Genomic DNA, 72,089 nt, shown 5'->3' with positions numbered 1-72,089 from the left:
ATTAGGCTAAATCCGTGCTTGAATTTGATCCAATTGCTAATGACATCAGTGGAAATCCCTTCTGTTCTTTCAGCAACAGCGGGACTATGTGACAAGTGCTTTTCTTCCAAAAACCAAATGTTCTTGAATAATTTTGTTGTTGTTAATTTGTATTCACCTAGGCATAGAAGAACTGCTTGGATGAGTCTGAGGGGTACCAACAGGAGGCAGGCACAAATGTCAGGATTCTTGAGCCATAGGAGGTGGAAGCCACAGAAATGTAATCTTAGCTGCAAATTAGCAAGACAGAAAGAAACTAAAAATGTTCATTTGTACTTACCCTGTTATCCAACATTACGATAAAGCACTGACAGTCAGTACAGATTATTTTTATTTTAATTCTTGGGAGCTAATTATTATTTTACCTGAAGAATCCATGAGTCATTTGAAAAGAGCATTGGCAGAAAGAAGCCAGCTTTATGCTGTAAAATACATTCCTATCAATGAATATATAATTTGCGCTTCAAGCCCACAGACACTAAAAATACAAGTAAAACTCCAGAAACACCGAGAACATTAGTTCGTGGCAAATAATGAATTGCCAAGTGAAAGACTATAGAAAATATTAGGGAGATACATTTCCTATAAATGGTACTCTAGTGGGAAAGGGAAATGGGAGAAAAAAAGAACAGCTATGAAATGCAAGATGGGTCTTCTCAAGGGTGCCGTTAATGGAATAGCAAGAGAAGTACTGAAATATATTGCTCACTTTAATAGCTATTCCTCTTGCCCTCTCTTCTTCCTTTATTCTTCTAGATACATTCATCAATGAGAAACAGGTTCACATTACAATCATTTACCTATGCACCAAACTAAATTCCTCAAATAAAAATACAATAAAATGATATTCTGGAACAGGATGCAATAAATACGTTCAAGTTTTAATTTATCTTTTGATAAATTAAACCTAGCAAATAGGTTGAAAAAAAAATGTAAAAATCTATTTTAAAAATCTTTTCTCTCAAAAAAGATAGATACAAAGCACTATTTGGTTAAAATATATGTCCTGAGGTAACAGCTCTCTGCAGGCCAGCACTAAGCAAATCTAATCTTGGAAGCTAATGCCAAACCAGGTCTCTATTTCCTGGTGAAGTGGATTTAAGAATCTGATAGGTCCTGCCTTCGTAATCATCCTCATGCAAAATTAGGGACTGTTTAGTGGATTTCCACGGGCGTTTGAAAGGGTTGATTCGCACAAAGTGCAGATTCAGAACACTTAACTTGGTGTGAGCAGTGTGTACTCCGGGCTTAACATCTGGGCTAGGATGGCCACAACCAATTTTGCCTTCCAGACGCGATTCCTGGGTTATGTTTCTTGGGCACGAACTGAGCCTTTAACAGCTGCAGATTGCCAGGCAGCTCGCTTCTCCAATACAATTTTTAATGACATTTAAATAAGAATTCTTAAGTAAAAGTAAAAGGCTGAACACAATTAGACTCTAACTGAAATGCAGTTTTGGCATTGAATAAGCCAGATTATAAAAAAAATAAAGGATTGGGTTTTAGATAATTTAACTATCTATTAAAATGTTTTTGTCTCTCTCCCTCTGCACCACCCTCCCGAACACACACAAATACTCCAGTTCCTGAGTCTGAAGGTTCATGTTTCTCAAAATTTTGTCACTAGGTTTATTTCCCATTTTTTTTTCTTTTAGAAAATAAACACCACCAGACTCCCTGGTACTGGCACCTTAATATTAAAATAATTTAATGTATTTCATAGTGCCATTAAAGAAAGCCCAAGAGTTAGCAACTCTACTGGGAAGGAACTTAACAAACACATTTTAAATAATCCTTTCTGCATTTTCAGTGTATTCCCGTGCTTCTTTCTGCCTGACTGTTGTCGCTTTTACCGGGCTCAGAAGTTTCTCCGGGCTCTGCCAGCCGACCCGGGCATGTCCGGAGCACGCGCCGTACCGCGCGCTTTGCTGTTGCTTTCTCGTTCCAACATCACGGAAGCAGTTGTTCTTCTTTGAGCCGTCTCTCAGCTGCATGACTTTTGGTTCCATCTGTCCTGTCTGTCATTTATAAAATAACACTTTTTTTCCCCTAGTTTCTGTCAAACAACCTTATTTTGATATTTCTCTCTTTATGTTGAATGCCCAGGCGGATGTCTTTCATAACTGCAGGACGTGTTTGGTTGTTTAGATTGTAATCGAAAGCCTAGCTTGAGACCGAAGGGTGAAATCTTAAGTATGTTTTTGAGAGCAATTTATCTGCGTGAGTCCCGTTAATGTGAATGGAAGGTAGGTGGCTAAATCCCGACACAGCTCTGAAAAAATACATGTAACTCGCTCTTTATTCTTCAAAAATAAGACACTGGATGTGTTATTAATTGTATGGGCCAATTTATAGGGGCTGAAGTACAGAGCTGTTTAATTTTTGAGGCTGCTTTCTCTGGGTTTAAAATTGAAAGTGCAATTGTCTGAGGATTAAATAAAAATGCAACAATGCATCAAAAATAAATGCACTTAGAGACCTTCAGCATTCCTTAGCAGAAGTAAAAACTTCATTTTTTGTACTATTCAGGGAATTTCCCTGAATAGTGGCAAATTCTTCTTACTGTGGTAGGAATTGCCATGCAGAAGATTACCACAAATGAAAGTATCCAAGCACTTTTTTCTTCCTTATGGTGGTCAATGAAGGAAGTTTAAGAAATAAAAAATAGGACTTCTGTTTCTCAGTAACTTTTCTACAGAAGATTATATGCACAAAAAATAGCCACATCCTGGAGGTAAAACATGTCTTTTCACCCTGCTTTGTTCTCAATATTGTTGTAGAACTTGGTTATATTCATTAAAAGGATATAATTGTCTGAAGGAGTAGTTGTGTTTTATTGTCATTAATCATTGACTTGTCTACCATTTGTCCATTGCCCTACCTTTACCTTTTGCCTTTATTTGTACCTCTTTACTACTTTTCTTTTTCTTCCATTTACATAAAGTTTTTCTTCTCTATTTGCATTCCAAAGACCACAGCCCTATTCCAGATCACAGAAGCTGTATGATCCTTTCTTAATCCCGTTGCTACGTGGAGATGCAGTACTAGCAAGAATCTAGTAACATCCAGCAGATCCAATAGTTGGAAAATGACAAATAAATTGAAAAATAAGTCACAGCAGGTAGCACAATGAGGCTAAAACCTTTTCAATTGGAAGAGAGAAAGCAAAGAGAAGAGCAGAATCCCTAAGCAGTTCTTGAGGACCAGTATATATCAGGAACAAACAAGTGCCATTAAGCAAGCGACAAGTTTTCAATTGTCATGACTAGGAAATATTTCTGTGTATCCAAATATTTTGTAATTATGTGTTATTAAATAATGATAAGGATAATGCTACATGGTCTCTGCATTTGGATGAACCAAATAGCTTTGGCCATTCTTGTGTAGCATATGGCTTCTGATGATCAGACTATCATCTTAACTCTTCATAACATATCTTCTATTTTAATTTTTTGAGGCCAAGCCAAACCTCTGGGTTACTTATCACAAGTGATGACCGACACTTCAGCTGCAATGCAAATGTATGAGGATATCTGTGAAAAAAGAGCATTTTCACAGCTTCATGAGCAAGCTAAGAAGCAACTGAACAACTGGAGATGGGCACTAACAGAAGGCATGGGCAGCAGCCAGGACAGCCTCTCCAGGCTCTCCATATGTGGACTCTCTGTTGCCTACAGCAAATAAACTTTTGAAGCCAACGGTGGTAGGAAAGCTGACAGAACGAATTAAAAAGTGGCAGCGGGGAGCCAAATACTGCTGTAACAGAGGTAACAGGGAACTCCCTGAACTCTGGGTAGGACAGGCAGTAAGAGGATTGCCAGTGACAGAGCAAAGCAGCAGAGGACAGGGTGGGTGTATGCAAAAAGTACTTTCAAGGTCAGACAAGGCAGAAGTAGAGGACAGCTCTAATTACTACTACTGCCATTTCCAGGAAAAAACAAAGGAATGGCTGTCCTTGTGGGATGGTGGAAAAAAGAAATCCCGCATGGAAGTAGCTCTGGAACAGAAGACAGCCATGAACATTTGGGGCTGACTTACTGGAAACATTCAGGACCTGCCAAAGAACTGCCAGAAAATACATCAGAAGAGAAACCCCTAGGGAGCGAATGACAAGTGGAAAAGAGTCTCCACCTGGACAAAAAGCAAGCATGATAAATTTGCCTAGAAATTCCTGAAACTCCATAGTGGTGTGACATATCCCATTTTCCAATACAAGAATGTAGATATTTCAAGCATGACATTAGATCTGTCCATATACTAAAAGTTGATAGAAGGGGTGCTAGCACATGATAATCATGAATCACTGCCCAAAATTGTGTAGGTCCAGTAAAATGCCGTTGTGCACCAGAAATGGCTTCTTGCATATAGTTTTTCTATATGTCATTCTTAACACCCCTGTGTATTTTCTTATATTTCATTATTTACCCTACGAAGAGCAAATTTTCTTCTGTTCTGAAAGTCTTGTCACACTTATACAGGCACTGTAAGATAAAGTGATAGCTTTCCACACTGTTCTATTATAAGATCTTGAACATCAGCCCAAATTACCTGTCATCAGCTGCTCAAGTCTTCTTTCCATTACTGACAAAACAAATGAACAGCTGCTTGCTCTACAAACCTGTGCACTGAAAAAAAAGGCACACTAATAAAAACGGCTGTAAACAGCAACCAATATATAAATACATATATAAAAGCTCTAGAATACCAAGTTGGTTAAGGCTGCCTGCATTCCCAGCTAACTAAATAGAAGAGAGTCTCCTATATGATGCTATGTTATAAAATGATCTCATTTATAAAAGCATTTCAGCAGCAGCTGCTGTATAAAGATGTAAAGCAACAACTTAATTCTTTGTAGTTGTAAAGCGGTAGTAAATCTTTTTCTAAGCACTGGAAAAAAAGATACACAAGTACACAGGCATCATGAAAATCACTTAATCATTAAATATTGTCATGATTTTCTATTTATTATGGCTGTATATGCATTTTTCAAAGTTCATTACGTTTTGAAAAAAGATATAATTTTATAATGTGTGTGTGTATGTCTGTGTGTGTATTTCTAATTTCATGAAGGAAAAGGAAAAATTGTTTCATTTAATTTCCAGCTAAAGAAACTCTTTGGTTAAAAACCTTAAAATATCTGTCATTTCCCTCTCTTTTTAATCTTCCCCTTCCAAGCATTTTTAGTGAAATAAGAGGAGGGAAAGCTAAAAACGGAGAGGAAAAAAAAGAAGATAAATTGGCAAGAAAACAAAAATAAATAGAAATAAATAGAAACAAATTATAATAAGTATTTCTCTTAAAAAAAAAAAAAACTTGGTGAAATTAAAACAGAAATAAATCTTGGTATCAATTTTAGATCCAAAATCAAACTAAAATGATTTTTACCAAAATGGATGGTAGTGGGAGAGGAATTTTTGTGTAATTATTTTTTTCTTTTCCCTCTTTATCATCTTCACTATTTTTCACTTTCCTTTTTGCCTTAGTAAATAATTTCTCTGAGGCTTCCTTGGAACTTGCAGCAATCCTGACAAATGTGTAATGCTGCTTTTCTACTTTATGAAAACAAGTTCTGAAATTCATAGGTTTCAAAGCCAGAATGAATAATTTTAAGTATTCAGGCTGTTGCTTAGTACATCCCAAGCCACGGAATCTCACCACAAATGTAACCAAGCTCATCTCTTTGGTTTGCCTGGTAGCACCTCATTTAGATATGCACTCAAGGCAAAGAGGGGCCTCTGTATCCTGAGATAAGCTTTTGCAGTCACTAGATGTAACAGTCACACAGCTACCTCCATACAGCAACTTCCGTCGTAAATAATGTGCACTTTAATTTCTGCACTGATTTTGTGCCGGTTTCAGCTTTCAGCTGATTTATGTTATAACTCTTTAAATAACTCTTTAATTCTTTTTTTTTTTCCTGGTAGATTAAAGAGCCTCCTACTATCAAACATTTCTTCTCCAGCTGCAGTCATAGGTTGCAACCTCTTAACCTTCCCGGAATAAAGACAATTGATCGTATTTCTTTAGTTCCTCACTAGAAAGTGCCTCTTACAAACCCTGAAGCACTTCTGCAGATATTTTACAAACTGTTTCCAAATTGTCAGTATTCTTTTTGTTACTGCATTAGGTTGATATTGCCTATTTTCAGCCACACTAGGTTTCGCCAAAGATAATGCAGAGAAATTCAGAACTTTAAGGTGATGTTTCACCTCTCCGTAAGAAGGACAGTTCAGTTAGGTCAGGTGAAGCTCTGAAGAGATCTGTTATCTCTGTTTATTATAAAAGGAAGCTAGTTTTGATGCAGGCAACTTAATTTTTGGATGCATTCGGTGAGGCAGATGAATCCCATTTAGTGTGGGCATTAAGGGACAATCCAGCTGTCAAAACATAGATGTTCCATGCAATTTGAGATGCCTCAGGCATCACACCTGGCGCTTAGCTAACGCTCCAGACAGGCATAGATCCCCCATGGATCCTGTGCCGCATCTGCCAGCCCTATGCAATGCCTCTGAGACTGTAAAACAGCAAGGTGTGTTCCACCAGCCCTATTACTTTATGACATTTATTTACTATTTAATCAAGACACGAGATGATTTGAAAAAAATTATTCCCATAAAATCATATTGATAGACATCAATTATTCTAGCATCCTTTAAGTCTTAGTTTAATGCATCCAAGATATTTTTCCTAAGTAAGGATTGGCCTAACTAGCAAGTTGTTTTCATGGCCAATGGGTTTACCATTTGTTACTACTCGGACAGGACTGATTTTTTTCACGCTTCAGGAACTTCTTCAGTAGAGCTCCATAGACAATGATGGAGAACTATCTAGGTCTGTAGATTTAAAAATAGTTAGTGTGGCTGTTTAGCAGTCTTCCTCAGCAGTGAGAGAAAATAAAATATTTAATTCTTCTTTTACAAAACAGACATATTTGATTCTGCCTTTTCTCTACTAAGACAGACAATTCTACCATCCATAGTTCTCTAATCCTGTAAGCATTTTGTTCCTATTTAAAGAGCTTCCTATTATATTTGCCCGATTAGCCATAGATTTTCCACCGATCCCTTTGGTTTTCTTTATCAGGTTTTCTACATTATCTAATACTGATTTTATTCATTGCTATCAGGCACTATATTTTTCCATTATTTTTTATCACAAACTTCACCTCCTTCTTAGCCAGGATTGCTTTTTAACTGAAGAAAATACCTTTTGTCAGCGCAAAACTATTTCTTCAGGTATCTAACATAACTTTTAAAAACTATTCCCATTTATCCATCGTATTTTTTTTCCTAAGTATTTTTCTACTCAGTTTTGGTCCTGCTAGCTTTCACTTTGGAGAACTGACTTTTGAAAGACCATCTTAAAGAGAAGGAATGAGGAATCGGGAACTAAGGTCTGTATATACTTTCAGTCAATTTGCTTTGTTCTGAACAATCCATTAATCTCATAATAAACCATAAACCTTCAACTTTTGGAGAATGAAAAACAATATTTTTAAATTATGAATTTTCAGTGACTAACATGAAAGCTTTTGCTCTTAATTTGGGCTTTTTAGGGCTACTGTAACAAGTAAAACAAATTAAGGATACTCTAAGATTCTGCAATTACGCAGGCAGGCATAGATCTCTCATGGATCCTGTGCCACATCTGCCAGCCCTATACAATGTCTCTGAAACTGTAAAACACCAAGGTGTGTTCCATCAGCACTATTATTTTATGAAATTTATTTATTATTTCATCAAGACACAGGATGATTTGAAAAAAACAAATATGCAGAATCTGTCTTATCTGTCCCAGCTTTCTTAGATACCTACTCTAGGACAGCAGTCTAGCTGAATGACTTATACTAGGTGACAAACTTTCAGATGGCCAAAGTTATACAAGATGAATCCATCTTGTATTTGCATCTCTCCAAATTATCTATTTTTCAAAGACCCTGAGTAATCCCTTGTCCGTTTCTGTACTAGATACCAATTGTGAGGATTGTATTGGTGATCAATAGGTGCTTAAGAGACTGACGTTGTGAATTGATCAGTAAACTAAGAGCAGATCGCAGTGTGGGTGGCAGTGATATGAACTTAGACACCTAATGCATACGCAGAAAACTAAAATAATGCATCTGAGTTAGAAGCTGAATCCCTCCAAATGTTAGATGACACAAATTCTGAAAAAGTGTTAAGGGACAGATTTAAAACATATTTAAAGCAGACCCACGAGACTGTCTGTAGTTATATAAAGCGTAGCCATAGAAAATCATGTGGAATTGAAAGAGATGTTCATCCAATAAAAAGAGAAGTAATGGGCCCACAGCCTTAAACTGATCTGAAAAAAAGCAGTAGAGAAGTGTGCAAACACGTTATCAATGCATCACACATGTTCTGCTTCATCACTGAATCACTATCTCAAAAGAATGACAGAGAACAAGAAAATATAAAGATGTAAAATCATATTAATGTATTTGAAACTACCTCAGATAGTGTTCTTGCTTGCTTAGAATTATTGTGTGATCTTATCGCTCAGTAACAATAATAATTGCTTAACTCTACAATATCCAGAGCTGCTTCAGGAGCCATCAAATAGGACAGATGGATGAATAATAATTTCATAGTCTTATTTTGGAAATTCAAATTTTATTTTCTTTGGTTTGTTTCTTTACTAAAGAATTTTGACCTGTAGTATTATTGGCAAAAGTTTGGGAAGACATAACCAAACCATTTTTTTTCTTTTAATTTTCAAAATCCATTCAGGCTATTGCCTTATCCTCAAAAGGACTGAAGTGCAATTTACGCTTGTGTTGAAACACTACTACTCCTGAAGAAGAAGACTTATTCTGTATGTAAAGCATACAGAATGGTCTTGGGAACTATCTATATGTTAAAGCACCCATGACAAAGGAAAGGATCATGTCTGTAAAATTCATCAATAAAACATTCATGTCTGATTCAACTTTTCCATAAGCATTCAGAAAAAAAAATCCATGTTATTTAGAAGCAAAAGCTGGCAAGTTGTTATTTCTATTTTCACAACTAGGAGCATACAACTGTATGCACAAAAGCAGCTGAAGCAGTAATTGCTAGATTATGGTTCTTTTGATCTTTCCAGAGTGACAAGATCTCCTCTTGGCTATAGATGGGAATCAGTCAGGATGGGTTAGAGTAATATGACTGTGTAATTGCTCAGTGGAGTAACTGTTACAGCAGGAATAGTTAGAATAGATAACAAATTTTAACAAAATTAACAGTTTAAATCTAAAAGCCTGCCATGCACCCTTATTTTTGACACTTCAAGTTAGAAATGAATTTTCAGAATAGAATTTAAAAGTGAGCAATGTCAGAATATTCATTTTCTGAATAAGAAAGAGCTAGAAACATTTTTTGTTTCCTCTACGTGTGTATACGTGTTTCTATTACCGTGGCATTATTAACATCTTTCTCATGGAGCCCATCATGCTAACGATGCAGGCATGCCCCATCATACTAATGAAATGATAAAACAAAAGGCAGTCCACAGGTATTAAGAAGAGCTTAGCACCACTATCTGTGGTGCCAGGTAAGTAAAGGGTACCTGCTCTGGAAACAATATCTATTGAAAATCTGTCCATAAATGTCACAGAGCAGGAATCTTTTCAAAATAACGTTAGAGTTGTACATATTGAGCACCGTACTTGCCTTTTTTGGAAAACGTTGTCCCGTATCGATAATCAATATGTCCCATCGTGACAGAGCAGACATATAAATGAGTGCTTTCAGTTTAGATTGGATTAAAGGAGGCCGTGGTAGTGAGTGGGCTACGTGGCAAATGCTGCTTCTTTTCTAATTGAGCTACTCGCTTTTGAAAGAGTCAAAGATCTCCCTGGTGGACATAACATGGGGTGTACTAGAAGGATAAGGTAAAAAGAAAGGAGGCTAGAGGAGTTCAAGGCACTGTTTATTACCTTTGAACATTTCTGAATAAAGGGAGTTTTAGCTTTTCAGCGAAGAGAAACGGCAGTCTCACTCTTGACTGCACTGATTTGTAAGAGTGTCTCTCCCCTTAATCTTATTCTTTTCTCTTTAATCTGTATGCTTTATAAACCTTATCTTTTCTCTGACCCTACCTTTTGAGTTAATCCCTAGAGTCCTATGCCTGTCTAGGTCTATTCAGTCTTAAAAAGATGCTCATCGTTTCCAGTGACACCACAGGGATCAGGAATGTGCAGTGTCCATCCGAAGGTCTTTCAGATACCACTTCAAAACCCCCATGTTCTGTATCCACAGAAACAAAATGGTTAGCACTGAAATTTGCTGAGAATCACCTGTGCTTCCTATATAGCATATATGTGTGTGTGTGTGTGCGTGTGAAAAGAGAGAAAGAAAGAAAAAAGAAGAAATGGAGAGAAAGAAAAGGAAGAAAGGAAAAAAGAAAAACGCAGAGAACTTTGCATTAATTAAACAAGAAATTAAATTTAAACTAAGTTTCACTTATAGGAAACTTATAGGAACATGTTTCAAACAAAATGAGATACAAAATACAATAAAACTCTGAATGCTAAGGCTTCCTGAGCACAGGGTACGAGAAGCTCTGCTTCCATTTAGACATCTGTTAAATAATCAGAGCCTATAGCTACTGCCTCATTTTGAAAATAGGTATGGTAAGTAGGCAAAAGTTTCATGAAAAGTCACAATGGCCTGAGACAAAAAGGACAGACAGGAGGCAAAGAAACTCTGGACAAATGTGAATCAGACAGGCTTTTAGTTCAAGACTTCATTTGTGATAGCATTATGTACAGTAAATAATAGAACAGATTTGGTAATCCATGTTCCTAAACTAGACCTCTTTCATGAGCAAATTAATAAAGGGAAGGGCTTTCTCTCCTCATCTCCTTCCCCTCCCCCTCCCCCCTTTTTAAAAGTTTTAAAAAGAAAGACTTAGGGGAACAAAATCCAATACTGGATTCCCAGGACTGCAGACAGAGTCCAGAATTGTCCAGAAGATCTTCTCAAGATGTTCTTTCAAAGAACTGCACAGTGTTCATTATTTTTCTGAAAAATGCAACTATTGAAGGATGAGATATTCCTACCTATAGCCAAATTTGGTTTAGTAGATTCACATAGAAAGCAGGAGATCTGGGGGCTAGGCCCTTCACATATGAAGTGGGTTGAAGCTACGTCCTTCCCCCATCCTGCACCAAGTGATAAGTTTGTCAGGATATATATTTTTGATAAACACTGAATTGTGTTCCAAAGTATACGTTTTGTTTTAATTGTCTTTTTCATTTGAGTATTACAAATAAAGCATTTCAAAACTACCACATGACTTTTCTCATGCATCTATTATGGAACTAAGCAAACTGATGTCTCTCTACTCAAAACTCCAAACTCTGCTTGACCATTGCAAAATAGAGAACAAGGACCTGAGCCAATCTGATCTAACTTTGAAGCTGGCCCTGCTTTGAGCAGGAAGTTGGACTAGATAACTTCCTAAGGTCACTTCCAGTCTAAATTATCCTGTGGCTCTATGGACCCCAAAATGCTTACAAAACTAGAAGTGAACTGTATAGTTGTTGTTTTCCTACTTGCATCTCACAGGACTTTTAATGTCATTGATGCCATTATAAAAGAATCACAGTGACTTTTCTTGCATGACTTTGAGCAATAACTACATTTATGTCTGGTTCTGGCCAGTGTGATATCATATTCTGTTAGCTGTGTGATTTCTGGCTTGTGTCATTGTATTGGACAGTGGGATTTTTTCACTTACCGTCAAATGATCATCAGTTTTAATTTGCAGCTTGAGAAACTGAATGTATAAGTAGCCTTTCAGCTAACATATTTGTCTTATTATAGTAGATGATAGATAGCAGAATATAGAAAATAGAGCTTCAGAAAAGTAAATTTAGTAGGAAAAAAGAACTTTGCTGATTGCAATCTTATTCATTTCATAGCACTTAATTTTTTGTTCCTATCTTGATGTCTTGCGCTGATCTGTTTTTCCTCCTTCTCTTTCAGTTTATATATTGCTGTCTTGAAGACATTCTTGAGAACAATGACACAAGTGCAGCTCATCAGACTGAATATAGTGAAAAAGTACATTTTTCCCCAGTCCTTTGAATTTTTAACTTTCTTTCGTTATGCAAACAAAAAATATTCCTCTCCCTGGTTTTGTACGACCTGTGGAACATATTAGTAGCAAAGGGCATAACCTTGCCTTACAGGCAGTATTTTAGGAATCGGACTGTAGGAGTAAGTGGGCACAATGGTTTACTGTATTAATCAATTTTCAGGATATGTGAAAGCAAAGGGGGCATTTGTAAATATGCTGGCAGAACATAACCTTTCCACAAAGACACTCATCAGTGAAGTAAAGCACAGATCCAGAACATGTCAAGGAGATGAGCTGTGGAGCAGATAATGCCATCTGCACTGCTCATGATGTTCTTGGACTAAAGTACTAAAAAGACATAAATGAATTCCACATTTATGTTCACAGAGCACAGCCATGACTGATAATAAGCTTCTGGTATCAATGGGGTTTTAAAAATATATTTGGAAATAAACAATTTTGGATCAGAATCTTTGATGTACATAATCAAAAATGAATAGTGGTCTACACCAGTCACCACATAGCCTTTCATTTATGCAACGTATCATCAATGGAAAAATAAAATAATTACTTACAGATGAGTTCAGTAAATTCTTCCATTTAAATGTTCACCATTTTCAGGTTAAGAATTTTCAGGAAATGTGTTGTAAGAAGCCATTTTCAATCTCATCAAGACTACCTGGGACATCTACTGCTATCTGGCAAGTATCTTTTAGATGAGAGAATCCACTTTCACTGCAGTGGATTTTCAGAAGCAAAGACACTATAACTTAAAGCATGCCTATGGGACATCTTCTTCTTGATAAGAGCACAAAACCCTAATGGATATGATTGTATGCCAAAAACTAGGCCTGCCTAGATATCCATGCCATGACTATTTAAGGCAAAAGATTTGCTTTGAATGTCTATAGCGATATAATCTGAAGCATTAAAATAAAACTGCCAGTTACGGACTTCAGAAAACGATAACTGATGGTTACTCAGAAGCTGCTGAGTACTGTCAATGTTTTCACTTCAAAATACATTATCCATTTTTTGACCTCAATAAAGACATTAAGATAAAATTAATTCAGACTATGTTACTCACACATAGTCACAGCAACCTCCCACTCGAATTATTAGGAATCTTTCTTACAGTTTTGATTGACCTGAAAGAGAAAAGGATTAGCCCTGTAGTCCAGGCAACTATCATTCTGAACAATTACCAAAATAAATTCAAGTAGTCATTGCTTCAGAATGAAATTAATCAAGTGTGGCTGATAATCTCAGAATTTGGGCTCATTCCAGTTTCTCATAGGTTCAGCAATATCATAAAATACGAAGTTCTTTGCTTTGATTCTACTGGAGATCAATCAAGTTGTATGTAAATGAAGGATATCCACTGACTTATAGGTCTCTTCTTTTTAAGGCTGATCCAATTTCTGATTAAGAAAAAGAGCTGGTAGAAGAAAGTTATGATATGAGAAATAAGACAAAAGGTCAAATAATTAAAATAGGCCATACAAGATTTTTCAAAGTGAAAGCGCACATCCACAAAACTATTCATCATCACTAGATAAACACTATACTATGCATATTTAAATGAATACTGCTGGTTTTAGTCTGTTACAATTCTTTTTTGCTGTTGCTAATGTGCTTCTCCAAATTACCTTTCTCCTTCTCCTCTCCTTATACTTCTTCTTAGAAATTGTAGAAATAGGTGAGCATTTCCAGGAAAGTAGCAATTGATAAATACTGATATTTCTGTGAATAAATTTCTTGATCTAAGTATCTGTGTAACAGGTATGTTTGGGGTAAGCATTCATACCAACAAAATCTGAAATGAATAGTTACAGATAAATAAACAAGAGAGATGTTAATATAGCTAATTTCAAAACCAAGAGAATTCAGAGAAATGTTTCCATGTAACTTTTCTAGCTCTATTATGGAATGAAACGTTGGTCTAATATTTATACCATAATGACCCACAAAAATTCTTCAACGCTTTACAAAAGCAAGAGCTAGCCTCTGATTGAAAAAGGATCTCAGTAAAAGGGAGAATTATGTTAGGAAACTTATACTCCAACTTGAAATATGAGGGAGTCAACATCAAAAAAAAAAAAAAATCTGTATTCATTTAGTACATAAAAACTCACAAAAGTAAGATGTGGGGATTCTAAAGAAAATTTCAGGTTAGGCTGTTTTTTTAGTAAAAACATGAAAACATAGGAATCCCTCAAACTTGGCAGCATTTCTCAAAACCAGAAGAATAGCCTCTGTGATGTAGAAGACTCTCATATTCTTTGAAAATTAAAGCACGACTCTTGTTGAGGCAGGAGGGATACTAGTTGAGGCAGAGGAACCAAAAATCAGAGATGTCCTTTCATACACTTGCATCTTTGCAAAGATTGCTTTTATCTGCTGTGGAAGAAACAGGTTCTAGCTGTCTTTTATTATTATTATTATTATTATTTTATTTTTCCCCCCATTTCCATGCCATTTAAAGTCTTGCTAGGTACTCTTGCTAACTATTAAGTGCTTTAACAGCATAACGAGGCAAAACACTAGTTTTGTTTCCTGTCAGGGAAAAGCTACCAAACCAAGCCTGCCTGGATCTGCAAGCCACTGTTACTGCCGATGAGGTGTACCACCTCCTAGACATATTCATTTCTCATCCTGACTACAGGAGCAGCTTAGACGACCAGGTTAATACAGGAACCTAGCAGTTAGTTAGCTGAAGCCAGATCCCAGCTTGTGCATCCTCCCTACCAGTGCGGGATTCTTTGCTGTGGTATATTCTCTACATTTTGGTAGGAGTCCAAAATTCATTTCTGTTTTGGTAAGCTCAGGGTATATAAGATGTTAATAATGAGCAGAAGATCCCATCCTGTTTGTTTATCTGGACACTGTGCAATAAGCATACATTAAATAAATGAACAGTGTTTTCAAGGGTGCTGATTCATTAGCATTCAGCAGTGATGTCACAGAATTGCAAACAGAGTTTGTAGAAATACAGAATTCAAAAATACAACAGCAGCTTGAAAACCGAGAATGGAAGGAAATTTTTTAGGGGCTTATAAAGATCAATAATTTGCCCTAACAATTCTGATTTCAGTCTTCTATCAACAGACCGTAATTAATCACAGTGCCCTGGAAAGGAGTCACTGATGTCAGAATCAGATATGTATATGATGAGGCCAAAAGACACCTCTGTGGTCATCTAGAACAGTTTCCCACAGAAGTCTCACTCTACCTTATTCCTGGATGAATTCTTGATTCAGATCAAAAGCTACATCTTAAAGCTTTATTTCAATGAGAGGATATTTTTTAGAAAACAAACTCTAATCCTGATTTTAAATTTATCACGGAGGAGTATTCCCATCATAAATTGCTTTAGGGATAAATAATTCTTGTTACAAAGATGTGCTCTCATTTCCTTTCTAAGTTTGTTTAACTTCAAGTCCTAGATGAAGGCTCATGTTACATTTTTGCGGGTCAGAGGGAAGAGTGTGTTATTAGAGTTGTGCTCTGCAAGTAGACATTGATAGGATGCTATCAACACACTCCCTAATCTTCTCTTTCATAAACTAAATACATGGAACTAATTTAGAACTTCAGTATAACATGTTTTCCAGTTCATTAATCATTCTCATGGCTGTTCTCTAAATCCACTCCCATTTTACAACATTTTTCAATGGATATCAGAACTGATCCCAGTACAAAGGGGTCACCGCAGAACCCAACAATACTGTAATTTAATCTCTCTGTAACTTCTATATATCCTCTTGTGAATTCATGCAGTGGCCTCATTAACCTTTTTGCCACAGTATTATCTTTAGCAGCTCATTTTCATCAGATTAACCTCATGACCTATAAGTCTTTTTCATGCTTGCTGCTCCCCAGAACATATTTCCCATCCTGTATGCGTAGCTAGCATTTTTTTCTGTGACTTTGCATTTGACAATACTGAAAATAATTTGCATGTGCCACATTTCTAAGCAATCAAGATGTCTGCATTTTAGCAACCCATTTTCTCCATTACTTACCTCTTCCCATCTTTTTCTTAATCATAAGCTTTATCAGTAATATTCTGTATTCTCCAAATCATGGTAATGTATGCATAGTAAAGAATGGATCCTATTGGGACTTCCCTGAAAGCATGGCAGCTTGCTAATCATTTCCATTTACAACTATGTTCTGAAGCCTACGAATTACCTTGTTTTTAATCCAATGAGTGATTTTGCACCATTCATCCTACTTAGTGAAATATTGTTCTGTATGAAGTCCAATGCCTTATAGATGTCAAACTATATTAAATAAGCACATTTCTTAACCACATTTGTAAGCTCATAAGAAAGTAGCAAGTTAGATTAACAAATCCTATTAGCATAAACCTTTGTTGATTGCCATTAATTAAAGTAACCTCTTTTAACTTTTTATTAATTGAACTGCATCAACCATTTCACTATTGTTCCTGAGATCGAAGTCAGACTAACAAGCCCATAATTGCCAGAGCTATCCTCTGTGCCTTTTCCAAATATTGGTGCACTTATTTCTTGCCAAATCTCTTCATTTTTTCATTTTCAGCAAAAGTAGTATAGAAGAGGATCTAGTCACCTCTTTCAAAACTCTGCACGGGAATGATTAAATCCAGCTGATTTTGTACATTTCACTTCTGTCGAAAAACAAAATATGTTGGCACAGAATATGGTAAGATGTTATCATATTAGATAAGATGTTATCATATCATAATAACACAATACAAATGAGCCACTTGACTTTTTCCAAGCTACAGACAAGAAATATTTATTTAACACATCACCCATGGTCTACATTCAGCCTAGATTATATGTGAAAGGAGAAAAAGAAACATATTTTTATCTTATCTATATGAGAATCTAACAATAAGAGCTCTTTGCCCACTCTGCCTAACAAGGGCAGCAAAACAAGAAATGTTTATGACCTTCTTTACATGTCCACATAGCAGTATATTTCCCATCAATGTCCGTGAGGATTAGAGAAGCATATGTGGAGATGACTAGGTCAGTTAGTAAAGAAATTGTCATCTGACTACTGTGCATACATTTCAGAACATCAGTGATTCAGATTGCATTAGTTATCCAGCCTGCAACCTAGGACACTCACACTTTTTTTACTGAAAGAAATATAGAAAATTATCTGCTGGCATGAATCCTTCTCCATTCGGGCTGGAGCTAGACTCTCTATTCTTGCTTTCTGCTTCTGAGTCACTATCAGATTCTGTTACTATGGAAGAATTTTAATAATTGTTTATTTGCTTTTGAGTTACAAACACCGTGGGTAGTACTACTCTCTCCAAGTTTCTAATTGCTGAAAGATTTGGGGGGTTGTATGCCGATTAAGAGTACGGAATGGGTAACTATGCTCTGCCATCTACTCCTAACATATGTTCACTCTCAGCTTTCTAGAAGGCTGCAATCCTCCAGATGTCCTTTTACCTTACCAGTTCCCTCAATACCACGCAATATGGAATAAAAAATGCCACGCTGCCTGCCACAACTGGGAGTCTATATATTCATTTCATTTAGACTGGGGTTGCATCCATTTCTGGTAGCATCATAAATCTCTTTCAGTTGCCTACTCTACAGAAGGGATAAAAAACTATTTCCATTTTGGTGTTTTAGTTCAAGCTGCACAGATTTCTGGGTTTAAGCTACCATTTTAGCTGTCATTTGAGATTCAAGACTCCAAACTAAAGAGATTGGATGCATTTTGCCAAATAATGACATACGCAAATTCACTATTATGTCATCCTATACTCTGAGGAGGGCACCTTTTTCCTGTGTTGATAAGGATTCCAGTTCAAATACAACCAGAAAAGCATATATAATTCCATACAACCTTGAAAGCTGACATGAAGTAGTTATTTAATAAATTGAAATAAATTCAGGAAAAAAAACAGTAAAAATACTCTATTTTTCTGTGAGAAATTGCTGCACAGCACTTTAAGTTATTTGCACTAAGCTACAGAAAAAAAAATCAAGCAGTGTTTTTCTGGCTCCTCTTCCTGTGCTTGGGCCAAATCTTTTTAATTTACTTCCTCTGCATTATAAATATTAAAATATTACATCATCCATATATGCAATATCTCATTACTAACATGCGGAGTAAAGGACTATGTACTTATGGGTATTTTATATCAATAATCTAAATGATATTTATGTGATGTCATCAATACTATAAAAGATGTACATAAACGATGACTGTGCATGGCTGCTTGATAAAGGGATATCCGTTGTGAACGAAAGTCACACAACGGGAATATTTTGAATCCCTTTAAAATCATGTGAACTAAAAGCAGAATACACTATGCAGTTCCTTTTGGGTTTTTATTTATCTGTTCAGCCACTCCCCTTGTGCTGTCCCCTTTGTAGGGGCAGGCTAAAATAGATGGGATTCGTTAGGAACCACAAACAAACAACAACAACAACAAAAACAGGCTCATTAGCCCAAAAGGAAATCTGTGGCTACTATCCCTCCCTATCCAGAAACGAGTTCAGCCTATTCCTACTGGCACGTCAGAGGAAAAGTGGCCTCTTCTAAAGCACTGATAAGGAACTACACAGCAGTGAGCAGATAACAGCCTTGTTATTATACTATATCATGTTCAAAATAACCCCCAAATATTTAAATTTATAAGCCTCCACAATAAGGCTGCACAAGTTGCTTGTGAGATACATCAGTCAGTTAGATGAGATAAGCAGAAACATATAAACAGGTATTGTGCAAATTGAGAGTGGGGAGAGACAGGGAGTGAGCGAAATACAAAGAGACTTTTCAACACTATCAAGAAACTCACCCCAAACCTCTTCTCCTCATTACAGTGGCATCAGGGGAGCAGATGACAAAGTGCTAATGGAATAAGGAGACATATCACAAACCTCAGGAAGCTGGGGCAGGAATCTGCATTATAGTCGGGTTATTGTGACAGTTCATATGAAACACCAAGGTATGTGCCAGACTTTATCAAGTGAAGGGTAATCATTCAAATTGGCATAGAAGGAAAACCTCCTTTATTTTTTCAGGGAGCTATCACACAGGCCCCCGCTCCCCAGCACACACACGCACACACTCAGTCATATTATACTCTGCTGCAGCCAAGCTGAGCACAGCGCGTACATCCGATTCCAGCGGGGAAAGAAAGGAAAGGGATTGTACAAATAGATTGTGCAGACTGTACAAATAAAAAAAGTTCATGATGTCACAGGAGAAGGGAGACCTGAAGGAAACATTTACAGATGACTGAAGTGTCACTGTATGCTCTGACCAATGTGCAATACGGCTGGATTTGTCTGGCATTCACCAAAAGCAAGTATGGGCGTCACGATTCAGTGTGTACTGTGCTTTTAGGGAGGTAACGTACGGGAAGGCGGCTGCTCTTCATGGGGATGAAGATGTAATGGATGCTGGGAATATACGAGCACAAAGGAATGGGGAAACTGAGGCAGTGAGTGGAGCACATTGGCAACACAAAAAAGATTTAGCCCTGTAAAATAGACTTGGGCTCTAGCTAGATCACCATATTGGTTACATGTTAGTAGATCACGCTGCCTTTAATTGACACTATGCTATGATCCTAACCACTCAGAAAATCATCTTTTGGAAGCCATCTTAAAACTGGCTAAAATAAAATCTTTTTCTAGAAAAATATTCAGGAAAACAAAAAGAGGAAATGGGTCATAGCTAATTTCTGGCTGTTGCTAACTTCCTGCCTTGCTTAGATACAGATTATTTTGACCAATATACTTTTATACCCCCATGAATAATACCTGAATCACTTAAGAGTTTCCAAGCAAAAAAAAAAAAAAAAAAAAAAGTAAAAAGTAAAAATGGGAGTATATAAAAAATACTATACATAAAATAAAATATCCTGAGAGCACTGGAATGAAAACTGTGGGTGTCTTTTGTAAAAGATGGGGCTAAGACAATCTAGTCTCCAATATTATGTTGTAACTAGAGTAAAAACTGCCCATTTGTTCATGGTGTGGATGTGCTTGTGAACGAATGTTAGAAAGTCTTTCCAAGTACTGAGTTCTCACCAAACTGTAGCCCCCAGTGTCTGCTTTCATTGGTATCATCATCACATGTGCTTGCCAGCCTGGGATTCATTTAACACAGCTATATGGAAAGTGGAAGCCCTGCTCCTGGCAATGCCCTTTCTTTACATTGAGTATACAGGGACACATATAGAGCCTGCTTAGACTAGTCAGAGACATTTTGTATTGCTCCAACGGAGTGTGACGAATCTCAGATATTTGCCTGGCCCAAATTAGTCTTCCCAGGTCCTTCTACAGTCAAAAATCAATGAAATTATAAACAGCATCTCTTTCCTCCTCCCTTATTCTATCACTGTACAAAATGAGTATTATCAGGGATTTCATAGGTTCCCCAGAACGCAAGGGCTCACTAGCGCACTGTGGGAGGACGCCCCCAGCTTTCCCCTCCATCTGGTGCCAGTTACAAGCAGTCTGCATTCCCATGCCTCACGCTCCGAAAGGGAGGAGGTCAACCCTTTGAGATAAGGCCTGCTTGGCCGCCAGGTCCTTGAGAAACACAGCCTCTTCTCACCACTGGGGCAGTGTTAATTGTTGTGGACTAGAATTAACTTCTCCTCACCCCAGCTATGGGACCTCACTTTGGAACCACCACTGCAAGAGTAAAGTAGTCATTCGCCGTCACTCAAGCTCCTTTCTTCAGGGCTGAAGAGCACTCAAGGCAGCTAGCCTGTTGTTGGGGGTGTTCGGCCGCCCCCACCCATGACTGTGGTTGCGATGGTTATAATAAGGACAGAGGAGAGCTGAACTGCACAGCAGCCAAGCGCTAGGGACTGTCTGAGTGCAGGAAGAGAACAGCGACTGGCCTCATGAGTCCACCTCCACCTTCACCTGGAGGGTATAAATAGGTTGGCCCCGGAGGCCATCTTGGGCTCTTCGCAGGTCTCAACAGGTCTGTCAACTTGTGGAAGTCCTCGAGATGGGGACGCCCTCCCACAGCTACTTCCTTGGGATTGAGCGTACGTTGGCCGCAGAGGCAACGCGTGGGTAACAGCAATCAGAACTGGTTTGCCTAGCTCATTCGTTTGGGTAATTAAAGTTAGTACAAGTTAGCTAGCTTTTCTTGCTTACTGAGTAGTCACCGTTAGCATAACTTTTAGTGTAATTTGAGAATAAGTATTCCAGTTGAGCTAAGTTTCTATTAATAGGAACTGTTGCTTTGTACCGTTGTAACCTGCGCAGTAAATTTTGATCTTTGAAACAAGTCGTGCAGTCATGCAGTAAATCCCCTTGTCCCCCTCCTCGCGCCACACGAAACCCACTCGGCCCCGGACCGTGAAGACAGCGCTCGTCCCGCAGCACGCACAGAGAACCAAGTAGTGGCTGAATGTGCTTTTTTTTTCCTTCAGTCCTCACTTGATACGGTGGCTGTGATTAGATGTCTAACACAATTAACATCAGCGACAAAAGGGTACGAACTCAGTATGGAAAAGGAAAAGTACAGGTTTAATTCTACTTTGAGAAAGTGGATGTTTTTAAACTGGCTGGTCCTGATGAAATTCACCTGAGAGCGCTTAGAGAACTAGCTGAAGCAGTCTCAGGGCCCTTAGCAATTATTTCTGAGAACTGAGCGAGGACACATAAGAATTCAGAAAACTGAAAAAGGAGATCATAGTCTTTATCTTTTAAAAGTGCAAAGAAGTGTAGATCAGCCAGTCTAATTTCAATTACCAGAAAAATACTGGTACAAATATTCAAACACCTGGATGATAACAAGGGGATAAAAATCAGCCAACATGGATTTGTCAAGAACAAATCATGTCAAAGCAACCTAATTTTCTCCTATGACATGGTGACAGGCCTGTGTATTGAAAAGAAAAAATCTCCTTGACTTCAGTGAAGCTTTTGACATTGTTTTTTATGTTATTTTTCTATGCAGTCCAGGGTCTTCAAGAAACTGTCATAAGGTAGAGACGCAAGTGATTGGGATACTATGCATAAAGTATTAAGCTGGAAGGATATATCAGTGAGGTCCACTGGAGACATATTCCAATTCTAGTTCTATGGAACTTTTTCAGTAATAAACTGCATGATGGAGTAGGGCATCACTTGCAGTTGATTCTAAGCTGGGAGAGGCTAGAAATGCATATGGATGATGAGGTTAGAATTCAAGTTGATTATTATAAATAAGAGAAATGGTCTGAAGTGACTAGTAGGCAATTTAATAAGGGTAAAATATCAGAATTTCTCCACTTAGGTAAAAATAGCCGTCTGCAAAATTAGAGGATGAGGAATTTAGTTCAACTGGAAAAAGATGCATAGGTTATGATGTGTGGTAAATAGAGCATGAGTCAGCAATGTTAGGTTATTGCAAAGACAGAAAAGATGTTTCTTCTTGGGAGGCATAAGGAACAGAAATAAACTTATTTATAAAAATATTTTACTTATCTCAAGTGCTATGCCCAGATTTGGATATACTTTGAGGAAATACACTGAGCAACCAAAGAGACAAGAATAATCACAGATTTATAAAACATGACCTTTGAGGACAAACTGAAATAACTGGGATTGTTTAGTGTAGATTAAGTGGCATTTTAAGAGTATTGTGATGATCTTCAAATATGTTCAAAGGTCGATGTACGGAGGACAGGAGTAAATTCTGCTTCACATCAATAGGAAAGGAGCAAAAGCAACTAGCCTAAAACTCAGCAATGAAGATCTAGGTTAGAAATTGGGGAAAAAATGGTAAACACTGGAATAAATTGCCTAGAGAAAATATGGTCTTTTCGACATAGGAGATTTTTAAGAATGGCTAAACTGAACATCTGTCAAGGGTGATTTAGGTAGAATTGAACATGCCTTGGGGAAAGAGGATATACTGGATAACCTCTCAAGATCTCTTCCAGAACTGTGATTTTTCTGTAATTTTTTATGTGTTTGACTCTTGTGAAAACACAAAAGGTAATGGGTTCACTTGGAATATGAGACAGAAATTTTTCTAGTAATATACACGGTAAACTTAGTTTACTTATATGAATGTAGAAATATTGTATGAATATTTCTTGATGTGACTGCTTCCACCTCTTTGTCATCCCCCCCCCTTTTTTTTTTTTAATTCTTCTCATCCTATCTAAAGATCAGTAGAAATAAATAGTCTCCAGAACAAATTCCATTTAAATCAAGAAAGATAGCACTGAAGTTCCTGAACTGAAGTGACTTACTTAGGCACATGTCAGAAAAAGAACGCCACCACAGAAGACCTGGAAGAGAGCCCTAACCTGCATTAATGGCTTGTAGTAGGCATATCTCAAATCAAACCAGTAGCATGCACATATTTGCCAGTCACTGTCAGTATCTCAAAAAAGGGAGGGAGAGGGAAGTAACAGCTCCAGTTGTTCTTGACATGATTTCATTTAACTTGCTAGGTCTCTGACCTTTCAGTGTTGGTGGAAATAGAAGTGGAAATACAACACTAAGGGGGAAAAATCATGCAAATAATAACCTTTAAAACTACCAACAGAGTCTTTTTGTTATAAAGGAGAGAAATCTGATGATCCAATTATGCAAGTCATTAGGAAAACAATGCTGAAATTTTGTGGCTAATGGGATTTTAAGTTATATTGACAATGAAAACCAATTATACTTTCAAAACTTTTTTCTCTATCTGCAATTGCATTATTTTAATGAAATGGCATGCTAAACCTCAAGTACCCAAATGAATGTTAATTATGGAAATAGTTGAGTTAACAAGAGAACCCCTCTCTTTCCATGACCCCATAATTTTACAAGTCTGAATAGAAGCATAAAGTCACTCATTTTGCTTCTAAATTGTTTGATATTGTAAATATAGCAATCTTCAAACTCTTCAGAACTGCTGCTTTAGAATAAAATTTATATTAATTTTCTTAAGAAGTACTGAGGAACCAGAGCTCTACCACAGAATGAAAGCAATTCCAAGCTTTGGGAATATTTAGATAATGACCCAATTCTTCCAGGTCAGAACCAATTCTAGTTTAACACATTAAAACTTTTCTGCTTTAATTGATTTTTCCACTATCTATTTATCTTTCTAATTGGATAGTAAGGTACCTGGTAAAAAAATGTGTGAAATACAGCCAGTCCATGTAAGCAGGTTTAATAAGTGAAAAGGTTGATGGGAAATTTTTCAAGGTTACTGAATAATTAATAGAAGTCACAAAATTAAAAAGAGTTTTTGTCAGTTGCTAGTGTCATCAAGCTAATGGTAGATTAAAACCGATTCCGCAAAAGATGCCTCTTGCTTCAACTGAAGTTTATTGAGTTGCTTATATAGATAAACACAGAATCATAGAATAGTAGAAGTGTCTGGGTTGGAGTCGACCTCTGGAGATCATATGGTTCAACCTTCTGTTGGAAAGTAAGGCCTTGGCTTGGGTTACCAGGGCCCTCTCAAGCCAAGTCTTGAATACTTCCAGCACGGGGGATTCAACTATTTCTCTGGGCAAGCTACTCCAATATTAAATTGTTCCTGTGGCGATTTTTTTTTTCTGATCAGACAGAATCTCCTGACAGAAACTCTTGACAGAATTTCCCCTGAAGCAATGTGTGCCCATTGCTTCTTGTCCTGTCATCACACATTTTTGTGGAGCAAGTGCATCCATCTTGTCTATAATTACATTTCAGGTATTGTCAGATCATGATTAGATTGCTCCAGAGCCTTCTCTTCCCTGGGCTCAGTAAACCCTATTCTTTCAGCCTTTCTTCATATGTCAAGTTCTCCAACCCTCTAATCATATTCCTGGCCCTTTACTAGATCACTTTCTCTCTTGAACTGGGGAGTCCCAAAGTGGACAGGTTATTTCAGGTGTGGTCTAGTAAGTGCTGGAGAGTTGAATAATCATATCCCCTGATCTTCAGGCAACACTTTTGTTGAATGCTGCCTAGGACACAGTCTGCGTTCATTGCTGCAAGGGAGTGTGTCATGGCAGCATCACAACCTCACCTTGACGAAGAGCTAAGTGTGATGAGCCTTGGTATGTGCCATGGATCAACAAGTGACAGGAAAACAGTATCTGAAACTGCTAGAAAAGTATACTATGGTGTCATCATAGACTGATTTTATTGGTAAATCGTTCCAACACCTGCCTATTAATTCCCTAGTAACAGATATTGTGGTGAACATTTTCATGAGAACATTCCACAATGCAGAGAGGCAGAGGACATGAGGTGGGACCGTTACACTCTGGTGCCAAGCTGTCAGCCAGAGGCGGACAATGAGACAGATCAGAGCAAGTGTCACGTCTCCCCCAGGCTGGACTGCGCCGCCTCACCAGGGTGGTAATTGGGATGGGTCGCTGTTAACCGTAACTCTCTGCTTGCATGTGCATGAGTGTAAAGCTCCTCCTGACAGCCTGTCCCTCACTTGCTCCACTTAACAAACCGAGCTTACGAGTGTTGTGCTCCCGCTGTTCCTTTTCCCCATGAGAGCACGCTGCTTGCCCATGTCCTTCTCACTGCCCACCAGCATCCTTTTCAAGAGAGCTATACCAGCCAGTCAGTTACCTACCTGTACGGCTGCTTCTGCCCCACGTGGGTTTAAGCGGTCTGACTGCTCCTTTCTTAACAATCTGCAAGAGTCTGATAATCTTGCCAATTTGCCTTCAGCAGCAGTATCACACATGAGTGAAAGAAGAGGTACGGGCTTCCCTTCAGTGCAATTGTAATCCATTTCTTTTTGCCAAACAGAAACTTGCCTCTTTAAGTGTGCCTAGGACTGCAACGATATCAGATAGATTACAGTCTACTGCTTGGCATACAACTTTGGCTGTGAAATCAGTGATTTGGCTTCAGAAATATTTTTAGAGTTGAATTAATTTGGAGTGAAAATAGTCGGGAGTGAATGCAGGATATAGACCAAAACAATATCCAGGCATCAGAAAAAATACGTTTCCACCTTGGCCACAGGGCTGTCCTATGAACACGGACAAATTAGTCAGTCTTGTGCAGTTGTTCTCTCTATCACCCTTGAGCAGTTTATTCAAACTGAAAGTGCTTTGGAACTGCATTATCTTTTAACAAAAATAAGACAGTGCAGCTGCACTGATCACAACTTGGTTCTGAAATACAAATAACAAAGCATAAATGGAGCCAGACACCTCATAGATGTCAGAACGTCTTCTCCCTTATTTTTAAGAAAAATACACAGAGAAAAAAAGTATTCTAACAATCCACTGATAGTGACAAAACTGTAAGCTCATAGATAATTTAAATTGGAAAGAATCTCTGGAAGTCATCTGGTGCAAACCCTCCCTTCACTCCCCCATTTATGGCATCATTTGTGGCAAACTACTCCCCTGTGTTAACAGACAAATTCCTCACTGCACCATTTAATTCTTGCTCTTGTTCTGCAAGTTGTATCACATCAGAGACTTACAAGATCTAAAAATGAAAGAGAATTTCTTAGATCCCTGTGTCCAACCCTGCTTGCTGTGTGCTTTCTCCAACAGGTGTAGGAGGCTAAAAATGGTTTACCTTTGACATGAGAACAGGTATTTCTAACCGTCTTGATGACTGGAAAGAATCTCACTTGCAGAGTCAGATTTTGAGACATTTGGTAGGTCACATGCATTTTAGATGTTCACATTAATTAATCGGTCTCCAAAATTTACCACAATCATCTTGCTTGGCATACTAGATACTGCTGTCCCCATGTGCAGCCACAACACCTCATTTGTGATATGAGAAAGAGTCAGCCAGGAGAACACATAAAAAGGGGATGCTCACTGAAAGTGGAAAGATTTGCTGAAATGAAAAGGATTTGCCACCTGCAACAACCCAAGGGAAGACCAAGAAAAAGAAACAAAGCAAACCGTACGTGACAGATATTAGTCATGTCTCAAAACACACAGCTGGGAGGTGGTCAGATGCTGTGATGATTAGGACAGGATTTCAACCAATATTGAGGGGAATGGGAACAAAGCCCAAATACAGTCAGAGAACCTAGTAAATAGCTCATTGGAAATACTGGCAATCAAAACCAGAGGCTGACTGAGTGTCCCAGGTTAAAAGAGCAACCTACCTTGTGACCACACTTGGGAAGGCTTCATTGAACACTGATGTGCTAAATCTAGGTGGGTTTTCCCAGGGTATTAGAAAAGGAGTTGTAAGTCTTTGACAATGTCTGCAAGTCACCACAAAGAAATGGCTTGTTATTGATATGCTTTTGTGTATGGGAGGTTCACTGGATGCAACAGTTCAGGGATCCTATCTTCTGCTGGACCCTACCTATCTGCCATTTGCTATTTGCAGCCAAATAAAACACATATTAAAATATCTTTTTTTCATTGAAACATCCATTTAAATTATCCTTATCTTCTGCTTTACATGTACAAAGATTTATTTCTTCATTCCAGTTTAGAATATTGACCCTGCTTTTATTGCAAGAACTATTTAAAACTCATCCATTTTGCTGGAAAAAAATAGGTGACAACCACTTTTAATATTCTTTTTAAGAGCACTATAACAACAACTAGAAAATCAAGGTAATGCTGTTATCCAAAAAAAGTAGATTGAGTTGCTTATTTCAGTCTCATCAGTTTCATCTCTGACTGCAATAAGGTATTTTGAAATGGTTGATTTTCCCTGTAGAGCTTGCAGTAACTCAGTATGGTCTAATGAAGTCCTAGGTGTCCTCAATTCCTATTGAAGTCAAAAGAATCCAGCTCCTAAAAACTGTTCAGTGCTCAGGACTCCACTCCAAATTGATATTATCTATAACACGCATTTACTGGGATCCAAACACTAGACTCCTTGCACAAGAGAGCAGTCCAGGAGAAGAGTAACATGAACAAAGTATGCAGGATTTGAGATGTAAGCAATATTGCCTTTTTCCCACAACAGAACCAATTTAAATCTCCATTTTATGGTAAAAAGTCTAATCAATTTATTACTGCCTTAATTTTTTTTTCCAGGACACATAAAATCTCATTAAAAATTTTAAAGGAAAGAAACAAACAAACATGCCCAGAATTTCTAAAAGTACTTGCAGTTTTACATCAAGCAGCATGACTGAATATGTAAGTTCAGTGCTGTTAAAGTCAATTCAGTTGTCGTCAATGTAACGGAGCCGTAAATTCAAGCCGCTTTGCTCAATGGCAAAAAGAGCCCTTAACAGATCTACATGTGGGAGAGGAAGAAATAGATCTCTCCAGAGTAGCAAGAAACACTGGCCAAGCTGAATCCGCAACTGCAGGAAAGATTAGCATAGGACCAATTTTTAGACACTTTTCCACCACCTACTTTCCATACTTTGTGCCTGCCCTTACCATGTCGTACACATAGAAGACAGAAGCAGCTTCACCCCAAAGAGCAGATTTTGACAAAGAAGGTAAAGAGATGATGTATTTATTCTTTCATTTCTAACAATATACTGCCCATAGATGAAAGAGAGCTGTAGCTATTTTTTCAGCACATCTAAAGGCAACAGCTATGATTTCACCTTTAGAAATAGTGCTACTTAAACAGAACCTCTAGCAACTCAGTCCACCCCCTTGGGAAAATAACCCAAAAGATATTTATCAATAACTTATATCAGTTCCCCAATCTGGTTCACCTTGCAAAGAGCATTGCAGAAGGCGAAGGCACTGGAATGAGTGTAGAGGCAGAAATGAGCCCAAAGGGAAAGTTTTAGGAGGAGCTAGTCTAACTTTGGCTTTGAAGAAATAATATAGGACCTCAGGTGAGGAGATGCACAGTGCAGCCAGAGCACGTGCATTTCTCCTCCCACCTGCTCCCTCCCAGCTTTCTTCATGCTACAGAGTCCAGACTCAAAGTCGTCGAGAGCACAGATGAGGGAGGCAGTCAGTGGTGTGTAATAAATAACAACTTACTGCTCTACCCTTTTTCTTCAGAACTTTGTCTTAACTCTTTGTTGAAGACCAAGACCAGAGTTCTGTGTTTTCAAAAACATTAATTGAATATCAACCTGAGAGACTGTATGTAAAAACTAATAGGCAGTTATCAGTAGGTCCAGTAAACTTTCAAAGAAAGCACCTTACAGGTCTCTTAAGTGAAACTAATTTCTATTCACAGGGAAAACAAACAAATAAACAAACAAACAAAAAAAACCCACTGGGAATAGTATTCAGAGTAATACTAATAGCAGACAAATTAAATTTATTGTTTAGACGATATCCCATCTTTATTGCTTCTACACAGCTACTTCAACACAATTGCAGGTTAGTGCACCTCTTCCCTCACCTCTGTCTACTCTCATTTGAACACCATCTCGATTCAATACTGAAAGCTTGGCAGTTAATTAACAGGAAACTTTCTGTGAACTATATAGGCACTGCAGCCTCTACTGAACACAACTATGCACCTCCCACGTCTTTCTTTACATTTGTAAACAACAAACATAAAGAAATTTTCTCTGAGAATGAATATTACCCGTATAGAGTGTTTTCCTAATATGCAGAACTAGAAACACACTTGACTGCATCCCAGATGCTATGTCCTTGGAGCCCTGTGCACATGGCAGGCCTGTCCATCTGTCCCGCAGACAGGATCCTGTTATTTGATGCCACTAGACCATCTCTCTCTAACTCCTATATTTGATCTTCGCTTCAAACCTTTGTGGGCTTTCAGAGATAACAGGTGGTGATGGTTCACTCTTTCTCCTCAATAAATCATTCTTTCTCCCATCTAATGGAGATCCAGCTTGGTCTGGTTAGGGAGACTATTCTCTGTCCCTCAGGGACTTCACAAGACAATATAGGTTTTAACACAAGGTGGCATTACAGGAGATGAGATCTGCATTTCCTCTTCCACCCTTGGGGCACAGGCTGCTGTCTCATGTGCAGTCACTTCTCGTCCCCACTTTGCATAAGAGAGTGTGCCAGCAGCATGAACTGCACAGAGGAAGGTACAAGGTAGGAGGCAGAGAAGGAGGCACAAAGGATTTGCACAGCATAAAGAAGGGCCTGGTTGCATAAGATGGGACAGATGAGAGCGTCATCAGAACATCATGTCGCTTAACACTAGCCACGGTACAGTTTAACGTGCTTGTAGTGTGGTACTACATCTCATAGTGCATGCGTTACAGAGCGGTAATGTTGCAATGATGAGGACGTTATCATTCAGCACTACCACAGTGGGATCTGTTCTCTTGGTCTCTCTCTCCACAGTGAAACTAGTACGGCTTCAGGACCAGCAGACCCCACCTCAAATTCTTAATATTTCTGGGTCTTTAGACTACAAGTCCTTCATCTCCTGTACTAAGGACACAAACTGTCCCAGTGAATAGCCATGTCTTCTTCCTCTCTGATCCTTTCTTGTTCTCCAGGCTAAAAAAAGTCAAATGCTTGTGACACATGTATAATACTGCACACACAAAATGCAGATTTGCTACACTTCTCTTGAAGTGAATATATACAAGGTGAAAGAGGAGCTTAGCTTAGAATAGGCTTATAAATAAAACACTAAGAGTTAGCATTCTGTTTGGCTATACAGAAACAAAGAACTAAATGTCTGCATCTAGTAAAGAGTGTTTCTTTCCCAAACAGGAGGGATGTCTGCCCTTAGCACCACACGGCTGAGGCTCAGCCTTTGTGCTGGGTGGCTGGGATAGAAATTTTATGTACTGCAGCGCCATCTAGCCCACAAAAATAAAATACCACTTTGGATAATGCTGCTGAAGGACAATTTCCTAGAGCTGAATGTTAGATTCAAACTATTTTCTGACTCTGGATGAAACTTAGATGTTGGTTTATTGTATGACATATTATTCATTTTTTTTACAGCATAAATGTAGCTGAGTAGCATATAGGTTCCTCTGAAAGCTGTTGCTGTACAAAATAAGTGACATATGCTATTTTCAATATTTCTCATTTAAACTGAAATTTGAGATAACCTGAAGTAAATGAAAACCTAGAGTATGTATATTTTTGTGGGTGTTTTAGTAGAAAACTGAGAGCGTTAAAAAACAGAAGAAAGGGGAAAAAAAAAAGTTCTGATAGTGAAAGATAGATCTTGCCAGTGTTGCCAGTGTGGAATTTTGTTATAAGGGGTAAAAACCTATAGTGTATTACGTTATATATTTTTATTTCTAGAAATGTCAAATGAATTCCTTAGCTATTCCATATAAAGTTCAATTCATTCACACCAGTTTGAAGTTTATCTAAATTAAATATCTGGGTTTGGATACAAGAGAGTTTAAATTCGCACAAGGTAAAAAGAAAGGCTTTTGAAAGTCTGGATAGCTTCTTCATGCTGATGTTCACTTTAGTCAATTCAAAACATGATCATGGGTCTACTAAAGGTACATTTTCAAAGAAAGCATTGCTGACATTGTTCCCCTGCTTTTCCTTCAGTCTACATTCCACAACTTTTTGAGGATTTCTAGCAATATTCACAGCAAGTAAGAATTAATTTTACTATGAATTAAGGGCACTTTACACATACCTTCAAAATTTGTTATAGAATAGAATGAATCACCCTCTACTGATTACGTAGAGAGCCCACATAACTAGCTTAGTTACTCTACATACTTCAGCTTTCCTGGGACAAACAGGTTTTTATACACTGTACTCAGGTCTCTGGATTAGCCACGATATTTTATTTTTTTTTCATTTCACTAAGAAAAATACCTTCAAAATTACATTTGTTTTTTGCTGCAGGCATATCATTCCACTCTTAAACCTGAACACTGGAAGCATGTCTCTGCATAGCAGAGTTACTTACATAGACATGTTCAACCAGCTCTGAGAAAGCCAGCTCAGGGATGAGAAGTAATATAGATTCTACTAACATGGTTCTTTGAGAGTCTAATATATCCTATTCCCCAGCTAATAACAAAGCTAACTCAGAGCTTGTGTATCACCGTAAAGCCCTGCATTGTGATGAGAAGACGTACTTTAATTCTTAAGTTACTGGATAAAAGCTTCTCCTCCACAAAGAAACACCTGTGTTGCTGCTGAACAAGAAGTTGTCAGTAATCACACCCACGCGAATTTTAGATAGCGCATTTCTAGCGGTTTATAGTAATGCTAAGAATAAGCCAACACAAAAGTGGCACAGTATCTTTTTTTTTTTTTTTTTTTTTTTTTTTTTGAAAGAGTGGCCAGAAGGGGAAAAACACATTTTTAAGACTTGCAGTCACAAAAAAAGAACAAATACGTGTCAACAGTGGGTTCAAGATTTCCTTGGCAGTTTGCAAGAGCACCCGGATAAGTCCATTCTTAGAATGGACTTAGAATGCAGAATGGAGAGTGTGCTGGAACTTCCTTGGGCATGAACCAGGAACCCTCAACCAGGGATTTTGCATGGAGCAGCAGCAATTTCAGGAATGCCAGTAAGATATACAAACATGATTGTGGAGCTAGCATGAATAAAGGCTTAATCAGGCTAAAATTGGCATCAGGTTTCCAAGTCATACTGAAGAGAGAGAAAAACCTATGTGGCCAAAAATGTCCTTAAAATGAGGGGCTCAGCAGATCTGGTAAAGCTGCAGATATCTTATTCTTAAGCTACAGATTCATCACCAAAACCTGGAAAGGATAAGTCACTGGAACAAGAGCAAGATTTTTATTTTTTCCTCCAGCTCAAGTTCACTCACACAAAAGAAGAGAAGTAATCCTATCTGACACAGAAGTTAAAATATGAAAGTGCAAATGCAGCCATCATCTTTCCCACTGTATTGTCAGTCAAACATTTTAATAGATCCTCCCATTCTGAGTCCACTGAAGAAGACATTCATCTGATAGATAAAATATAATTGAACAGAATTAGAGCTTAAACAGATTGACTTAAGTTATAAACTGTAGTGTTTCACAACTATCCATATAGGTTTGTAAGCTTTTTTTTTCCCAGTACACATACTCTTCTATTTGATGATGATCACACTTACCTAGAGACAACAGACTACTATTCCCTTTTTTTGTGATACAATCTTTACTAAATAATTTCAATGAATTAAGAGAGAGATGATGATTAAATTTACCAACAAGCAATCATTATTTGATGGTTGGTTTCTCTCCCTTTGGCGCTAGAAGCTGTTAAGATGTGTGTATGCATGCGCATGCACACACGTGTATGTGTGTGTTCATGCATATATGTGTGCACGAGAATAATCGTATTAACTTGCAAAGCAAATTCACATAAAGGCACATAAATCTTTTCATATAATGTGCTACATTACTGTGTCTTTGCTTGCGTCCAGCTAAAGAGGGATTCTAATATAAATCATTGTATATGACCAGTTTAAGAGGTGTAAGAGTTAACCTTTTTATTTTTTCCTATTGCTACTTACAATACTTATATAGACATAGGGTTGTATTTTTCATCAAAAGAGATGAATTTTAAATATTGTGGATTATAGAGTACTTATACCATCACTTCTTAATTAACAGTACTGCATTCTCACGTAATACTACTGTAACACTAAAGGTGTATATAAATTACGTTGAAAAGGAAAGGAAGGAGGAACTCTTATTTTGCATATATTCACTGTCTAATTAGGTTTCGTGTTTGGGCTTTTGACACTACTTTCAGCTGGGAGCCAGAATTAGCAATTGAATTCTGTTGGGCTGGTGACCCCATTTGCAATGTCACAGCCTGCACTTGGAGAATCGGTTCTTTGGAAACCCTTGGCTTACAGCAATGCGTTCTCCGTGTACTCACTAAGACTCCCAGCGAGGGTCAATTAGAGCAGGATCAAGTTCATCTTTCTTGCCCCACAATCACTTCTAAATTGTAGACGTTTAATGAAACAGAACTCCAAAAATAAGTTGCCAATGTTAAGCTGGAGCAAGTTATCAATGAGGAGACAGAGGTTACTGTAAAGGCTTTCCAGGGAGAGAAGCCATCTAAGCAATTTGGTACCTAAAATGAGACAGGCAGATTCTTCCCTCTGGCATCTTTCAGAAACATGTGCTCTACCTACTGACCACATAGGGAATTTAGACATTTACTTCAGGAAGACTTACAGTAAAGACACATAGGATATATTTGCAAGTCAGGTGTCTATGTGCGGTGGATCTGAGTTTCGTTTTGTTATCCTATTTTAATTCATATCTTCTATAGGCTATTGGCATATACATTTCACCAGTTTTGACATATTTGCTCATTGAAAAAACAGGAATAAATAGATGGAAAAAATAGAAGAGATGAGGCCTGAATATAAATGACTGTTGTGTATGAAAAATCAAATTTACATTCCCAATGGCATCACCTCTGAATTTTGTCCTTAGAATTTACATTTTATCATCCTCATCAATATCCAAAAAATATTTCCCATCCCTTCAAAACAACTCTCAGCTTTGCAGCATAAAATATAGTATAGCCACCCAGGCAACAAGCATAATAAAATCTAGTAACAATAACTCAAATAATGTGTCTCCTTTTCTGAGTCACTTTAGAGACATTCAGAAACATCAATATATGTTTTCCCTGAAAGGTAACAGTTTTCTTCCTTTTAATCTGAAATAAAATTCTGTCCCCATCGCCCAAGGAACTAAAGGTGACAATAAGAGTTTGACAATGTTCAGGAGATGTGCTTTTCACATTAACATTGCCAACAGCTGCACCATAAATACTGGGTATACGAAAAGTGCATTCAATCATTGCAGGAGGCACAATTTAAAATCTGAAATTCACTCAAATAAATCAGAAGAAAATAGTTAAGGGATCAAAATCTCCAAAACCTAAAATGTGCAGCTTCTGTGTTCCAGCTTTATTTGCAAAGAACTCTAAAATATACTGGAACAAAATATTCCCTTACTGTTCTGTAAATTACTTACAAAATATCATGCTTTGTTCTGTTCATCTTTACTTTTCCTGTGCTACCCCCTTGCCAGACGTCAAGGAGCTCATGCCAGATGTCTGAGAATTCATGGCTTATCAAGGGCAGGATTGGATAAGTGAAAGAAAATCATGCACAAAAGACAAATATGCTACCTTCCCCCACCCTCCTCTCCTTTATCACCAACACACAGCTAAACGAGGCAGCGTGAGCATCTTAGAATTACTTAAGATTTAGCACAGGCTGTTGGACCTCCTACATTCAGCTTTGGAAGTCCTCAGATCTGTTTCTGAGGATATTTGCTACGATGGCATCAAATGCATACGCTCTGCTAGGTTTGCTCTGCACACTGGAGCCTCTAATGAAGGGGCTACAGAGATGTTCACAGCCACCCTTGCCGAAACAACCCTGTCAGTGAGATAATGTTCATGCCCTACTGGCATATGCAGAGTTCCCAAAAGTCTGGCTGGAGCTTCCTATCCTTGTATTCCCTCAGTAGCCAGCTCCATACTTAATGAAAGAGTATAAGGAACAGAGGAAGCATAAGATGCAAATACCTTCTTGAAAGCCAGCAGTCAAATGTTAAGAGATGTCCTGAGCCAATTTTTATCCTGGATACACATTTAATGGACCACAACGAGCCTGACGTTTCTGAAGTAGACTTGGTGACTATTTCAGGAACAGATGGAAAATGCCAAATTTCTCAGTGAACTATTAACAAGAAAACATCCTGAGATAATACTAGAATTATTACTCACTCGCTAAATTTCATAAAAGGAGACTGATCTGTACCATAGATATATAAAAAAAATCTTCTATCGATTTATCAGCTCTACCTATAAGACTTTTTGCTTTAGCATCCACATTCTTGAATGTCTCATGCAAGATAATTGAGGTAATTTCCTAATATCTCCTTTCAACAAAATTAGATCCATTAAAAAGTGAAGATAAAGATGGGGGGAACAGAGAAAGATATAGAAACTGCTATAAAACATAACTGATTGATTGATAGGCTTTTTAATAGACTGATCTAATGTGTCTGTGTCTAATTCTAGCCTCATTTGAAAGTATATTGCCAAAGGATAGCCCATTTATATAAGCTGGAAACTTCAGGAATAACAGCACTTTTCCCATACACATGCTCTAGGCTGTCCCTATCAATAACCAACACAGAAGTTTAAAAAAAAGAGAGCACAAGAACCAGAGGCAGTACAGAGTGGTAAACACTCCCAACCTCCAGTCAGTAGTTTCTCACTTCCAGGAAAAAAAATCGTCTGCTGTCAGATGATTCTACATTCTCTTCGCCCTTGTACAAGATATCATTAAGTTACAAATCTACAAATCTAGAACCAGCCCCACTTCGTATAAGGAACAGCTGTGAGAGCTGGGGCTGTTTAGCCTGGAGAAGAGAAGACTGAGGGAGGATCTTATCAATGTGTACAAATACCTTAAGGGAGGGTGTCGAGAGGACGGGGCCGAACTCTTCCCAGTGGTACCAAGTGACAGGACAAAAGGCAAGTACAAGCTGAAACACAGGAAGTTCCACCTGAATATATGGAAGAATTTCTTTACTATGAAGGTGACAGTGCACTGTAACAGGTTGCAAAGAGAGGCTGCAGAGTCTTCTTCTCCGGAGATATTCAAAACCCACCTGGACACGATCCTGTGCAACAAGCTCTAGGTGATCCTGCTTGAGCAGAGGGGTTGAACTAGATGATCTCCAGAGGTCCCTGCTACCTTCAACCATTCTGTGATTCTTCAAGGACTCCATCTTAGACTTGAGTCACTCCAAGATTTCCCCTAGATCACCATAAAACAGGTGTGAAGATTAAGCTGGGACAAAGACACACTACGAAGTGCTTCCAAAAGTAGCTCCTAGGGAAGTGCATTTGTAAATAAAAGCAAAGTATGAGGAATTTTTAATTCTGAATCTCCCATTTATTTTTCCTCTTTATTAAAAATACAGCATTTTTGATTCAAACCACACAAAGCCTCTGCTGCATGGCGTTCTCTTTCAGTGTCTCATTGCTACTGGAGAGGAAAGGTCTTTTCCTTTATTTTGCCCTTCAGCACCTATTACCTTTATCCATCTAATGTACAGGTGTTCCTTCTTTCTAGTACACAGAAATGTCTTGTTTCCAGACAATATGCATTTTTTAATGACACCCTAGTCTTCACAATATTTTCTATTTCTGAAGTAATTCTAAATGAATGAAATGAAAAACAGACTTATATGGGAAATTTGGGGTGCTTTCAACATAGCATATAAACCACTGTATTGTAAATGACCATTTTGTAAAACGATGCAGTCCTGTTTGATTTCAATTGCAGTTAAAAGTAAAATAAAGCCATTTCCTGGTTGATTTCAGTTGGAATTGGAGATAGTTTTTCAATATAACCCTCGGCAGTGCTTAAAAAAGTAGGGGGGAGAAGCAGCAGATAAGGCACTGAATGAAATAAATGTATCCAATCTGAATCCAGTTACTTCAGAAGTTGATAGCTTACTGGAACGGCAATGTACAACCCGCAACCTCAGTCATAAGAAACTTAATGATGGATGAAAATGAAAAACGTCAGGATGCCTATTTATCTATGAGGATTAGAATCCTTTAACAAGTTATGAGTTGTAGCTAAACCAGACTTTAAGACAACTAGAAATAAATGAAAAATCTAATTTAAATGGACATCATCTTTCACCAATATTAGAAAAATAATACTTTCTACATTTTATTGAAGGTGATAAATTTATTGTGATATCTGAACAGGACAGCTCTTTCATACTACAAGACAGTCTTTTCTGTTTAACAAATAGCCAAAACTAACTTCCAATTTTGAATTTTATTTCCTGGTTGTACTACATTCATAATTGTAAATTATTTTTGCTACTGTTACCTGTAATGGATGGGTTATAAACAACTTTGAATTGGCACAATCAGCAATGAATTTTTGTACTGTAATCACATCAGAATATCTAGGGTAATTCTACCTAATAATTTTCAAAAGTTAAGCTGTTCATCCACAAGAACTAGGTAATATTGAGAAGTTAAGGTGATGGATGCTGGTCTCCTCTATACCTCTGAACATTTAAGTATCTTTACCATAATAGAGATCACATCTGGTTTACTGTGTCTAGCTTCTCAAAATATTTTTAAACATTAGTTGGCCATTATATTATGCATGGCAGTCTTATTTTTTATATAGCCATATAGTAGCCTCTCAAAAATTATAGGTGAGACAAAATTCTCCCTTTCCATGCACACTTTTATATATATACAGGGTACAGTAGAAATAAGGAAAAAGGAAAAGGTTCTAGGAAAGGGTTCTAGGACTGCTATGGTCAAAGACATTCATTTAGCTTACTGGTCTGCCCCCAGAGGTTGCTGCCCCCTTCAAGGGCTGGCAAGAAGGTGCAAGCTGAGCAAACATAAATGTTTTTGAATCAGGAAGGGAGGAAACCTATAGGGCTTTATAATGGAGACACTATGGGCATGGTTCTCCCAGACTCCAGCAGTGCAAAACAAGTCCTTAAAGCTTTGCTGATCCAAAGACTGAAGCTCAAAACAGAATACCAAATGGAGAAGTGAAAGGCAATCTAGGCAATCTTTTCTCTTATTCTCTGTGTAGACAGACAGATGAAATACACGTAGAAGACAGCTATATATAAGGAGTGGCAACATGATTGCAGAGACATACTTTCCTAGCCTCTAATGCAACCCAGCTGTACTGACTTCATACAGGCTTCTGTGATAAAATGAGAGTAGGGAAATGCCACTCTATGTCAGTATTCACATGCTACTTCCCTGGGAGTTTGTTACTACGGATCAGAAGCAAAGAATGTGCCAAATTGATGATAGTTTCAATCCAAAAATGAATGAGGTACTTAATATTGCCGTAGTCCTTGGTGTATCATCACACTGAATAGTTTTAAGGTCAAATAGCTATCATGATTATTTTAAAAATGGAGGCATCTGAATTGGATCTGACCACAGTTTTTTGAAAGAGCTATTAAAATAAACTTAATCTTTCTTTCCTCCATTGGCTTTGATCTGTTATAACATTAATGAACTCAAAAAGATTTAGATTATGCTATCCTCAGTATCTGCAGTATCACTTAACAGAGAAACAGATGAATCTGGCTGATAGTAAATAGAAAAATCATATTTTTTTCTTAAATGTGCATTCTGAAACAGCAAGTTGTTAAACTGAGAAAATTTAAAAAAATAGCTTAAACAACCTATGCCCTTACCCAAAGCAAAAATTCATATTTTCAACTCTCAATCATTACCAAATATTTCCTTAGGAAATTAAAAAAAAAAGTTTCTTTTGAAAGGAAACAAAAATGCTTACAAGAATACTGCCATTTTAGTAATTGTGCAAAAATGGCTTTTCCTGTCTATAATATAAGCTTACTTTAGCACTGAATGGCAATCTTCAATTGGAATGCCACAATATATTACTTTAACTCCAGATATGGGGCTCTTCACTTATTGTCACTTTGCTAGTATGGCATTTTCTTGTTTTCTGTTGAGAACATCTAACTCAAAGCTAGGAGCACTTGCCTGGAATAATTATAAAGATTTCCAGTCCTTGAAGAGGCTCTAGGGGAGGGAAAAGAGAGAGTAAAAGAAGAATCTAAACAAATTGAAAATTTCTGTCTTTATAAAAATAATAGCAAATTTTTGTTCTGTGGAAGTTAACACTGTTTCCATACTCCAGATTTTCATAACTGTACTAGGAACAGATGTTCCTCTATACATTTGCTTAATACAGGGAACATTCAAGCTTCACGACTTTGAAAAAAAGCCCTGGCAAGATAGCTGCTTATATGGCTTTCATTACCATCATCCAGATTTCTTTAGTTTTCAGTACATTCTTCCCCACAAGAGCGGGTGAGCAGGGCATGTATGAGGATGTGGATGACCACAGGCTCAGGCTGCAGAGCAGCCCCCCAGGTGCAGAGACACAATCAGGCGCGCGACGGAGGTTGTGGGTAGGGGAGAGCACTGGTCAAAGCTGAGCTTTTCTTAAAGGCCTTCAAGATCATAATGGTGCCTCTGTCAAAGAGTAGGGAAAACTGTACGAAAGACATTCTGTGGAGCTCTGTGAAGATACCAGGAGGAAGAAAGGAAACAGCCCAAGGTTAGAGAGACCAGGATCCTGACAACACAGGAAGGTAACATTTCTCAGTCGCCAGTGACTATCAACATCTGAAAATGAAAATACATCAAGACACAAAGACAAAAATCAAACAGCCTGGGAGATACAAAAACAGGTCCTCTGATGAGCTATTCCGATTAATGCTCAGTGGTATGTCACATGTCTGGCTCTTAGCAATTTCTGAAAGAAATCCTTGTAATTGTTATTACCTGTAGGACCATACATGTTTAAGCTTTCTTGTAAGAGCTTAGGGCAGTGAACTAATGTAGAACTTCCTTACAGACAACTTCACTATACGCAGGTTGAGAACTCAAAGGGACACACAAAAGTTCTCGCAATGGCTTGCAAGGGGCACATGAAGGTACGGCCGGATGAAAAAGGGTTCTTGTCTTCCTTGGTAGCCACAGACCTGCACCTCTTAATCTCGTCACTATTTTGAAACTGCTCCAGGATCAAAGGAGGAAACAATACCACTGCACAACCAGAAAAAGGACTACAGAAAAAGAGCTTTCCAACTTGCCTTCTTGAGCAATACTTAACGCATCTGTTTTGCAATTGAGCCTAATCTGGCCTAAAAAGCTTTACTGAAAACCATGTTTCTAACATCACCAAGACCTTTAAAAGAAAATCCTCCTCCTGATAACCGTGATGCACTGAGCATTGCAGAATATACTTAGCATATGCAAAGCTAATTTAAACAAAAATCTAATTATTACCTTTCAGTTTCTGGATCCATATAGTATCATAGATTGAGAATTAATTAAAAAATAAAAGTAATTATGGATTGGCATTTTTCACAGGTTAGCAGCACACAATCTACATAAAATAGGATATCTGGTTAAAGAGAGGTCAGCTATTAATTAAGAACATTGCAACCAAGCTAATGGATGGAGGTCTTAGTAATTCACAATAATGGCATTAATGAGAGCCATGACTTGCATTTAAAAGATATGAATTGTAATTTGAAGAAATAATGGTATCAGAGCAGCATCCATTTACTCTCATCAAGCCTAAACCCTGTCGAAAACACAGGTTATTCTCTTTTTGAAAACTACATTTTACTAGCTACATTTTCTTCCTGATGCGTAAAGATCTACACTCCCAATTTGGCACCTTTTGAGTAGAGACCGTGCCTTGTTCTATTTCTCAAGATCTGTTAATTATGTTTATTGATAGAGGATGGGACAAAAGTATTTAAAAAGCTGTAAGTGCACTCCTGTTCACCTTCTTCAGTGTTGGAAATGATGTCAATGTAATCAGCATTCTTAATTATGTCCTTGAAATGCAAGAAGTTTGCAAATCATTCAGATACTAGAAAGATAAGAAGAAAAAGGAAAAAAGGTAAGGGGCCATTTGAAATAAGAATCCCTTCTTCAGAAACTAGCCCTAATTTACAAAAGGTTCTGATTGCTGTTGCTTTGTTAAGACCTTGCTGAAACAGAGAAATGACTTATTTGTGGTACGACCTTGAGAAAGCTACTACCTCTGCAAGGAGAAAATTGAAAAGTAATAGCTGTCAATGACACTTTCATACTGAAACTTAATTCAAATGAAATTTTTTTTTTTTTTTTTTTAGTATTTGTTTTTCTGGAAGGGAAAAGAGTCTCTTGAATTTCATTCATTTAGGATTCAAACCTCTCAGGTACCAAGCACTGTTGGAAGATGCTGACTACAACGTTTTTTTTCCTACCATCACCACAACTAACCCCTCTGGGAGATGAAGAAGCATTGGCATAGCTTCCTGTAGGATCACATCTTTAGTAATTAGTAACTTGATCCAGCTCTCTGTTAAGTCAATGGGAATCTTTCTGTTGTTTTCAGGAAAAGTGGACTGAGCTCTCTGTAAATTCAGTGTGAATGTGCTCTGCATAAAGACTGTGGGGTTTGCCATTAGATCAACCGCTATTTTTTGAGGTGCCAGATTTTGCAAATTGAAGAATTCTCTAAGCTCCTGCTGAAATAAATGGGATGCACAGGAGATACTAAGCTGCAAGTTTAACACCCCATCTGTATCCTGCCTTTTGCAGTAGTCACAAAATTATGTCAGGAGACTGGATTATGACTGCCTTGTGCGAGTAGATATGCTTAATGACTCTTTTAGCTAATCTGCACAATCGCCTCAGTACGTAAGACATGATTCTTAAAAACAGTTGCTAGTGCATAGCAAATGCTTTAAAAGTTAAAAATCTCTAATTAAATACATGAAATGTGACTTTGAGGGGGAAAAAAAAGGAAAGGAAAAAAGCCTAGCATAGAATTAGTATCCTCAAAAATTCTGAGGTAGAACTAGATCACCATATTCTGCCCCGAGGAACCTCACATATTTCTACCATTTTGCACATCTCATATTAATAGGCCAAGTAAGTCAGAAAATAGAGTAACAGTGGCCAAATCACAGATAAAACTCCAGGAGAATTTCTGACAGATTGCAACATAATTCCACTCTTTTTGTTTATTTGTTTGTTTGCATGTTAGCTGCCAGACACTTTCACAGATCCATTTTTAATGCAACAATTTATTATTTGTTCCTTTAATGATTTCATAAAATATTTACCATGGTCTGTTTAAATAAAGGAATGACATCATGCATAAAAAATGAAAAATAATGCATGTGTAATATGCCAGAGGTTATATTTAATGAAACAATGCCCATAAATGAAATTTCATTGTGAGCACTGATGATGCTCATTTCAGATGAATGCACTTTGTATTTATTAGTTTTAAGCGTGTTCATCCTCAGCTTCTGTAATCAGAATTACAATATCCACTCAGATGAGAAAAGTAATTAAATCATTAAGACATTCTTTCTTAGGGCTGGGTGATTCTACGGATATGCAACAGTTGGCTGACTCCAGCCCTAAGCCCCTCGTGCAATAGATTAATTGTTTTCTCATTATTTTCCAGGGGGTAACTATCCTCACAACAATATGCATGTGCAGTCTAAGTAAAGGCTATGTGCCTTGTGTGCACTCCAGCAGCATGTGTATATATCCTTGGGTTACCGGCACAAAAGGCAGCAGATGCCATGTGTGAACAGCTATGGAGAATTACTTGCCACATCTTTGCTTGCGGCAAGACTCCTCAATAGCTGAGAGAAGGCTACTGGACGTAGTCAAGCTTTGGTGGACATTTGACCTTGACTGTATTTGTTAAACCTATATTTGCCAGATTAAATTGCTGTACATGTGGAATTCACTTGCCTACATACATAACTTAAGTAGAACCTACTGCACAGAAAGATAAATTGTGTGGACTGTAGTCAAATATTCAACTACTCCATCCTTAATTTTTTCAAGTGTCACAGCAAATGTCATGGAAAAGCTCAAAATGTGGGTAATAGAAAAGTTAAAACCTTTCTTATAAATTCTTATTTTTAGTGCCCAAATAAATCCTTAGGGAAGCCATTTAAAGAGAATATCCTCACAGAGTAAAGTTCTCATGTGTTCCTGCTTCACATATACACCTTATAAAACCCTCATTCTTGGGTGCCTGAAGTCATCTAATTTTAGATGTGTGCAGCAAAGGTATCTATCTACATCTCAATTAGTTACCTGAGACAGTCCATAGAAAGAAGTAACTCTTCCAGGGAGTGATCCATTTCATTCTAAAACACATATCTAAAATGGGTCAACTCTCTACAAATGTCTGCCGTATCAGATTAATCCTATTCTCACAGTTTATCATCTTTTCCTACATGTATTCCTCATTTACAGCATCTTGATAGTTTTTCCAGTGATGATAAACTTCCACTGAAAATTAATGAGCTGTATAACTCTACTTTATTATTCTACATGACCACTGAAAGTGAAAAAAAAAATGATATTAAGATACCAACCTTAATCAACATGCGTATTTTCTAATTTTTATTACAAGAGCTAGGCAGGAACTTTTTCTGTCCCATATAATATTTTCACATTTTTAAATAGACTAACTTGATACGAGGTCAAGATAAAATTATGTGAGGAAGAAGAAGAGGGAGAAGGGACTGGCAGACACCCACTCAGGAGACAGCAAGAGCCATGACCAGGCCTTTACTTTAGATGCACAGACTCCCATCCAAGCCAGTAGCCTGAATCAAACCAGGTTAAGACTTGAAAGTGCATCTTGTACAGTTCTCCAGGCGATTGGCTATTCTGTGCACTCAGTCTCTGCTTTTGATAAGGGATTCCATTCTGAGCCTAAGAAACCATTTTCCAATAAAAGATTAATCAAAACCAATGCATTTCCTCCAAAACTTTTTTCAACAAATTGACGTATTTGCCAAGAAGTGTTTTATCGGAAGATTCTCAAACAGCTCTACTCGCTATGTGTTTTGCAACTTAAAACAGCAATAATCTACATACTCCACTGAAAAAGAATAGAATTTGGAACACTTATTTGAAATCTTTTTTTGTATTATATTTTTACACTTCAGTTGCGAAGAACTTAAAAGTTGCTAACAGCAGATGACTTAGTATTTTGTTTCTCTGCTTAGAAAAAGACAGTGCGGTTGGGGGGAAGAGCCCTTGCATAGCAAGTCAATTTTTAAATGTTCCAGTTAGATTTTGAAGTTCCTCATCCACTGAGTTGAATGCTAGTGAGCAAAATTACATTTCATGTGAGCGTTGTATTAAATTGGGCAAGTAAGAAATGCTTTTTCAATCATGTATGGCTTTTTATTTCTGTTTTTCCCTCAAACTAAGAAAAGCATTCATTTCTTATATAAAAGAATCTATGTGTGCAGATCTGAGTTTCAAGCCTCAAACTTTTTGCTGCAGCTCAGCTCAAAAATAAAAAAGCATAGTTATATATATTTTTAAACAATAGAAAAAGTCTTCTTTCAACATAAACCTATTACTCAAGAAATAGCTGAAGGAATCGTATCTCAACAGTTGTATCAACTTTCTCAAAAATATTATTTTCTCAGGCACCGACAAGCATGAAAAATGTCAAGCTGCTAAATGAGTGTTTCAGAATGATATCCAATTTTTTAGGCCCTTAATTACTATATATATGACCAGTGGCTGCCATTAATGAGTAAGAGCAAATGGCTGGTCAAAATAATTGCATTATAGAGCACAGCATATTTTCAGTTATCATTCTGACATCTGAAAGATATAAGGCATTGATCTGACAACGAAACTATATCATCAGACTATTAGAACTTCATTTCTGACATTAAAATAAGAAAATTACATTGTTGGGAGGACAAAATACGTTCTGTGATCAATATGCACCTGAAAGATGTTCTTTCAGGGACGAAAATAATTTAAAAGCAATTTTGCTATGACAGCTGTGTGCCATTTTTAGTCTTTATTAATTAACATGTTAAATTTTTTTAACATGGAGATTAACCTTAAGCATTTTGTAACCTGCAAGTTGTTTGTCTCTGAGTATTTAAAAAATGGTAACCAAGCAATACTGCCTCTTGTTAGGCTTAGATATAATTGACTTTCACTATATTTTTGAAATTTTGAAAGAAAACACTTCGACATTTTAGGAGAGAGTTAATAACTTATATTGCTTAGATAAAGTAGCTTTAAAATTGGCCACTGTTTTTAAATGCTAAATTGAAATGATAATTCCTCATGACTTTTTTTTGCAATATTTTTGAGCTGCTGCTACCTTACAAGATAAGAAAAGGTATAAATAGGAACAAAGAAACAGAAAAGAACTGAAAGATATACAAGGGGTGAGCTACAAAAATGCAGTGATCAAAAACTATAACATGAACAACGATGGTTAAAGAGTTAAAGCAAGAGGGAAAAGCATGTTGGGGAAGGCTTGTACAGTGAAGAGTTTAACACAGCAAGAAAAGCAAATTGCTTTTAGGATTACAAACCGGCATTCTCCCTTTCAGCAAGACTGAGGAATTTTGTGAGTGGACAGCTTTGACTGCACAATAACAAATAAAATAGGTTTGGAATTTGTCACTGGAAAAAATTGCAGGCACTGTTCCTTTAGGAAAATGAAGATGATGGCTCCCCAGATGCTGGTCTGGAAGGTTCTTGTCCATCTTCCTTTCTACCAGTTGACAAAATGTTCCCACAATCACAGCTGCAAAAGCTGAAAAATTCCACTGCACTGTTCTCAAATGGAATTTTCCATGAGTTCTTATCCACAAAAATGTTGGGGTCTTGCCTTCTCATCTTGGTTAAGGGTTATGTTTTTAACAATTTTTTTCACATGAAATTATTTCTGACCAGTCATAATAACAAACATTCTATCACTTTAAAAAATGCCTTTTGTTTCTCATTAATCTCTGCAATCAGAAAGGCAACATTTTCAATTTTGGGGGGATCTTTCCATTAACATAAATCCAAATAGAAACTGAGAAAAACTGAAAATACTATGATACCTTAACTGATGATTTTAAGGACAACTACTGTGTTCTGCGTGAAAATATCAGTTATAATATTATAGTAGCAGTAGTTTCTACAGGGCTCACGGGAAGTCTTCATAGGGTGCTCGTTATAAGGCTATACTTATACAAGTATAGTCAAGACTCCACTTCAGTGTAACCTGAACTGCATCCAGATATACTTGACAGGTGAACAAGTAGTTTTACATCCTCTTTAAATTTTAAAGAGAATCATTACCTTCATGTTTAAGTAGCAATAACTAAAATATTTGATAAAAAAAAATATTTTTTGCTTTTTTTGTTACTTAGAAAGCATCAGTAATATTATAGATGACTTTATATCTAATCCGTATACAACTGAATGAGACCACGCCTTAATAATTTTTTAAAAATCATATTTTGTTTATAATTTGATAAAATTTTGGCCTTTAGGGAAAAATTATCCAGATTTTAAGAACATATTTACCTGACTTAAGAAAAGTTATTTCCAAAAGGTCTCTGAGCTACGTCTATTTGCAAATGCCCTGAAACTAAGAATTCACCACTACAGCTTCATGAATAGTTATCTGAATAATGCAATAAATAGCATTACTGTTTCCTGACTATGTGATCTAATTGCACTAAACTGCTTTCTACTTCACTGCAAATACAGCATTGATTAAATAATCCTTTTGTGAAGGTTTACAATTCACCAGCTCTAAACAAAGTTTTACTTGTACAAATGCTCACAGACAGTAATGGGAGAACATGCTGAACTGAAATCTATTTGGACAATTTTTCAGCAGCAGATTTCCATACTACCCAGTCATCTCCGTTCATTTGTGGCACAGTGTCTGACAACTGAAAAATATGTAAATTGCTCTATACTTGTTATGAACACTCCTCCAGATTTTGTTCAAAAGCTGTAACAGACTGGGCTGCTCAGCATAATTTTATGAAGCATTTGCAAAGCTGGTGCCAGATCCTGCCCTCTTTCCATATGTATACCCCTCATTTGATTTCTGTGGCAGAAACACCCATTTAGCGACATGAAGGAAGTCATTTAACCTCAACTCCATTTCCCTCAACTCTATTTTCCTCCTATTATACACACACACTACACACAAATTCTGAGTCTTGGTTATTAGTTATGGAGAGCTTTCAGGATTACCTTTTACAGCTGATTTATAAAAGTAATCACCGGCCTCAGGCCAAAACGTAGTACTTGAACTTAAAACGCTTCTTCTGATTTGAAAGATGTCATCTGCTTCAATAAAATCTTCTATGTGAAATACAGAGAATCTTTCTCAATTAGAAAAAAAAACATATTTTCAGAAGAAATCTTTTAAACAGTTAAACAGTAAGTTAAACATCTTGAGTGTGTATGCAGCTTGTACTGAATAAATATTGTACTTTTAATTAATTGTATAATAAGATATGTGCATTGTGAAAACATATATGCATGTATTAACTTCATTAACAGTCATCTGGACCATTAATACTCACAGTTCCAAGTGGATTCTACTGCTTATGTACATCCTTTCATCTTAAAGGGAAACATTATGCTAAAAAAATGATTTATGTAGTGTCAAAAACATATTCAAGAGCTGTCTCCCAAATAAATAGGACAACTTCCAGATTGGCATAGCATTTGATTCTAATTCCCTCTGTTCTACATAGGATCCTTCCTGTGCTCATCAGCAGTGCGGAATGACTGGCTCACTCCTGTTAGAAGGAATAAAACAGGCCACCTTATTCAATAAGTTGTTGATGCTCACTTCTAACTTTTTTATTCAGCAACTTGACCCGTTTGAGCTCTGGGAATGGTGCAGTGGCAACCATATTTTCCTGACTGGTGCCCAAGGGTTTGGGATCTGAGGAGCCTTTCAAATGGTAGAACAGACCCCTTTATCTTAAAATAAATGGCCAGTTTAACTGAACAGAGAATAGCTTTTGTTTTTGTTTTCTTATCTACAGATGAGCCTGCGTTTATGATATAACAGAAGGTGCAATTTCAGATTGCACGATGTAGACACAAGGGTTTCGTTTTTAGCACGCTTCATAAGGATTCTGCATAGACAGATGAAGATGCACAACACACAGCAAGCAAGAGCAACATTTCATGCCTTCATTTCATAATGAGACTTAGCTCTTAACAAGTCACATTCCAATTCCCACCAAGCAAGTACGAAGAGGGCATCTGATCTCAAATACCTTATTCATGCAAAGAATAGGTTCAGCTAAAGTGCAACAATGAATAAAATATGGGAAATGTATTTCTGAAAGGTTATTTTACCGTGTCACCAAGTTAATTCTGGCACAAGATGACTCAAACCATCTGCAGCTTGAACAAGAAGAATTAAACATTTTGACAGGCCTGAAACCTCATACTTTGATTTTCCATTTTTTAAAATCCCAGTTTAATTCCACCTCACTCCTCCCTTTTTCACATGTGCTCGTTGCCATTACCTCTCCATTAAATCGAAGAACTGAAAACCCCCCACTGCTTGACACTCTTAACCATAGGTTGCTAAGGTTGAAATGAAGTACATGCTAGTTGTTCAAAAACAGTCACCTTGCTCAGAATGCAGACTCCAGAACTTTTTGCAAGGCTGACTTAGAGCAACCTTAACATATTACCCACAGTTTGTGTGGGTTTGAAATGCAAATGTTTACTTTCTACGGTAACATAAACATGATTTGTTATGCAGGGCACTGACACTTCTTATCATACCTCTAAGAAATGGTGTAACTGTCACCCTTAAACACATTTCTTACACCAGGATGCTTGAAATTTATACTTGGATAACAACAAAGAACAACAGTGAATGTATAAACTAGTATTCACTGACCCTCATTTGAACATTTAGGCTCTAACTCAGTAAAAAATTGCAGCATACTCTTCAGTTTAAGAAAATGTTTAGCCATTGTTCTCTATGAGGATGGAATTTCTAATGCACTTACAACACTGAAAAATTTCACTGCATCCCAGTTGTATGTATTTTTCTTCCTCATCCCTTTTTCTTGCCATCTGCCTTTCAGCGTTAATTACATTTATCTATCTAAAATTTTGCCACATGCTGCATGTTGTATTGAGCCAAATGATACAGTTCACATGCACTTTACTGGTGAATTTATGGCTTCAGGGCCCTCTTTGTGTATCTTTTATGGAGAAGAACGGTTCTAGTTTTAATGCTTTGGCACATAAGCTTGAACAACAGCCTCTATGCATCTGCTCTTGAGCTCCTCCCTTAAGTTCTCTGTGTATCATCCATGACGGAAGCTACAACACAGAGAGCACACTTCTCATCACTCCTTTTTCACACTTGTTTCTCAGTACTTTTCATTATTGCTCAGTACTTAGCCCTAAGGCCTGAAAGACAGGTGAAGAAGATGCCCAGAAATGGCTTCTCCCTCCTTTATGCTAACAAAAAGCCTCAAGGTTGAAATCAGTGAGCCAAATCTTGGCACCCAGAGCCCATCCCCACTTAGTCTTTCCTACCTGAGTTTCAGTTTCATTTAGTCTGGACTCTGCAAAAGTGACCAGATTTCTTTCTGTTATTGTATTTCCTATCTTGCTGAAATTATACATATGAAGGGAAAATAGGAACAATTGTAGCCAAACAATTATAGGTAAATCATTTTGCTTTTCTATTAAAATCTGAATTACATTCTCCTAGGGAATTTGTTTTTGTTTTTGTGGTTGTTGCTTTATTTGCAGCTGATAGCTCTATCTGAAATGCTTTTCCAAATTGTATACAATTTCTTCCTTAAAGAACAGAGTAGTCCACAGCATTAATAATATTCTTTAAATATACGGACCAATCCAATAATCAGTTTTAAGGAACAATGCCATTAACATTTGGCAATGTCAAACAATTCCTTTTTTGTAAACACATTACATACTTCTGTTTGAATTCAATCAGTTACTAAGCAGCTAAATAATTGTTTCAAGCTAATGAGAATTAGTTTTGAAGTTGTCAGTATTAATGAGAAATCACCATATCCATATCAGTGCTTCATAGTACTAAATATATGATACCACAGTTCACATTACTGCTTGGAGGGAACTAGTAGCGAACAAAATTCTTAGGCTCATTTTGTCAGATGACTTGTAAAGCACAAATTTTTAGGGTTTTAAAGAGCAAGTATTTTGAAATGAAAATAAAACTATACTTTACTATAACGAAAAAATTAACAGACTTCAGATTTAGAAGCACAATGTTGTACACACTGTTGTAAAGACCTAATAGAGAAGGAAGAACAGATTCCTAAGAATTCAGTGGGAATATGGAGCATTCAGCATTTCCTGTGTGGTTTTCAGCTCCTCTTAGAAATATGCCCTAGAGAACTTGATTTTTCTTTCATTCAAAATCTGCCCTGTTCTCTTCCAATGAAAGCTATGTATGTTTTGCCCCTCTTGACATTTGGCTCACTGTTCCCTGTTTATTGAGATTTTAAATCAGTTTCTTTTTAGTTACTGTTGTAGTGAAGTATTTGGTATGGTCATACAGCTTTTCCAGTACGATAACAAAGGTGATACATGGCACTTCCCAGGCTGCCAATTATTTCACAATCCATACTACCTTAAAATTCAGCAAACATGAATATGAATCCAAACCGTTGTACAAAGACAGCATGGCAACACAAACAGTGAGCCAATTCACTACTGTTACAAATCACTATAGTTCAAAAGATACCTGCTGATTTACATCATAGGAGAATCTGTCCCAGAGGAATATAATCATCTTTGATGACTTACTATGATTTTTCTTTTAATGCTCCATGACTTAAAGGTGAATATGCTCTCATCTATAAATCTTTCTATGTAATCAGTAATAGTTTAACCCACAAAACCAAGCAAAACCACAAAACCAATTTTAATGATATCAGTAATGCTTTTTTTGTGATCCAGATAGCATGTTTGGAACTACAAATACTCTAGTTTTCATAACTTTCTCAAATTCAGCTTGTTTACTTCTTTCTCTTTTCCACATCTTCATATGAATATACCATAGTGACTGTTTATGGTAGTTCTAGATTTTTTTTCTAGACTGTCCAGTTTCTCAGAGAGGATTTTTTCAGAGAGAACTTTTTAATCCTTTTTCAGTGTAGTTGTAAAAGCTGTAAGTGGCATGGCTTTGTCCATGGCTCCTGGAAAACTATTTCATGGTCTATTCAATCTCATTGTAAGGAAACTTTTTTGTTGCCATGAAGTATTTTTCCTCCACATAATTCTGTTGCCTTTTCAAAAAGTCTGTTCTTCAAAATTCTTGATGCCTTTCCACCCATCAATCTATCACTCCCACATAATCAAAACTTTATGTCGTTAGCACTTTTAATCTGTAATTACACTTTCATTAGCCCTACAGCTATTTGTTCTTTTGACAGAAACACTTTTTATGAAGATACTCTTCGGCAGCACAAATTCATCATTCTACCTGGTCTGGTCATGTTTCCTACCTTATCCTTAGCTACAAAGCCATTTCACACTGACTTGTTTGCATAGGTAGGCAAAAGGTGATTTGTCTGAGATGGACAAATTCCCTGTCTTCTAGCTTTCTAGTACAGGATACTTTTTATATTAATAAACTAAACCATAACAAGCCTCTCAATGCCCATACCCGAAAACATCCTCACCCTCCAAATCAAGGGCCAAATCTAAAATGCTGTCAGGGTATGATCTCTGGCACAAGCTTACTGCAGGGCTGTGCCTAGAAATAGATGGGGAGAGTGCTGGTTAGCTCAGGTCAGAAGCATGCCAAGAATCTTTTAAATCATATAACAATATTCAGGTTAGAGTATCTGGCCCCACGACCTTGTACAGACTTACCCTAAATCACACAGTCTAAAGTTATTTCTTCAAAGTAGAAAGAATGGGTGCCTTCTCTTTTCTGCTTTCAGAGGTCTCAAAAATTATAATCCATGAAAGAAAAAGCATATTAAGTAATATCTGTTCACACAAAGAATACTGATCATGGGTATTAGAGTCAGGAGACATTAGATTTTTTCATGTAAAAGCAGAGGGTCACATTCAGAACCACATACTTGGACAGGGGCCTGGAAACAATGTTCCCTAGAATAGATGTCCATCACAGTATGACACAAAATTCAAACAATCCTCAACTTCTGTCTAGAAGGAAACGATTTAAGTCACCTGTGTTCTGCAGACCATTTCCATACTTGAAAAAATTTGTTTTAAAAAAGACTCAGCTATGATCATAAGAACTGCTGAATTAGATCACAGAACTTTGCGGTTCAATAAACTGATGCCAGCACAGAATAGCTTTGAAAATATATAAGAAAACATAGGAGGTAATCATGATATGGTTTGTCTTTTGAAATAGCATAATCTTCCTGAGTTATGCTTTGAAATGCATCTGTCAGATCACTTTAATTATCAGTGTACTTCTGATTGCTCTCATTACCCATTTTAATGTCCAGTCTTTGTATGAATCATACAAAATTCTGGTTTTGGTAATACTAAATAAAAGTAACTAATAAAAGTAACAAAAAATCTCCCAATGAAAAATATGCTTCAATGGAAGCATTTTTTAATACAAAATTGTTCAGTTCTTTCAAAATATCCCATTTTTGAAAGCAAAACTAAAACAAGTGTTTCATTTTGTTTTAAGCAGAAATATTTCATTCTGTTTTTTTGTCATGTCTAATTTTTTCATTCTCATTTAATTTCTTCAAAGCAAAACATATTAACAAATATTTGGTGGAGATTTTGAAAAAAAACCTTATTTATTAGTATTTGCTAGAAGAAATGGAAAATTTTCAATTCCTACCTCTTAATGCTTTCCTTTATCATTAGATTTCTCTACTCTATTTGAGATGGTATCTTGCTGGGAAAATTGTTAGAGACTATATGGAGTCCTGGTACACTGTGCTATTTTTAATGAGAATGAATTATTATTTAGGGGAAAAAAATATTTGAGAGGCCAGGGAACCTTCATAAAAAAGCAAAATATTAAAGGCCATTAAGATTGTAGCGGAGTTCTAACAGAAGTTTTGTCTGATTAAAGATTTCATGTTTCAACTAATTTTTAATGGGAACATAGGACTGAAAGAGACCACCACTGGCTAATGAATATAGCCTCTGCAATGGAAGTAGAGGAAAGATCCAGAACACATTTACTTCACACTTGTCCCTACAAAATCGGTCAAAAATTCATTCCCTACAACTGGAAAGAAACTTATGACCTGCAGTAGAAAACTGAAAGCTGCAGCTACAGTGTGCTTCAGAAGGGAACGAGAAGATACTGAGGGTGCTACCAACATCCTACAATCCTACATGAACAATTATTTGTAAAATAAAGATTAAATGTGGTTCAAGTTCATGTCTGTCATTTACCAACTTTCATATTAACTCACTTTGCATAAGCATGAACGAACCATATGAACCCAGGAAGTAGATCACAGCTTAAGATGCAGAGGGAAACTAGGACCTGCCAATGTGAGCCAAGGATTCATGTTGTAGTCTCTCGAGCAGGTAAGGACCCTAGGAATACCAGGAGAACTTATTTCCTCTCTCACACAAAGGTCAGCTCACCCATCACCAGAAGATATCTATGGATCAGAAGGGTAAGATCTACCTCCTGACTCTGCCCACTCTCCAAGTAACCACGGGTCCAGAAAAATGTGATTAATATATAAAGAGTGTGATCCTAGTGACCTAGTCTTGTTTCAAAGATATCAAATGCCCAAGGACTTGTATCACAAAATTATCAGTCCCCTTAAATTCTCCTACTTCAATATTTCTCCTATTTCACTTCTTTAGCTTGTTTAGTGTCATTATGAAAAAAAAAATCCTTCTTCAGCATGCTGTTTGGAAGACTATTCTGGTAATTTGCTCCTTTTTTTCCCCCTCTAAATTTGCTGAAGATCAATTTTGACCTTGTATCAGTTTTAACTTTAAAACTTCTTTTTTTCCTGCCTGATATTTGTAACCCAAGAGTATTTGCAGAGAGTTATCTTATCCTTTCTGGCCCTCAGTTGGTTTAAGTTAAAAGGACAAAATCTTCTACTCTGCTAAATAAGATTTGACCAATGTCTTTTACAATGGAAAACACTTTACAAGTATGATTCTTGGCAGTTCATAGCCATCTTCCAGAAAAGAAATAATCTTGTCTTCCAACTGAGAAATCCTAAATTTATAGCAGAAGTGTTTTATTACTGGTCTCTGATTGCCCAGTATTGTCATTTGTACGTCTCAGGTTTCATCTCATACTTATCATTTCAGTTGCCTGAGTCATATGATCTCCCCCATATTTCTTTTAATAGATGATTCCCTCCTCACCCCTCAGTTTCAGCCTTACCTCCTAGCTTTATGCCATTTATGAATTTCAGAAGAACATATTTAGTTCTCTACATTTAGGTCATTAAAGACTACATTAAACAGTATCTGTCACAGACTGATCCCTTAAGAAGTGCTAGCAGTAGCCCTTCTCCATCCCAGTATCCCCTTCTGCATATTCTTCCTTTCCAACAGCTCTTTAATGCACCCCACATTCTCTATTAATTTCTATCATCTCCACTTAGAACAGCAATTTCCTATACAGCACTGTCACAAGTGCTTTTCTGTCACGTAAACAGATAAACATACTACATTACCCTGGATTAAAAAAAAAAATAAATTCAAATGAAATAAAATAAAATCAAGATAATTGGCTAATTTGACAAGAAATTACCTTTGATAAAACTCTGTGGTAATTTATCTGATTTTCCATCTGCCTTCCTTCGTTAATTACCTCTTGCTTTAAAATCTTTTCTAACACTTTGCCTAGTAACAGGGCTGGTTTTAGGTGTAGACTTGGGAGGCAGCTGCCAAGGGCAGCCACTCTTCGGATGCCTGCTCACCTAGCCCCACTCCTTCTGCAGCTGTCTCTACTTCCCTGGCAGCCTTGGGAGCAGCAGCAGAGCGAAAGGATAAGAAATGTGGGTCATTTCTAGTCCTTTCCCTTACCAGCTGGTAGGGTAGAGGAAGGGAAAGGGAGAATGAGGTCTGACTGGGCACAGGGTGGAATCAGTGGGGTTGCTGGGCTTCCGCTGCAGGAGGGATGGAGGAGTAGATCCTCCTCCTGCCACCAGGAAGAAAGGAGAAGGCAGTCTCAGACTCAGAGGAAGAGCAGAAGAGGTGTCCTGAGCCGCTGCAGAGCAGAGGAGCGGGAGTAGTGCCAGCAGAAGGACTGTAGTACTGACTTCTCACACACCTAACAAGGCACGCTAGCAGTATCCAGAACACATAATCCATGCTGAACCTGGGCCACCACCTTTACCATGGTGTGAAGGCTCTTTGGGAGAGACCAGAGATCTTGTTGGTAGGATAGGGATAGAGAGAAAAGTACCTCTGACATACGGCCTTCCAAATCCAACCCTCTCTTCCAGTGCCCATATTTCACCAAAACTTTAAAGGTCTCTTCCAGCCCTTTTATTGCCTTCTCTGTCCCCTGAAAACCCTCTTTTACATAGTCACAAAACACAAAATTGAAATGTCACCATAAACAATGAGGGCAAAATGAGTATCTCTAACCTTCACCCATGCAGTGTCCAAATTCAGTTTTGATTACACAGCTAAGAAGCTCTGAGGTGACCTTGCTGAGAAGGAAAGGAGAGCAGTAAACCGGAGGAGAAGAGGGCAAGTTATTTTTAAGACTGTCACCGTACTTGGTGTTCACCACTCAAAGCATCCTATTACATCAAAAATGTAAAGGTTTGTTTAAAATCTTTGCTGCTGGACTTGCTGTTTCCTGCACCAGTTCATTCAGTAATCTAGAATGGAGATTATCTGAATTTTGTCACACTGAGTAACCTAAACTTTGTTTCCTAAAGCTAAGTTTTGCTTCTTTTGCTTTGCTTACAGCTACTGCATGTAGTACGGTTACAGTGACCGATTTACAGTTGTGTGTCTGCGATAGTGTACAATATGCAAAGCAAAGGGTTAACATGCTAATAGCCTCACATTCAAACAGAATCAGCCCAGTGGAACCAGTCACTGAGATAATGAAATTATAGCTCAACGGGAAGATCCTGAGAAACGAATGTAATGGTTATAATAAACAATGATGGCTGATGTTGAGGAGGGAGCCTTTCTAGAGGCTTAATTAATCAAAACAGCTAGGGAACACCTAAGCAACCACTATAAATATTCCAAGTAATTGTTCTTTATGTGAGTACTTTACTGATGCAGCATGTAACTTCCTAATTTAGCCATGGAATGATATAGGGAGTGCAGACTCTATTCAATGTCCATACGTTCATAAAACTATAGACGTATTTTAAATCATTTAACAAAATTATTACTCTATCAATTGGCTAGGAAATGTGGTTAGGAAAGCAGAGTCTATCATCTAAAGAGAGATGTTCTTTGTATGATTTTTATGTTAGGGACTTACTGCAATAAGAAGATGTACCTGGAGGTTGCATGCCAAAGCACTTAGTAATAGCTTGGATAGTGTTTTGGACAGTGACTTTTTATTAGTTTAATAATACACGATTACTATATCCTATAGGAAGAAGGACTCATTCGGGCAAATACCTGTTTCAGTATTTCTTCCATGTACCCATGCTTTCTCCATGAGAAATGTATCATTCTAACAACATTTTTTATGACATCCAGGCATCAGCAAGAACCAGCTGTCGAGGCTAATGGAAGTACACAATCTTCCTGATGATTTCTGGAATAATCCAAAGGAGGAGATGATGACAATTACCTTTGAGACACCTGCCTCTAAAATGGCACATGCTCATTTTAAACAGCCTGTAATCTCACCTTGAGTGACTGCCAGGCCTCATTTGGATCCTTCATGTTTAATATATTATTTAGATTGCATGGTTTTAGGCCTGAAAGGAAGCAATTTAGATTGAAATTAGCAATAGAGTGTGGAATTAAACTGACAGGCAGTGGAAGTTTAGATTTCAAAAATATCACTCTCTCTTCTATATGTGCCTCTATTACACTAAAAAATGTTTAGAGAATGTTAAGACAGCACAGTTTAAGTGCTCAGAAATAACAATTCTTAAGTTAAGGTGTCAGGCTTTGGTTTTGCTCCTTTCCTCTTTGAAATGAATTGCCATTCATTTTACATGCTTTAACCAACACTGGAATATCACACATACTTCTAGTTGTTGCCTATGATTAAACTGGGAGAAATGTAGAGAAGGCCTGCAAGGCTGCTCAAGGGAAAGGCGAAAATACTTTACGAGAGGTAAGCAAATGAAAGTGGCTTGTTTAGTCTAGCAAAATGAAACTTGAGGGGGAATATGAAGCTGATCCATCCATCAGGGATGATACAACAGCAGGAAAGGAAAAATTATATAAAGTTTAAAAATAATGTTGATACAAGTACAAAATAGCACAATCCCACTATGTATAATTTGAGCCTGGAGACTGGAAGAAATATTCTTAAAATAGTGTCTTGCTGAGAGACGTAACAGCAAAAATCTTCCAAATTTTAACTCTTTAATTGCAGCAGTCCTAACTCTAACATTGGGGGGGGCGGGAAAGGCCCATTTCTCATTTTAGATTATGTGGAATGCAGCCCTGTGTATTCTTGAGTCTTAATGTTTAAAGTTTTGATGATCATCTTTTTATTTTTTTTCCTGCAGACAAGTGGGTCTGGAATCTTTCAGCCAAAACAGTAGAAGTTTCTGAAAGCCAGAGGTAATATCAGGAGCTCTCTGACATCCAGAAATATATCTGTTAATGGTGCTCACTGTGTGTCATGATATACGGAATTGCCATTCATTTTAAACAGGAGGCAGTTATTCAAGGAACTACAATTTCCAGACACTGACAAGCTCTCATGCATGAGTTCCAGTTTCATTTCTTCTCCTTTCTGGGGACCACATACCAACTACTGACTCCCTATAAATCAGTTACATTAGTCTAATCTCGAGGTGACACAAGCATGGATGTTAAGTGGTGAGATTTGTATAGAAAAGAAGCAGGCAGACCTGTTAGTCAACATTGTTTTGAGTTGCTTCTCTTAGTCTAGCAACATTATGTCTGTCTTATCAAAGCACAGCCAAATGGCACTTATCGTCTAACCATTCATCCATACTTCTTAGAATGGTACTCGCATTACTATCTATTTATTCACTAATCTTAGTTATATCTCCCATCTGCAACTTTATACCGTATATGAGTTCAAAAGAAAGTGGAGAAAAGATTTGACTTACAAACTAATTTATTTATCTTTAACATACAGTAGTTTCTACAGCTTTATTTTTTATTTTAGATGACATTTCCTTTCAATCCAGCCAGCCTTCAGCGGCAGTGTATATTTTTAGGAAACTGTACAGCCATCTGGAAAGGTTTTATTTTTTTGTTATGTTTATCCTTTGCACTTTTCAGATTTCTGTCAAAGTCCATGGTAACAGCTGCTATAATACTTTCCGTCCTTGTGTGGTTTGAGAACTGCACAATCCAATGTGGTTTGCAGTTTCAACTTCAAGCAACTGCCAATTTGAAAGACCAATAGTTATTTTTTGCCTTTGGAGACTATTATATAGGTGTCATTTCTGTAACCTTTTTGTTCATGGTTTATTTCAAGGACAGTTGATCTGAAGACTTTATGCATTGATTTTCATACACGTATATGTGTATATATATATAAATATATATATATATTCAGGAATTTATATATATATACACATATATATATATATCCACACACTCACACAAATACATATATTTATATATATATAAATTCCTGAAAATGTAGCTTCTTGCATTACAGTTTCTTTTTCTCTCTCTACTTCCAACATCCACCTTGTAAATGAAATGGTTTTCCTTGTTTGGAGGAGAGTGGAAACTCTTCAGAGTTTTGCAATTCATGTACAGCTGTATTTTACTTTTCATTAACAGTAATAAATTTCATACGCATAACCCTATTCACCTCACAGAAGTAAAAAAAGAAGAAGAGTGGGATCACCTCCAGGTAAGGACTTGATAGATGTTTCAACAGGCAGTGAATAAAGCAAAATGAAAAAAGCTAGTTGAAACTGAGTGAGACATTTAGGAAGTGGATTGTATTAAACCAAGCTGAAATTTGGGGTAGTCTTGACAGTCAGAAGTGAGAAGCGCCAAGAATTATCTAAAAAATATTTAGAATCAAGCTATGTAAACATTTACTGTAACTACTGGAAGAAAGAATCTTCCAATGGATAAGCTGCCAGCCTATGATTCAAGAGTCTTATGGTACATGATCTATATTCACAGACGAGCTTGCCTAACTTTTAGGGGTCTATGCCCCTGAGAGCATCAGTAGATCTGAGTTAGGTGCCTGGGTATTCACAACATGCAGCAAACTGAGCAAAGAGGCAAAGAGCTAACCGACCAGAAACACAGAGGTGGGATATGTGCCTGAAATCATGCCTCTTGTGTGGCCAGGTATTTAGGCCTTGATTTACCTCATGTATCTTTAGAGGCGTGAAAGTTAGGAACCTAGTCTAAACCAGAGGCTTGTGTTCTCTTCATAGTCAGTAGAGAATATGCACAGGTCGCTTCATCCCACTAAAAGATCTGAGACGCACTGAAAGAAACCTCATTGGCAAAAATCTGCACATCTGGAGGATTATATAGAGATTTTAAGGACTGTATGCTTGGAACTCATGTTTAATTTCAACTTGCTAGAATCCAACTTTTGCACCTAAGTTTGTGGATTGTGACATTAGCCTCAGAACCTGTCAAGCAAGGATAACAACAGGTCCTTTCCTATCACAAAAGTTTATGAAGAGATATGTATTAAAGACTGTGAGTTGCTCAGACTTTGTAGCAATGGGGCATATAAGTAACTAAGAAAGACTTTTATTTCTACTTTACATCAAAGAAAATTTGAAATTCTTACTTAGAACTTGCCTTCCAAGTTCCAGATTGCTCTTCAGTTCACCACTGAAGATACTACCCTGCCTTTCCTCAAGCTCAACAGAAAAGCCAAATCATGGCTAGTATATTTTTATAACCTTATTCTACCTCTGTATCACAGTACCATGACAGTGCCTCTGAAAACGTTTAATGTAGTTGTACTAAAAAAAGCATTCTTAAAATATTGTACTTGCTGCAAACTTTGACCAGCCTTAAGGGATAAGGAAGGGAGAAAAAGAAGCCCTATGAATTGTTACCAAGTATGGAGTGTTGAACTGTAGGCCCAGCAACGTCTGCGTATCAAGGAAAACAGCTCTAGGGAACTCTAACATCATCCATCAGAGAGATTTTGTATACAATGTAAATACCAGACTGTCTGTCTTTCTATATCGTTATTGTTAAGCTCTTTACAGTTTAACCTGTGTGCTACAGTACCTGTCAGTCTCTGTTGTACCTGAAAGTTCCTGTAAACAAACAGCATTATGATAAATCTTTTTAGTTTCCCCGAGGCATTTTTTTCTGCTGCGGGAAGCCTGAGGTCACTGTGCAGTCAGTCCTGCAAATATCCCCCTTGACTGTCAACTGAGAGGGCACAAGTGTGGATGCTGTGACGCTGGAATGCTTTAATGCTAAACTCACGGTACAGAGCTCTTGGAGTAAGCATCCTTACTAAGTTTGTGCTTTTTTTTTTTTTTTTTCTTTTCTAAGGATCAGGGAAAAATTGTGTGTCGAAACTGTCAACATAGAGAAGAAATTGTCCCTGAGCATATGCTGTTAGTGAGCAGACAGATCTAGCAGTGAAAGTCCTGCTACTTTGTTGTAGTTCACTAAGAATTCACGTGTGGGTGCTTGCCTCCTCCAAGAATGAAGCTAGAGTGAAGTTAATTACCAGTTAGATTAAGTAAATAAATAAATAAAATAGGACCTCAGAAGAGCAATCCTCCGAGTAGTCACAGTGACTGTGGAGCCTTCCACAGTTGGACAGTGACCATAACTCAGGGCTACATGCTAGAGGCAGGATACATCTAACTGTAAGCATCTGAAAGCCAGCTGTCGGTCTTTAGGCTTCATCTGTTGTCAATACAGAAAAGCAGGATGGCTGAATCACCTTCTTGAAGATCTGTCACATGAGGTGAACTCCTTCTGTGGAAGTGCCTACTTATGTCCACTGGCTTAGACTTAAACAAATAACTTCTGAATGTGCACACTTCAGGGAAATGAACATCATCACAGGTCACTTAACACATTTGCCATCCAGCTACACAACTACATATAAATACACAGTGCTCTGAGCAAGACATCACTTATTTGCACAAATTGGACCATTATGGGAATTACCAGCATTCCCCATCTGTCCATTTATTTACCTGTCTTTGGTGATAATTTTTCTTTACACGGACCAAAAGAAATGACCTGTGCTTTGCTCATTTGTCAAAAAAGTTTTCTTCTGTATTGCTCGAAGAATGTCACACACACAAATCCTGACATTCCCACTTACATTATAACCTATGACAGACTTCTGACTTGAGCAGGCAAAAATAACTATTTGCATATGTTAAGCAGATGACTTTATCCCAGTGGCAAGTTTAAACCAACACTTGAATGGCTATGACTATACTCAAAGAGAGAATAATTACCTTCTTCCCTCCCCACCCCCCAAAACCAAGGTCTCTACTGGAAGTCAGAACACTGTCTTGCAATTTACTTTTCAAAACTATTTTATGTCACAGAATGACTGATCTTTCCTTCTTTAAAATTTGTGCATATAACAGATAATAATATATCATGTATCACTGCATCAATTACATGCTCAACACACAAATCTCAATCATGAGATATGAAAACTATTGTAGTTTTAATTTCTGAGATAGGCAATAGAGAAAACCTTATTCCATCTGGACTGCTTAGATAGGGTTTCAGAATTAAAAAAAAAAAACTCACTGCAGAAACCCCCTGGAAAGCTTCCAAGGATCCAGAAAACATCCCTTGCCTTTAGTTACATTAGATCCAAAGGGAATAGGAGGAAGAGAAGATTTTACTTGTGCCATTAGGAGGATATCGGCAAGATCAGCGTAAAAACGATCTCATTTCTTTGGTTGACTTGAAATAGCAGGAAGACAAATTTGATGATCAAGGAAGATGCACTCAGTCTACATTCCTAAGCTAGCCTGGGACAAAAGATGAAATGAAATATGAATGAAATATGGGATCTGCTCTGAAACTTTTAAATCTCCCTGAGTAAATCTGGGAGGATTTGCAACACTCCAGTACCCATCCATCTCTGTGACATTGCCATATCTGGCAAGGCCTCCTCAGGCAACTGCTTGTGGTGTACTTACATAAACTGGCTATATAGCCAGCATTTTTCACTATCTCTGCTAAAAAAATTCACACAGACTCATCCTTCTATCCTTGTATTTTACAGGATTGCTCACTGCAGACAAGGTAGGATGCATTTACATTGAAGAACCCATAACATTATCACAATTGTGTAAGTTGCAGAGGCTCCTAGGATCCTGAGACCTACTCCAAAATGTTCATACCGCCCTTAATATGAAATCATGGTTACTCAGGGAGCCCCTGCAACAGACAACTGAAGATCTCCTAGATCTTTGCAGGGAAGAAACCCCAGCCATCTTCTTTGCTACAAGGAAAGATGGGAAAAACAAAAGTATCATTACATGCTGTAACTAGATCTGTGCAGTGCACAAATATGTGCACAGGACAAACATGTACTATTTCTCCCCCTCTGAATCACAGTCACCCGAAAGACACTTCTACCAACACCTAATGCAGATGGGCAATTGTTAACGGCACAGAAACCACCCTCTTGGCCACTCTAGACAAAACTATAATGCGGCCCTTCTTTCTCCCATACAGTTATTAAATAAATGCCATGCTTTCTGTGGTGGCTAAGTGCCTTGCATCCATTCAGGAAGCACAAATTCATATAAAAAACTCCCTCTGCCTGCATAGATGCTATAGCTCACAACATATCTCACGCCTAATAATGAGCTTCATTTTGCTCTTAAAGATCCAAGTAGAAAAAATATGCACACATGAATGAAGTATATATATCTTTGTAACTCTGCATGTGAGTGAATGTCCTTTATTTTATGCATGAGCCAAATTTTCTCCTTTAATATAGGAAATAAAAGCCTTCACAGAAAATGGTGTCATGCAGATCTCCAATATTTATTATCCCAGGTGAGATGATGAAGTTACCTTTTTTCTCCACACAGAAGTGGGTGCAGTGAAAATTGTGTGCGAGTTGCCAGCACATTTGTGTTTTGAAGGGTTATTGATGTGAGCAGCAGGTGAAGTGTAAAGAAAAGGCTCCAGCTGTTTCTTGTTTTGAATTCTTCCTTGGTGCAAGCACCGAGAGTAAATACTGGAATGGGAAAAGTTAGAGTCATAAGTGTCCCAGTTACACTCAAAAAGAAAAGAATTAAACCCCCTTTTTGTTGGTGTGCTATGTGGTTCTGCAACATTGATTTTATTCACACATAGTGCACAGCTGTTTATTGAGTCTGACCCTTAAGGGGACACTGAAGAAACACTGGAAATGAAATCACTCAGAAAAAGACAGTTTTGCTTTCCTGTTTACTTGATAGATACTTCATATTAGAAAAAGATTAGAAAAAGGAAGCATTTCTTATACAACGACTTGCAAATCATTGTTTCAAATATTAGCATAATTGTTTCAATGCTTTCAATGTTTTCCCCATCTTCTTCTCCAGAACAGTTGCTTTTACTAAAAATGAAAATAGTAGGGAAGCTACAGTTGTTATTGTTCAGGGGACTGTAAAATAAAACTACACAATATTGTCCTTTATCTGAAAGATTTAGTAACCAGACCATCTCACTATTTTATACTGCCTTAATCATCCTGTAACCACCTTTGAATATGTTATTCCTTTTCTGTTTGATTGTTTTGTCAGAATAAAAAATACGAAATACATAATGAATTCAAATAAAGAGAGATTGAAGTGTAGTGAGCACATTCAAATCCCTGCAGATACAATTTCGTGGGTAGGGAAGATGACTGGGAAGTTGCTGCCTGAGTTCTTTTCACTATAGACTCCTGCAGAACCCCACTGGCTTATTACAATAATATAACAATTATTTAAATAAAAATGTGAGCCATCATTATACAACCGGCATTTTTTTAATTAATAATTTGAAGACAATAAATGTATTAAAAATGATGCCTTCCACCCCTCCTCATCTCCCAGGATTCCTCTACCCACTTGCAGCAAAATCTGAGCAGGTGAAAATGCACAGTCATCAGTACTTGCCTTCAGTGCTGGGCAATTCATTTCAACAAACTCTATAAATTTTAAATGGCAGATATGTATACTTTGGGAGAGGGAAGTAAGGATTCAAATCTAAGATTTCCTTTTCCTTTAGTTTACTACAGAGTTCTAGTATATGTATCAAAAATTGAAATTTTCCTTAGTCTTTAAATAAACAGAGAATGGACTACTGAATGGAGAAGAAAAATATTCTTCTCCTGAAAGACAGTGTGATGTAATTTGATAAAGTAATAAATACTATTGTGCAGAAGTTGCCAGCAAATGAAAAGCCAAGACAAACTCTGGAAGGTTTGAAAAGCCAAGTCAAAGGGACTTGCTAGAAGACAAAATCCAAGCTACAAGCAGGAACAGTGCTGTGGAAAGCTCTGATGACAGTTCAAACTCAATGTGCTGCTTAATGAAAAAGCAATGGAAGAACTGAATGATGAAATGTCTGACATATCAGAAAAATAATATGTAAGTCTTGGATTAAGAACACTGAATAAATGCAAAATCATATTACTTGCTAACAGGGCGGTCAGTTGGCCATCACAGTAGCAGTCTGAGAAATGCAGATTTTAATTAAAAAAATAATTGGCATATCCAGTTCAGAATTAGTGAGAAATGTTTCTCAATGTGTTAACTTTCAGATTACTCCACCAAGACAAATGGGTACAGGTTTTTCTTCTTTCTTTTTAAGCCATCTAAGCTGGAGGTCAAATGTTTGCATGAAAGTAAGTCTATGCAAATTTGCCTTTTGCTGTATGTAGACTATCTTCTCCTATTATATTATTTCCAAGTTTTATGCTCAAGTTATAATGCTCTTAATCTTTTTCTCTGTGATATCTACAGGAACAAGGACAATTGTGGGAACCTTCAGCCTGAATAGTTCAGGAGCTTAGGCCAGCACACGCATTCATCAAATGCAAATAATGTCCGTGACAGTCTGTGTTATCCTGATTTATTTCAACAAATCTCAAAAGCTTTATTTTAAAAAATAATCTCAATAAAGGCTTTAATATTTTGTTGCAATTAATGCTGTTCTTTGGCTTAAGCATACTGTCCAATCATTAAATAAGCTCTACCAATCTCACTGCCCTTTAAAAAATCTGTTAAAAGTCTTTTCCTCTAACATACACAAAGGAAAATAGTGCAAGCTTAAAAGGAAAGTAAAAGAGTAAGCTACTCATTTAAATCTGCAGATTATGTAATTTTCTCCCTTTATAAATCAAATCTCAGTATGAAAGAGTAGAGACCTTGCACTGAAGAACCATGGATTGGCTCACTGCAGAAGGTCTCCCAAAACTAATGTAGATAAGACAATGAACCCTACAGATGTGAGCGAATGCTTCCCCCACTTAAGACTGCACACCAACACTGGCATCAAATGAATTGCTTTTCACATACAACAATCTGAGCAAAATCAGCCACTTTCCATATCTTCTCTTAGGGGCTAGATTCTTCTTCTTATCATGTTAGGAGAAGTGGTTCTAAAGATATTGACAAAGAATAATAAAAGCAGCAAAATCTGTCCTTAGAATATTATGTGTCATTCATATACAAACTACACTAAGCTTTTAGTTTTATCATTAACTATACAGCTCTGTTTCCACTCCAAAGTCTATCGTTATTTTTCCAGTGATTCATAACTAAACCCTCAGCCAGTCAAACTGCCAAGCACAGCTGAAGCCTGGTGGCTAGAAGTTAAAAGAGGGCAAATTCACTATAGAAATGAAGGCATATCTTTTTAATGGCAGATGGTCCATTAGCCATACTGGGTGATGTCATCTGAAAACTTCAAATCAGGATCAAATAGCTTTCCAAGAGCTGTTCTGTAGCTCAAGCAAAAATCAGGAGATTGCTGTGGGTTACAGGTTAAAAAACTCCTTAGTCTTGTACAATGCAAAAAGTTGAAAATCGAAAACCCATCCAGACCTACCTGGCTTAAGGATCTCCAACCTTGTCAACAGAACGCAATGGATGAATGTGATCTAGCATCATATTGAGAGGTCACAGTAATCCCAGAAGAACTGCTAGGGTACCCATTCACAGCTTTATAACTAAGAGCAGGTTTCATATCAAATTTAGAGTAACTCAAAATCTGTAGCAAATTCCTTAACTGCCTAGCTACCATACATTAGAAATCAAACTAGTTATCATAGCAGTCCTTTGGGATCTTTAAAACTAGGTTTGAATTATTTATTTCAGTTTTGTTTTCCCTCTTTTAAAGTATTTCAGTAAATTCATGCCTGTTGTCATTAGCAAGTAATACTTAAATGAAGGAAAGAATTATACGTATCAGTGCAGAACACCTAAGAGGAGGGAAGGATTGGAGATCAAACATTTTCCCGAAGATCAGTAACAGGCAAAGAGAACTCCCTTGACACTGGCAGTCACGTTTTGTCCTTTCATTCTACAGTTTCCTCTCTCTACCACAGTCAAATACTTTGCTTATCCCTGGTCCCGTGAAATAGTTGTCACTTGTCCTAGCTTGAGCATTTCTTTATTTCAAATGACCTGTTTTTGAAAGCATCTGCTGATAGCATGTGCCAGAAGATGCAATAGGGTTGGCACCCCTTCTTTTGTCTAAACCCCTTCAGGATGAAGAACACAGAACAAATTACATGCATTAAAGCACAGCACAACAGAATACCACTGTAGCCACTATGAGATCCCTCTGTTTCCCATTCGCAGTACAGCTTGTATCTCATCTACCCTCGCTTTCGTTGTTCTGTCACCCTATACCCTCACACGCACCCTTTTATACCATATCCCTATGAACTTTTTTATTTATCTAGATCCTCATTCTTTCAATTCAGCTCCTGCACACAAAAATTTACCTAATTCAGTTTCAACCTTTCATTCCTTTCATACCCTTACACTCAGCATCCACATTTACTCACTTATCATCCTTTCCAGCTAATTAGCTTGTAGCTGATGAATGATATTACTGCTGATCAGAGAGGAAATGAACAGTCTTGTCTTCCTGCCCTGATACGGAAATTTTGCAACCAGAATAGCCACAGGGCAATGGGTCCTCACCTCCTCCTGCTTCCTCTTCATTGCATAAAAATGGAAAGATGATGGAGCTCCAATTTAATATTGTTCTCCTCTGCATTAATAAATAGCCTGGAAAAACCATTTCTTCCATAAGATTGCAGATTGTAATAGATGACACTGCCTATTAGTATTTGCATTTAGGGACTTCACTTATAGAAAAGCATGCAATTATGTCTTTGGTATTAACTGCTATACAAAGATAAAAGTTATTTAAGCCCACTGCAAATTTTAAAGGCTAAAGAGTTTTCATAACTAGGTCATTTTTAATGAAAACAATTAAAGATTGGTCAATTCCCTGCCACTTAATAAGAAGAATCAGGCAGATGGAACATATATAGCCTTAGCTAATTCTATCACTTCTTGAAACATTTCAGTGTTATGTTATCTTACACTATATGCTTTTTTTCAAAGAATAAAAAATTAACATTCTAAAATCATTTTAGGAAACTTTTCACTGTGAAAATTATCTATAAGATGTCCCAAAAATAAATGGGATTATTTTATTTTTATTCAAATGGCTTCTTATACCGATGCCTTCTTTTGTCTTTCACCTTTGGTTCAGGAAAAGTTAATGCAAAGTCTCCACCTGGTGGCCGACTGTATTTCAGTGAAGTCAAAACATTCTGGTACCTGTTAAACATGCTTTTACAATCTCTTTTCCATTTAGTCAAGCCATTCTTTCTTAGTGCTTGTTATTATGAAATATGGCAAAAAAGGGAGATGTGGAAACAATAGCATCCCTGGTCAGCAGAGCATGCTCAGTAGAGCATACAATCCACAGGTGCTTTTCTGATTTGTAATTTGGTACAGTTGTTCCTATAGTAGTGTTCCTAAACTACTTTTGTCAGTGTTACTCACTTTTGACACACACAACTCTCAGGGAGCCTAGACAGGTGGAGAAAAAAGTGAGGAAGGGGTTGACAAGGTAGTACATAATACAAACTGGAAAACTCTGCAAGCATCCTCTGCCAGAAATTTAAAAGTTCATAGTAGATTTGCAGACAACGAACGGGACCCCTTCTCAGCTAAAGAAAGTCAATAAAATGGTAATTAAAGGAAGAAGACAGCTGGTCAAAGAACCAAGCCCAGAAATTTCAGCTATCAGTATCACTGGAAGTGGTAAAATTCAACATTTTTTTTTTTAATAAATCTGTTTGTAGACTCCCATTGGACATGCATAATAGTTAAATGGTCACTTAGTAGTGTTCCAATGAATGCCAGTACACCATCTGGTCACGAAGACTGTATTACAGGACTAAAATTTTATATGTATTGGCCAAAGAAAATCCATTACAAGTAAAAAACTAAGCAGGTATAGTCATTGTTTAACTGAGCAAACCACTGACTGAATAAACCACAGTCTTCCCTTGATGAAAACAGTGCAGCTATATTGTAAAGTTAATGTAAATCCTGGATATGTATGTATTTCAAACAACAACATAATTTCCCCTCTTTCCAAACCTTCTTTGCTCCTGCACCTGATCCAGCTCTTCAATATTAGCTTGTAACTTTGAGCACCACTGGTCAGCTAGGCCCATCACTAGTACAGCCACTCACAGATTTTGACAGAGACAAAAACAGCCTACTATGAACACCAGGATAGCTTTGATATTGATGATCCGAAGTTAATGAATATCTACACTTCTTGTAGCATCAATTATCAAATCATAACTGGTTGGATCAGCTACTGTGGATTCAAAATGCAGAATTTAAATTAGCCTATTGGTCCCTTAGTAACTTTGAGATTAAATACTTGATTAAATACTTACAAAAAAATCAAACAGTGCTACAAATCCAAAATGATTTTTTGTTTAATACGAAAACATATTAAAAAATATTAAACATATTTTGTTTCATATGGAATTTCTTCTAAAGCCTTCTAGAAGAAATCGTCTTCTCTCATGGAAGTAAACATTCCAGATAAGAAATGCTAGGATCATATATGCCTTACAAGTTTATAACAGAGACTAAGCTAGGGACCAAACAAAAACAAGTGCTGAAGAGTTTCCATGTGACTGGGATAGAAAATTTTGGGAATATTGTAAAATGCTGTTCTTCCTAGAACAGCAGGTGAGAAGACAAAACAGCAATCTCAGATACGCAGTCGTTGATGCTGATGTATTTATTGCTCGTTGCTGTATGCTTCTTGGCCTGCAGGAATGTAATTTTCTTTGCTAGTATTTGCATGAGTGGAAGAGTGTAAAACAGTTGTTTAAATTCAGTTATTCTCAAGTCTAGAAGCACAATTCATATTTGGACTGTTCCTGTTGGGACAGAAAGGGTCAGAGATCTAACTAGATTATATAGTTTATGTTGTAGGCATCTCAGATACTGTAAGGTTCCCTTAAAGTCAATGGAGAGAAATGAGCGCTGTCAGGGAGCAATTCATCTATTTTAGACATCTACCACACAGAAGTCTGTTTCTTTCTATTGCATTAAGAAAACCTGTGGTGATTAGTTCAAACTTAAGTGTTTACATTCCAGTCTGAGTCTTTACTGTCTCTTTTAAGGTCTGAGATATTCTCTTTCATGAGAGACACTGAACACAGAGATGACTGTCTATCCACAGGCCTGTCTTATAAAAGAAAAATTTGAAAGAGCTCAGGGCTTCAGTTGTGGACAGAAGAAAGCACCATGCTCACAACTGTCAGGCCACTCATGGATGTGTAACTTAAAGGTTTTAAGGACGCTCACCCTTACAGCACATTCTTAACTCTAGAGTCAAAAGGAAAAATTAAGACATTTATGGAGATATTTCTACTTTTATCAAGTTATTTCTAGCACTGTGAGTTTTAAAATAGCAATTATTTCTACTCACATGCATTGCAAAATGAAGCAATGTACCTTTAAGCTGCTAGTATGAAGAAAAGTTTATTTTAAAAATCACACAGAAACACTGCAGAAAAGAGAGTACCTGCAAAACATTCTCATATAAGAATGGCCAAGGCTTTCCCAGATACAAGGTATCATAGAATAAAATAAATCAAAAGCAAAAAATACCTCTGAGGTCATCTGCTTCATCTTCACATGGATCAGCTCAAGCTTGTTCTCTTCAGGCACTTCATCTAATCTAGTTTTAAATAAGCTACATAATGAAGCTTCTACAGCTTCCCCTGGGAACTTATTCTACAGTCTAACAGAACTCATTTTCAGGAAGTTTAAATTATTTTTAATTTCCTCCCATTACTTCTAGTTATACATAATTTTATTATACTTCATACAGTAAAACTTTTTGCAATACGTCAATTTTTTTGTAAAAAAGCAATTCTTACAATCAATAATAAGCTTATTAATTTCAACAAGGTTTTCTTTTTTCAAATGAATTTAATTCTGATAAGAGGTTACTAAGAGTAAACTGAATCCATACAGTGGGTAATAAACATATAGCAGGTACAATAATATTAAAAGGCAAATGTCACTCACTCCAAAATTAGGGCTATTAGTACCAAGTAAATCTGTCAGGCGAGCATCTGTACCCTTAAACTGAAAATCTCCTTGTTGAAAAAGATTTGGAGCTTAGGAACATCCTGAAAAATAAGAGTGAAGCAGGAAAAGCTCACCATAAAATTCTTATGACTTGAATGTAGATAGAATAAACTGTAACTGATTAAGCTCTCAGTTTATTAATAAGCACTTTTTAGCTCAGCCAGATTCACACTCCCAAACACACATACCCATGTAAGACTCTTCCTGGGGAAAAGCTCTTACACTAGAAGAAGTATAAGTCAGAAAGGATGAAGTAGGAAAAGGGCTTTTGGTAGTTTACTATATAGTCTGTCAACATTAAACCACACAATCCTGAGGACTTCCTATTGATAGTTTCAGTAAAGGATATTTGTTCCTGGAGAGTCATATGGAGATAATTAGATGTGTCTATATTAGATCTACCCTGTGCTACTGTATATGCATGTGTGTTGCTATGATTTAGGTAGCGCAGCTAAGTTATAAAGAAAAGTACCAAGTTCTTAGTTACCATAGCTAAACAGCTATCTATTTCCAAGCTGAATCATCTAAAACTAGTTTAGCTACACCAACTATTGTATAATAGTGGTGTATAACCCAGGGAAATTCTTATCAAAGAATAATTTAGGTTGGAATGGACCTCTGGAGGCCATTTGATCCAACCCCTCCTCAAAGCAAGGCTAGCTTCAAAGCTACAGCAGGTTGCTCAGCCTTGTTCAGTCAAGTTTCGGTATCTCCAATGATAGAGATTCCACAGCCTCTCTGAGAAAACTGTGCCAGTGCTTGGCCACTCTCACTTGGAATAAATTTTCCTTACATCTGACTAGAATTACCCTTGCCGCAACTTGTGTCCATTGCCTCTCAATCTCATACTGTGCACCTTTGAGAAAAGCCTGGCTCTATTTTCTCTGTTCCTTCAGTTTAGGTAGTTGAAGATAGTGATGAAACCCAGCCCAGTATGTGCATAGAGTTCCTCACCACACTGGTGCACTGCTGACCTATGTTCAAGTCCACC

This window comes from Rhea pennata, chromosome 3 (assembly GCF_028389875.1).
Source record: "Rhea pennata isolate bPtePen1 chromosome 3, bPtePen1.pri, whole genome shotgun sequence".
Lineage (NCBI taxonomy): Eukaryota > Metazoa > Chordata > Aves > Rheiformes > Rheidae > Rhea > Rhea pennata.
Note: the sequence above shows the minus strand (reverse complement) of the source record.